At 37.1% G+C, this 62,816-nt stretch overlaps 2 protein-coding genes and 1 pseudogene across 2 annotated transcripts; all 3 read right to left on the reverse strand.

The window, feature by feature from the left end:
• Nucleotides 1-14,059: 14,059 nt before the first annotated feature.
• Nucleotides 14,060-26,697, reverse strand: IFI44 (interferon induced protein 44). Its single transcript, XM_022580909.3, is given in 6 exon segments — nt 14,060-15,628; nt 15,631-15,658; nt 20,607-20,756; nt 20,914-21,109; nt 21,810-21,846; nt 26,232-26,697. Coding segments are annotated over 6 exon segments (1,005 nt in total). The 5' UTR covers nt 26,668-26,697; the 3' UTR covers nt 14,060-15,470.
• A 5,376-nt stretch (nt 26,698-32,073) lies between these two features.
• On the reverse strand, nt 32,074-38,947 carry IFI44L (interferon induced protein 44 like). Its single transcript, XM_089920577.1, is given in 6 exon segments — nt 32,074-33,123; nt 33,278-33,452; nt 33,725-33,825; nt 37,160-37,331; nt 38,778-38,797; nt 38,800-38,947. Coding segments are annotated over 5 exon segments (612 nt in total). The 3' UTR covers nt 32,074-33,123; nt 33,278-33,281.
• A 3,210-nt stretch (nt 38,948-42,157) lies between these two features.
• LOC149750724 (chromodomain Y-like protein pseudogene) lies at nt 42,158-43,813 on the reverse strand (annotated as a pseudogene).
• Nucleotides 43,814-62,816: the final 19,003 nt, after the last annotated feature.

The raw sequence follows: 62,816 nt of genomic DNA on the forward strand, positions 1-62,816 counted from the left end.
GTTGACAATGATGACACAAAATGTCTCCTATGGCTCCTGTCGTACGGTTACTAGATTTTCACATGAAGACACTCACACGTACACAGCAGATAAGTTTATTAACTGTACGGCATGATGTTCATTTACTCTTCGTTAAGTGGATCATCATAAAGGTCTTCACCCTTGTTGTCTCCACGTTGAGAAGGCTGCGGGGGAGGAGGGGTTGGTCTTGCTATCTCAGCAGTGGCAGAGAGGGAAGAGATGGAGGAGGGGGAGGGGGAGGGCAGGAGAGGCAGGCACACTCCGTGTAACTTTATGGAACTACATGGTAATTTCTGTCTGACTTTTGCTTTTTCATTTCTCTAAAACTGTTTCTAGATGGAATCAATCCCCCTACTGTTTTTCACTTTAGCTCCAGTACCCATTTCATAGAAGGGCCCATCCATGTCGTAAAAGAATGAAAAAGCAGTCTTGAAAAATCAGAACCCTTCCGACGGAAGGTCCAATGTCAGTTTGTTTGCTGGCACTGCTTCTTCTACATCTTCTTCCGCATTGTCTGGCACTGGTTCAGAGGCATTCAGTCATCTTCTGTTAATTCCTCTGGTGTGGTGTCTATTAGCTCTTGAATTTCTCCAAGATCCATATTTTTTTTTTTTTTTTTTTTGCGGTACGCGGGCCTCTCACTGTTGTGGCCTCTCCCATTGTGGAGCACAGGCTCCGGACGCGCAGGCTCAGTGGCCATGGCTCACAGGCCTAGCCGCTCCACGGCATGAGGGATCTTCCCGGACCGGGGCATGAACGCCCGTCCCCTGCATCGGCAGGCAGACTCTCAACCACTGCGCCACCAGGGAAGCCCAAGATCCATATTTTGAAAGACTTTACTTCCCACCTTTTTGTCATAGCCACAATCTCAGGATTTCCTTAATCGGTTCTGTCATAAATCCTGTGAAGTCGTGCACAACATCTGGACAGAGTTTTCTCCAGCAGGAATTTATTGTTTGGGGCTTGATGGCTTTCACAACTTTTTCTATAATAACAATGGCATCTTCAGTGGAAGGTGTAATCCTTCCAGACTTTCATGATGTTCTCTCCATCAGGGTTCTCTTCCATAGCACTGACAATCCTTTCCATAGCATACTGTGTGTGATAAGCCTTAAAGGTCTTTCCAACCCCCTAATCTAGAGGCTGACTTTGAGACGTTGTGTTTGGTGGCAAGGAGACCACTTCAGCAACTTTGATGTTGAACTCATGAGGCTCTGGGTGGCCAGGGGCCTTGTCCAATATCAAAAGAACTTTAAAAGGCAACCCTTTACAGGCAAGGTATTTCCTTCAGGGACAAATCATCGATGGAACCAATCCAGAAAAAGAATTTTCACGGTCCAGGCCTTCTTGATGTACAACCAAGACTGACAGCTGGTGTTTATCTTTTCCCTTCAAGGCTCAGATATTAGCAGCTTTATAGATAAGGGCAGTACTTCTCATAAACCCGACAGCATTTGCACAAGCTGTAGAGTTAGCCTATCCCTTCCTGCCTTAAATCCTAGTGCTCACTTTTCTTCCTTACAAATAAATGCCTTCTGTGGCATTTTTTCCCCCAGAATAGGGCACTTTCATCTGCATTAAAAACCCATTCAGGAGAATCCTTTCTCCTCAATGATTTTCTTAATGGCGTCTGGGAATTCGTCTGCTGCCTCTTGGTCAGCAGAAGCTGGTTCTCCTCTTATCTTGATATTTTTTAAGCCACACCTCTTCTTAAAATTATCAAACCATCCTTTGCTGGCATTAAATTCTACAGCTTTAGATCCTTCACCTTCCTTTGGCTTTCGGTTGTCATATAATGATTTCGCTTTTTTTTTTTTAATCATTTTAGAGTCTGTAGATATGCCTGCACCCACATAAAAGCTGCATTTTCAATACAAGATAAAAAGGTATTTTGCAAAAAGTGCAAGGTTTTCCTGCCTGCTGATGTAGCTGCAGCGATGGCTTCACGATTTTCCTTTCCTTTTTTTACAGTGGTCCTTCCGCTGGATTCATTTATCTTAAAATGGCAGGCAACAGCAGCTGCAGACCTCAATCTAGGGTACATACCCAGCAATTCAACTTTTCCTTGTAATATCATGACTTTTCTCTGCTTCTTGGGAGCACTTCCAGCCTCACTAGTGGCACTTTGTATGGATCCCATGGTGTTATTTGAGGTTTACAATATTGCACTAAACATGATGAAAACCATGCAAGAACTGGGAGAGATCACTTTTTACCGCGATACGAAATTTACCAGAGAGGAACTGCACACGCAGAGATGATTAGCATCACTTGGCGTTTTACACAATACTCACAACACCTGAGCTCACCTAAACAGAAACAGGAGGTGGCTATGAAATTAATATGATAGCACAGTATGTACTGCAGTTAGTTTTACACAGTTACAGTTTAAAACCGCATCTTTACATTTGTTTACATTTCTCTTGGCTGCAAATGGCACCAAGTATAGTCTGTAAGTGTTTTATGAATAAGTTTTGATAAATGTTAACTTTTTATAATACATTTGTGCATATTTGATGGTTGTAAATGATAAAATAGACTAGTATCTATATATATTTTATGCATTCATGACATACTTAACTTTTTCTTCATTTTTTTTTTGATATTTCTAGACTACACGGTTTTGTCTGCAAGTTTTTTCAAATTGGTGCAAATCTCCCCCAAATTTTCCAGTATATTTATTGAAAAAGATCTGCGTATCAGTGGACCTGTACAGTTCAAACCTGTGTTGTTCAAGGGTCTACTGTAGTTGTTTTGTTGTTGTTCTCAACTGGTTTCCATGAATCAGGTTCACTAAAGATTGTGTTTCCTTATTAATTTTCATTTTGGATGATCTGTACATTGGTGTAAGTGAGGTGTTAAAGTCTCCCAGTATTATTGTGTTACTGTTGATTTCCTCTTTTATAGCTGTTAGCAGTTGCCTTATGTATTGAGGTGCTCCTATGTTGGGTGCATATATATTAATAATTGTTATATCTTCTTCTTGGATTGATCCCTTGGTCATTATGTAGTGTCCTTCTTTGTCTCTTGTAATAGCCTTTGTTTTAAAGTGTATTTTGTCTGACATGAGAATTGCTACTCCAGCTTTCTTTTGATTTCCATTTGCATGGAATATCTTTTTCCATCCCCTCACTTTCAGTCTGTATGTGTCCCTAGGTCTGAAGTGGGTCTCTTGTAGACAGTATATTTATGGGTCTTGTTTTTGTATCCATTTAGTGAGCCTGTGTCTTTTGGTTGGAGCATTTATTCCATTCATGTTTAAAGTAATTATCGATATGTATGTTCCTATTACTATTTTTTAAATTGTTTTGGGTTTGTTTTTGTAGGTCCTTTTCTTCTCTTGTGTTTCTCACTTAGAGAATTTCCCTTAGCATTTGTTGTAGAGCTGGTTTAGTGGTGCTGAATTCTTTTAGCTTTTGCTTGTCTGTAAAGCTTTTGATTTCTCCATCAAATCTAAATGAGATCCTTGCCAGGTAGAGTAATCTTGGTTGTAGGTTTTTCTCTTTCATCACTTTAAGTATATCATGACACTCCCTTCTGGCTTGTAGAGTTTCTGCTGAGAAATCAGCTGTTAACTTTATGGGAGTTCCCTTGTATGTTATTTGTTGTTTTTCCCTTGCTGCTTTCAATAATTTTTCTTTGTCTTTAATTTTTGCCAGTTTGATTACTATGTGTCTCAGTGTGTTTCTCTTTAGGTTTATCCTGTATGGGACTCTCTGTGCTTCCTGGATTTCAGTGGCTATTTCCTTCCCCATGTTAGGGAAGCTTTTGACTATAATCTTTTCAAATATTTTCTCGGGTCCTTTCTCTCTCTCTTCTCCTTCTTGGACCTCTATAATGCAAATGTTGTTGTGTTTAGTGTTGTCCCAGAGGTCTCTTAGGCTTTCTTCATTTCTTTTCATTCTTTTTTCTTTATTCTGTTCCACAGCAGTGAATTCCACCATTCTCTCTTCCAGGTCACTTATTTCTTCTTCTTTCTCAGTTATTCTGATATTGATTCTTTCTAGTGTATTTTTCATTTCAGTTATTGTATTGTTCTTCTCTGTTTGTTCTTTAATTTTTCTAGGTCTTTTTTAAACATTTCTTGCATCTTCTCGATCTTTGCCTCCATTCTTTTTCCGAGGTCCTGGGTCATCTTCACTATCACTATTCTGAATTCTTTTTCTGGAAGTTTGCCTGTCTCCACTTCATTTCATTGTTTTTCTGGGGTTTTATCTTGTTCCTTCATGTGGTACACAGCCCTCTGCCTTTTCATCTTGTCTGTCTTTCTGTGAATGTGTTTTTTGTTCCACAGGCTGCAGGATTGTAGTTCTTCTTGCTTCTGCTGTCTGCCCTCTGGTGGATGAGGCTATCTAAGAGGCTTGTGCAAGCTTTCTGATGGGAGAGACTAGTGGTGGGTAGAGCTAGCTCTTGCTCTGGTGGGCAGAGCTCAGTAAAACTTTACTCTGCTTGTCTGCTGATGGGTGGGGCTGAGTTCCCTCCCTATTGGTTGTTTGGCCTGAGGTGACCCAGCACTGGAGCCTACCCGAGCTCCTTGGCAGGGTCAATAACAGACTCCAGGAGGGCTCATGCCAAGGAGCACTTCCCAGAACCTCTGTTGCCAGTGTCCTTGCCCTCACGGTGAGACACAGCCAGCCCCTGCCTCTGCAGGAGACCCTCCAACACTAGCCAGTAGGTCTGGTTCAGTCTCCTATGGGGTTACTGCTCCTTCCCCTAGGTCCCGATGCGCACACTACTTTGTGTGTGCCCTCCAAGAGTGGAGTCTCTGTTTTCCCCAGTCCTGTTGAAGTCCTGCAATCAAATCCCACTAGCCTTCAAAGTCTGATTCTCTAGGAATTCCTTCTCCCGTTGCCAGGCCCCCAGATTAGGAAGCCTGACGTGGGGCTGAGAACCTTCATTCCAGTGGGTGGACTTCTGTGGTATAAGTGTTCCCCAGTTTGTGAGTCACCCACCCAGCAGTTATGGGATTTCGTTTTATTGTGATTACGCCCCTCTTACCATCTCATTGTGGCTTCTCCTTTGTCTTTGGATGTGGGGTATCTTTTTTGGTGAGTTCCAGTGTCTTTCTGTGGATTAATGTTCAGCCGTTAGTTGTGATTCCGGTGCTCTCGCAAGAGGGAGTGAGAGCATGTCCTTCTACTCTGCCATCTTGAACCAATCTCCGAGAAATCAGTTCTTGATTGTCAGGTGGTAGAGAGGTGTATGGGGTAGAATATTACACAAGGGAAAGATGAATAATAATAGGCATTTATTTACTGCTTACTGTGTTCCTGGTACTTTTCGAAAAGTGCTTTACATATACTCTCTCATTTAATCCTCAAAACAACTCTCTGAGGTATGTACCATAATTCTCCCCATTTGCCAGATGAGAAAACCATGTATTATAAATAGAAATTAAGTCACTGTCCCAAAGTATAAACAACAGCATGGGAGATAGGACAATGCATGTAAAATAGTCAGGAAGGGGAATTCACTCAGTGGAGCTCTTGCTTTACTGTTTGAGATCAAATATGACCAGTTTAGGAAAACTGTCCTAAGAAGTTTGGACATAATACCATGTAACTGAAGGGAATTCATTGTAAATCTCTGAAGGAAGAATTGCCAGGGAAACAGGGCACGTTGTCATGATTTTTGTAGCAAGGTACTATAGTAACTAATTTGCAAACTCTTTATTCATATAGAATAATGCTAAATCAAATATAAATTAAAATGGGAGGAACATGGCTCTTGAAGCATAATGTGTCTTCTGTTCTACAGGAGTGTAATTTTTTTTTTTTTTTTTTTTTTGGTACGCGGGCCTCTCACTGTTGTGGCCTCTCCCGTTGCGGAGCACAGGCTCCGGACGCACAGACTCAGCGGCCATGGCTCATGGGCCCAGCCGCTGTGCGGCCTGTGGGATCTTGCTGGACCGGGGCACAAACCTGTGTTCCCTGCATCGGCAGGCAGACTCTCAACCACTGCACCACCAGGGAAGCCCTACAAGAGTGTAATTTGACTGCACAAATTAACTCATGTATACATGGGTTCAAACCTCATTAACCAAAAGTAATGTAATTGGGGATAACATTTTTGAAAAGCAAAAGACAATAGTACCCACTTCATGTGTTAATTGATCACCATAAGGCTTGAGTATTATACATTCAAATTTATATTCTACAGGTTGACAAACATACTAAAATAGGATAGATTAATATAGTAGCTTAAATTGCAAAAATACATCAATAATACGTCTTACATAATGCCAGGAATAACAAAATGTAGCACAGAGCACAGCATTTCCAAATACTATCATATATTCAACACCAGGAGAAAATTATCTTCCAATTCAATATTGCATACCTCTAACAAAATTACACGTTTAAAATTTCTTTTGTTGTGATAGTTTTAAGAATTAGAAGTCTTTGTTTTTATTCAAGCTTCCAGATTCAACCTTCAGCAGCCTCTTCATTTAGTAGAGCATTGACCACTAGGGGGCAGACATGACCAAGCCATTTAATATGTTTCTATTTGCTATTTCAGATTTTGAATCGAGATGCAGTATGCTCTTGAAGCCAAAGGTGTATTTTCTTTAAAACTGCATATCGAACAAACAGAAAAAGAAAGAAAGAAAAAACTGACAATTCAATTTTAAGTCTCTTTTGTTTTCTTATGAGTTACCAAGTCCAAATCTTATCTTTGTTTTCAACTACAATAAAATTAAATTTACAATAGAGACACTGATAGTTAATTATTACTTCTTTGTTATAAGATCGGCAATGTCCTTCAGAACCTAGGTTTGTGTTTCTAGTTGCCTACACTAATAATTTAGTTATATATATTACCTAAATTTGTTCTTACAACACATCTGTGAATAAAATGTTACCATCCTCATCTGTAAGATGGGGAAATTAAAGATTTTTAAAAGATCGCAGATTATGTGGCATAATAAGGATTTAGACCCAGTTTTGTCTAATTCCAAAGTTTGTGTGTGATATTACTTCTTTTTTTCTGTGTTAATTATGAAATATACAGTACATGCGGGAAAGTACATAAAATACAAGTATTCAACTTAAAAATAATAATAAAGCAAATATCCATTTCACCACCACCCTGACCCAAACAAAGGACACTTTTAGCTCCTGCAGAAGCACCAGATGAGCTACTCACCCTTCACAACACCCCCTCCACCTTGGAAGGTAATTACCATCTTCATTTTTATGATCATCATTCCCTTTCTTTTGTTTAGAACTTTTGTGAGAGTTATATAAATCTATTCATAGTGTACAGATTCATTCATGTCTTTCTCCTTTTGGTCAATATTATATTTGTAATATTTATCTATACTGTTGTACATAGTTACAGTTCTTTAATTTTTATTTCTACATAAAATGAAATGCTCTATGTAATATACCGTAATTTATTATCTATTCTACTATTGATAGGCATGGGGGTTGTCTTCAGTTTGGGACTGTTATGAATAAGGCTACTACACACATTCTTACACACTTTTTTTTTTTTTTTTTTTTTTTTTTTTTTGCGGTACGCGGGCCTCTCACCGCCGCAGCCTCTCCCGCAGCGGAGCACACTCCGGACGCGCAGGCCCAGCGGCCATGGCCCACAGGACCAGCCGCTCCACGGCATGTGGGATCCTCCCAGACCGGGGCATGAACCCGTGTCCCCTGCATCGGCAGGCGGACTCTCAACCACTGCGCCACCAGGGAAGCCCTACACGCATCTTTTGATTCACATATAAAAATTGTCCCTAAGATATATAACTGAGTCAAGTTGCTAGTTTATCAGGTCTGCATATGTTCAACTTTATTGGAAACAAAAGCCTATTGACAGGTGAATAAGCAAAGAGACGTGGTATAGCCACACAATGGAATACTACTCAGCAGTAAAAAGAAGGAACTACTGACACATGCAACAACATAGATGAACCAGGTGGACTATTTTATTCTTTTATCCACTATTACTTGTAGTACAATATTACTATATTTTTACATGTATTGATAGATATTGAATGTATAACCTTCCCAAAATGAAAAATTAGTTTCCATGGGTAATTAGTTTCCATGGGTAATACACCAAATTAGGGTGGGGGGAATCATTTCATCCTGGAGGTTCATTGTCTTTGTAAGTTTTATTTTCATTTACATCCGTAAATGAGCCTGCGTATCCTTTATTACACTAGATAGTTATGGTAGGATTTTAAATGATGTTTAGTACGCCACACATTAATAATACTACTGTGACGTTTTACCACCCTTTCCAGTAAAAATGACGTTTTCTGTATGCCATATATTTTCCCATAGCTGGAGAAGTGACCAGAGGCCACTGCTCTGTAACTTTTGGTTGCCTCCGGTCTGGATAAAAATACATATAGGTATATGCCAGCCATCAAAAAAAAATACCATAAATAAAAATAAGTTTTTACTGATAGAAGCTTCTAGGTAGCGTCTGCTTCCCATTAGGAGGAGGTGGTTGATCCTGATCCTGTCCAATCTCAACCAATTTTACTGTGAGGGATATGACCTTGTTTTAAAAGTGGGTACACTGATTATGAGGAAGTAGCAGTAAAAGACTGCATTCCCAGTGATGGCTTGCCATATTAGGTTGACCCTAGTGATTCCACAGCTTAAGCCTCTATTCCACCCAGCTACTGCTTTCCCTCTCCCTCAACCCCTCTTCTTCTCTTTCAATTTCAGATAGCTTCATCATCTTTTAGATGGCCTACCTAGCAAGACAAGTTTCCTGAGAGAGGACTCCAGTGTCCCTATCTGAGTTAAAATTCCTCTCAGTATGGTGGTGAGCTTCCAGAAAAGCCATCTGCACTAGATTCAACACACCAAGTCTGATTCCCAAGGCTCCCAAATCTCTCTTGGTATGCTGGGACCAGCTTTAGTTAATCCACTACAAGTATAGTTGCCATTAACTGCTTGCGCTATGAGTGTTATTCAAATATATAAGAGGCACCTAAAATATTGCTACTCTAGGAGATCATCAGCTGAAACTGTTGACTTCTAGCTGCAGTTCAATTTAATAGGAATAGGCTTTTCATAATCATCCTTTTCAAAGTTTCAGAGACAAATTCCATCAGTGATACTTACTCATCAAGTCAGGCATAATTCACTCTTTTGGACACCATTCTGATTTCCTGACTACCCTACTTATTTAATGTTCCTTCCACATTCATATCTGATTTAGTCAAAAGAGAAAAGGAGACTCTGACCTACTGGAAATCCAGTGGTGGCATATCTCCCTTCAGACCCACACCGAGCTTAGAGTCACAACATATCCTGCTCAGTTTGAAGGTAGGCTCCTTCTCCAAGACATGATAAAACCAATATGATGAATATAATCAACAAAATGTGACTCCAATTAGAATTGCAACTAACTCCTATTGAGGTGGATCATCAAGGGTAGTTGATGTCTTTTCAGTAAATAACTAAACCAGAGTTCTTAGGTTAGTCTTGTAGTTTGGCTTCAGTGTCATTCTCTTCCCCAGAGAGGGGAGAAAATCCAGGCTCTTCTCTCTGAATTAGCAATAACTTGGTATTATATCTGGGAGAAACAGTTAAAAGTGTTTTTCTCTCGCTCTGAGACACTCAGGAAAAAAGTGATGCAACACTGTAGATTTTATGTGCTTTCTTTCCATCTGCCACAATTCCCCCTTTGCTTTCATTTGTTACTTACTTATTACCATATTTCATTCCCTGGGTGTGTCTCTATACTGTTTACCTCAAGGGCAGATAGCTGGAATCACTCTGCCAAGGCTTCCCCTTCTGTCCACTCCCAGCAAGAAGGAAAGACAAGTAGTGCTGGGACCATCCTACATGTCACCAACAGGGCAGCACTTACAGTCAGTCCTAGTTAAGGACACATGAGGGGTGTCACTATCAAGTCCATTGTGTTTTTTACCAAGATGGCAGTCAAATTCAGAGAAATTGAACTAGTTTTCTGAGTATCAATGCCTCCCTTTGCTGGGATATGGTAGTGTAGTCTTGAACACAATACAGGTGAATCTGGCAAGATAAAATAAATTTTCTGTTCCAACTAAAATTGGACATTAGCATGACCCCTATGCAAGTATGACAGGCAAATTCATGAAGCATTCCATATTAAAGAAAAGAAAAGAAGAGAAGAGAAGAGAAGAGAAAAGAAAGAAAAGAAAAAAAATTTCTGTTGGAGTTGTGTGATTGCATCATCACTGTTATCTTTACCCCTACATTCACATAGGAACTACCCTCCAATGGTTTTTCTATGTTAGATTGACCCAGTCATGCCAGCCAGTTCTTCATGCCCTTAGCATCTCCAGTCTTTATCAACATATATTTTAATTACCCATTCCAGGTCCTTTTCAAACTGCTGCTATATGTGTGATATGGAATTTGGTAACTCCATATGATGTTATGCCTCTTAGCTCATTTTTGTACACAGGCAACAGTGAAAAGTATACTTTGATTGATAAAATGTAACTTAGGAGACTGAGTTTATTCACGTATTGTTCCAAATCTTTAATAGTATCCTCAGCCATGGTTACACCCAAAGGATAAGCAAAGTCAAAGTCTAATATGTGGTTATTCTAGTCAGGACCCAGTTGAAGCCACCTGGGCTACCAGTAAGGGTCCAGTGTTGTCAACTGCCATTACCTGCCCTTGAGGAATCTTACCCAAAGTCATCTTTTGGAAATTCTTTTCCCATTCACAATCCGGATAGCATATTATCACATCAGTAATTTCCGTAAAGGAGGATGTCATTGTTCCATCCAATATTTATAGCTCAAGTAAAAATATCCCCATTTATTTTATGTACCCAAGGAGATAACATCCAAGGAATAGACCAATGCATCAGTCTTTGTATTCTAACCCCATATGAGCCAGCAGCCAGGCTTTATCTGGTGGTCATTGATATGACCCATTGTAATTCTTCCACAGAATTTCCACATATTTCCATAATTTAATTCTCTTCACAGTGGTATTTTTAATTGTCCAATCCTAAAGTGTTACTTTAGTAGGATAAAAGTCATAGGTTCACCCTTTTTAACAAGAAACTAAGAATTCTTCTGGTGGTTCTGTCCTCTAGGTGGGGCTGTACCCTGTTCATGGATACCATGTACTTTCCCAGAGTCACATCTAGTTACTGTTCCATTTCTATGTTATCCATCATTAGATCTGATCCATCATTATTAGAATAGCTCTCTGACATTACCTATAATATAATGGATATTTGATGTCTTTCAGTGATGGGAGCTATTTCTATCAAAGCCCAATTTCAGGACAACAAAGGTCTCTTGGAGTGACTATATCTAGCTATTGCCATCAGGTTACTTGCAGGTGCAAATATCTCAGTAGTCACCAAGTGAGAGCAGTTATAGACTTCTTCCTGAGAATTTAGTCTGCATATGTCTGCATAGTAGATATTTTCAAAATAATTCATGTGACAACATTACATGGACTTGATTTTGCTACTTGAGCTATAGCTCTTCCTTTGTAAATATATCAAAGTCTCTTTTGTTCCAGATCCCATTCAAACTCAGATTTCTCTTTGGTCACTTGATATATAAAGGATAATAACATCTTAGGTACAACATATGTACCCTCCAAGATTCAGATAGCCTTAACAGCCATTGAGCCTCTTTCTAAGTAGTAAGCCCTGGCATATATTATGTACTGTCTTTGGAAAGTCTCTTCTGATTACAACCCATGTTTTTCACTCAAAATTGAACTGAATAAACTATCACAATTCTCATTTTTTCCCTGGCTTTCTTTTCCTTTAGAGAAGCTATCATGGTAGTATCATCGTTATGAAGCAACTGACTTTTGATAATGATCAAGTATAAATCTTGTCTTATTAGGTTATGACAGTATACTAGAGAATATAAGTATCTTTGAGGGAGGATAGAGAATGTATACTGTTGTTAGTCCCATGAGCAAGCAAACTAATCCTGGCTTTCTTTTGATATGGGAATGGAAAACAAATTGTATAATATGGTATATTATATGTATATACTAGATAGACATATACATACATTATTATTGGTCTCAATTCTTCACTCTCTTCTGCAGTCACACACTTGCCATGACCTCACTGGGAGAGAGGGTGAATTTTTCAGCCCCTTGGTTTTGGTTTGCCCATATAACTCGCTTTGGCCAATGGCAAGTGGGCAGAAGTGATGATGTGTTAGTTGTACGCTTAGGCTTTAAGGGACATTGCATGGCTCCCCTTGCCTTCTTGCAATTCTGCCACACAACAGGAAGAGCTGTCCCTAGGAAGCTACTGTCTTATCAGTTTCAGAATGCACAGATATGGAGTGGAACAGCCCTAGCCAACATACCCCGGCAGCCATAGCCTGAAGTATAACCTTTCAGCTGGTCCCAAGCTGGGATAACCAACCTTTAGCCAGACTCAGACACAGATGATAATAAGTGATTCTTATTGAAGGCACTAAAGTTTGACGTGACTTCTTAGGCAGCGAGAGTTAACCAAAAATAAAGTACTGATAGGTCAAATTTCTTATATCTCTCATTTAAAATATCTAATTAAGTACTTAATTTGAACTTGTGGATTTAAGTTGAAATCTTAATACATTTTCATCATATATTTGGAAATTTAGAATAACTTTAGGTTCACTATGATTCTAAGATCAAGATACTAGATCTGTAAGAATCTTTCAATACTCAGGAAGGTTTAGTCAAACAATAGAATTGATAAAATCAGAAATTAAATATATTAAATTTAAGATGAAGTTTTAAAAATTTGGAAGTCTTGACTTATTAAATTTTTAGATAAAACCAAAACATTTTTCAAATATCTTTTAAAAAGAGGCTGGTATTATCGATTAAAGCTAAACATGTACACACTCCATGACACAGCAATTCTGTCCTAGATATATATCCAACAGAAATGTTTCCATATGTTCTACAAAGGCACATGCTGGAATGTTTGTAGTAACACTATTTGTAATAGTGCCAAACTGGAAACTACCCAGCTGCCCATCAAAGGTAGAATAGATGAGAATGAATAATCTTTTTCATGGTGCAATAATATAAATCAAATACATTATCATATTAAAATCAGACTCAGAAGAATAAATAGTGCATAATACTATTTATGTGAGGGATAAATAAGAACAAGACCAATCTACCCAATTAGAAGTCAGAATAGTGGGTATCCTAGGTATGATCGTAGATAATGTTGCAATTAAAGGTCTGAACAGTGGATATCCTAGATAACTAGACCTGGCATAAATGGGACTTATTTGATGCTGGTGATGTTCTATTTTTAATGTGAGTTCTAATTTCATGGAGTTGTAAAGTTTGTAAAAATAAATCCAGCTATATATTGTACTTTTGAACCATGCACTTTTTATGTGTATATGGTACTTTAACAAAATGCTTTTTATTAAAGTTTAAAAAGTTTTTCTTAATTTAACCATTTTAGACTTACTAATAAGATTTTTTTAGCAAACTTTTTAATCTAAATGAGGAACTAGATACAAAACTTCCTGATCTATGAGATACATATTATGGTGCCTCTTCAGCTCAGTTAATCCAACAGTAGCCATGTCCATGATTAACTTTCTTCTAATAATAATAAATCACTCTTCCTGGGCAGACATGACCTAAGATGGGCTGATCATACTTCCTTGCTCTTCTTGGTAAAGTAATTATTCCTGGGTGAGGGAGGTTAGGTGTATGACTTGAGCTAGATCAATTGCAGTCGTTTTGGTGGAGTATTTCACAATGAAACTAGAAAAGAAAAGTCCTTTCTTTTCAGGTCACAAGACTGAATGAATGTCAGCCTGCTGCTTGGACTCAAAAGATGAAGTATTTATCAAGATTGCTAGCATGAGAGAATGACAGCAATATACAGAAAGAAGGAATCAGAAGGCTGTGGTGTATGTGTGTGTGTATGTGTGTGTGTGAAAGAGAGAGAGAGAGAAAGAATAGCTTTTGAATCCCTAGATTCAACAATTCCTGAGGCCAATTCAATTTAATCCCAGCCTTTTCTATTGTTGGATTACTTGATCCAGTACTATAGTCCTCTTTTTTATTCATGTAGTTCAGGTTGAGTTTTGTCACTTGAAATTAAAATAGTCATAATTGACAGAGTAATCAAACTATAGTCCCTCTCAGTTTTAGTCCTCTGGAACTCATTAATATTAATTGCCAAATCCTTGAAGAAGTGTTCAGATATTCAAATAAAAATGGCTTTAGGTTAAAGAATACAATGTTAACTGGGGCCCAAAGAGAATAAAATCAAGCACGTTAGACGTAACATAAGAAAGCAAAATTAGGATGACTTGGGTGAAGATCAGAAGATGCTGACAAATCATATTAAAATAAGCTTTGCCAGAATCACATGCACATACCACACACACACATATGCACACACTCAAGTTAGACTCGGGTTTTACAAAAAGAAACTTTAATTTTTCACAGGTACAGAACATAATTTTAAAATAAATTATATATTTTTTTTACAATTAATGACTTTAAATGGTCCTGTTCCTCTTTGTAGGTATTATGATCTTGTATGTGTAGCTTCATTCCAGACTTAAATAAAATACCTCCCTCAGGTTCAACTACTTCTCTTTTTCCTATGTTTTCTCATCTCACACTGTTTACTCTCCTATGATGAGATTAAAAATTTTTTAATATGCAAAGCATTCACTTATTTTCTTTACTTACACCTGATCATTTCTTTCCTCTGATCTCTTAGTAAAGAGAAACAAAGTATTCTTGATGAATTATTTGGGGAAAATCAACCAGTAGGAAGAAGAAACATTGGGCTACAGGAGGTCTAAGCCAACCCTGACTTTGGGAATGCATGTACCATGAGGAAGAGAAGGAATAGAAAAACAAAGGTGGCAGAGTCAGGACAGCAAAAGTAGTAGTGTGAGAGTTTCCCAGGAGTTTGTGAGTGAGAGAGGACTAGAGATGATATGATACTCTGATTTCCCACAAGCTAAAATAAGATTTGAGTTTAGATTGATACTTCTGTCTGATCTTTGATTGGAACAGTGCAGTGTGTACTATGCACAGGCTAATAACAGAAAATACACATAACACTAAAATCTGAGGTCGTAAACAGGAAAGGCACACACATCTACCCAGAACTGACCACACTGCATTAAGAGGGACTTTGACAAGGGAGAGGCATTGAAAAGTCAAGTCAATAATGGTGGAAGTATAAGGTCTGAAGGAAGAACCGATAATCGAAGATCACATCCGATCAGAAACAATGCTGAGCCAATCCCATTCTGGGTCCCAAGCAGCAAAGCCCATTTTAACAGAAGAGGGCAAGGATACAGCTTGGGATGTTCAGACAGTGGGAATGACAGAGGTCAATCATTTCAAATATTTCATTTTAAAATAAGACAAGGGGGATGAGAAGTAGTATAGATCCTCTAGGATGTACCCAAACCGGAAGTAGCCATGTAGCTGACACCTTCAAGCTTCTACACCTCAAAAACATCTACTTGTTTCCTCAAGAGGCAAATCCTCTAAGAAGTCATCTGCAGCCCACAGCATCTGTCTCAATGCAGAGAGGTTCAGAACGTCCATGACAGGCTCCAGCTCCCACTCTGAGGTATAATTACTAACCACAAAGATGTCAGAAGAACAAATCCAAGTTCTCTGTGAACTGCCTCTAGCTGCAATACAGAATTTAAAACCCAGAAATCTTAAAACAGTGGAAAATACAATTTTATGTTGATATAAATTATGAAAGTAATATCAAAAAGTAGGAGCTTGGCAATACTTGTCCTGTTGGAGAATGTGGAGACAGAGATCTGGCCCCATAAAGGGATTTCTTCAAGAACTTTGCAAGTCAAGTTCTAATATCACTGCTAATTTTCATTTAGAACACACATAATAGATTCAATATGAATTACAAACTAAAGATAACTAATAGATCCATACAAACTACACTGAAATTGAAGAATTTTTAACACCTTTATATTAGAATCTATCATTTCCTTCAGCTTCCTTTTAAAGGTTATTCTCAGGATAAGTCTATTTTACTAGACTAGTTTAATGTTGATGTTTAATTCATGCTTAGACTAGTTTATTTGTGGAACCACACTGCCTGGGTTCAAAGTAGGGCTCTGCCACTTCCTAACATTGTCAGTAAACTGGCAAATGCTTTACTCTGTGTGTTTTTGTTTACTTATCTATCAAATGTGGTAATGACAGTACCCATCTCATAAGGTTGTTATAAGTATTGAATAAGAAAATCTATCACAGAGAGTGGCATGGACATATATACACTACCAAACGTAAAATAGATAGCTAGTGAGAAGCAGCTGCATAGCACAGGGAGATCACCTCGGTGCTTTGTGACCCCTAGAGGGGTGGGATAGGGAGGGTGGGAAGGAGGGAGACACAAGAGGGAAGAGATATGGGAACATATGTATATGTATAACTGATTCACTTTGTTATAAAGCAGAAACTAACACACCATTGTAAAGCAATTATACTCCAATAAAGATGTTATTAAAAAAAAGAAAATCTATCACATATTTAGTGCTCAACAAATATTAGCTATCATTATATCCTCCCAACTGTTGTTTCCACCTCCAGGTTCTTTTTGACTCCAGTCTATTGTGCACATGGGCAGCAGATTAATTTTTGTGAAGCTTAACTTTGGTCACATCATTACTCTTTCAAAAAACATTGCTGTGATTCCACATAATGCACCTAATTAATAAAACCACTTCATGCAAATGTAACTTTCTCACTTTCTCTCCCCCTCCAAAGATCCAGCCCTCCGCTAAACTAAATGACTCCATGCTTCCCATACACGCTGCCTTTTCCTTCATTGATGTATTGATTTATGCTGCCCCCAGGGCCTCAATATTTTTGCCTTTTTGTCCCTTCACTTACTGAAGTAGCCCTCCTCCTTGAAAGCCATTTCCCAGTACCACCCCAGTAATGAATTCTTCCCCCATCCACTTTAATACAATTTTTTCCTTCTCTAAACTTTCAAAGCATATTATTTTTAATCATTTCTATTTATCATACTTGAGAAAGAAAAACGGAGCTGGAGGAATGAGGCTCCCAGACTTCCGACTGTACTACAAAGCTAAGTAATCAAGACAGTATGGTACTGGCACAAAAACAGAAATATAGATCAAAGGACAGGATAGAAAGCCCAGAGATAAACCCACCCACATATGGTCACCTTATCTTTGATAAAGGAGGCAAGAATATACAATGGAGAAAAGACAGCCTCTTCAGTAAGTGGTGCTGGGAAAACTGGACAGCTACATGTAAAAGAATGAAATTAGAATACTCCATAAGACCATACACAAAAATAAACTCAAAATGGATTATAGACCTAAATGTAAGTCCAGACACTATCAAACCGTCAGAGGAAAACATAGGCAGAACACTCTATGACATAAATCACGCAAGATCCTTTTTGACCCACCTCCTAGAGAAATGGAAATAAAAGCAAAAGTAAACAAATGGGACCTAATGAAACCTAAAAGCTTTTGCACAGCAAAGGAAACCATAAACAAGATGAAAAGACAACCCTCAGAATGGGAGAAAATATTTGCAAATGAAGCAACTGACAAAGGATCAATCTCCAAAAACTACAAGCAGCTCATGGAGCTCAATATGAAAAAAACAAACAACTCAATCCAAAAATGGACAGAAGGCCTAAATAGACATTTCTCCAATGAAGATATACAGATTGCCAACTAACATATGAAAGAATGCTCAACATCATTAATCATTAGAGAAATGCAAATCAAAACTACAATGCGATATCATTTCACATCAGTCAGAATGGGCATCATCAAAAACTCTACAAACAATAAATGCTGGAGAGGGTGTGGAGAAAAGTGAACCCTCATACATTGCTGGTGGGAATGTAAATTGATACAGCCACTATGGAGAACAGTATGGAGGTTCCTTAAAAAACTAAAAATAGAACTACCATATGACCCAGCAATCCCACTACTGGGCACATACACTGAGAAAACCATAATTCAAAAAAAGTCATGTACTACAATGTTCATTGCAGCTCTATTTACAATAGCCAGGACATGGAAGCAACCTAAGTGTCCATTGACAGATGAATGGATAAAGAAGATGTGGCACATATATACAATGGAATCGTACTCAGCCATAAAAAGAAATGAAACTGAGTTATTTGTAGTGAGGTGGATGGACCTAGAGTCTCTCACACACAGTGAAGTAAGTCAGAAAGAGAAAAACAAATACCGTGTGCTAACACATATATATGGAATCTAAAAAAAAAAAAATGGTCATGAAGAACCTAGGGGCAAGACGGGAATAAAGATGCATACCTACTAGAGAATGGACTTGAGGACACGGGGAGAGGGAAGGGTAAGCTGGGACAAAGTGAGAGAGTGGTAGTGTATATATATATATATATATATATATATATATATATATATATATATATATATATATTTATATACACTACCAAATGTAAAATAGATAGCTTGTGGGAAGCAGCCACATAGCACAGGGAGATCAGCTAGGTGGTTTGTGAGCACGTAGAGGAGTGGGATAGGGTGTGTGGGAGGAAGGGAGACGCAAGAGGGAAGAGATATGGGGATATGTATATATGTATAACTGATTCACTTTGTTATAAAGCAGAAACTAACACACCATTGTAAAGCAATTATACTCCAATTAAAACGTTTAAAAAATGTAATTATGTATTCTGTTCTTGTCACCCTTTTAATAAACCTAGCATGTTCCTTCAAAAAAATAAAAGAAATAAAAAAGTAAAAGAGGCTGGATAGATTTATTTGAATAATTTTTTGAACAAACTGTTATAAAAGGTGCATGATACTTAAAAGAGAAATAGAAATGGGTAATATTTGATACATTAAGAGCAGCTATTACTTTTAAATGTGATAAGCATATCATGCCTATGTTTAATAAAAGACACATATGACCTTATGTGTATATATATTTAATTTAAATGTATATATATTTAAATGCATATTCATTTATGGATGAAATATTATGACTTCTCAGATCTTCTTCCAAATAATACAGGAGAGGAGAAAGTGGGTAGGCACAGATGAAACAAGATTGGCTATAAATAAAAAATTGTTAAAGCTATGTAAATGCAAATTCATTAAATTGTTTTGTCCACTTTTGCATAGGTTTAACATTCTCTAAATAAATATTTCTTTTAAAGAATATTTTAAAATAAACTTAACTACCTCTACAAGATAACTTTAAAGAATGAAGGAAGTTTGCATGAATATAAAAATAAAGCATGCTCTGTTTCTGGATAAAAACACTGGATATGTAAAGATGTATATCAACACTCAATATATAATTTTAATGTAATTTCAATTAAAGCACCAACAAATCAAACACAAATACAAACAATCAAATAAAACACTAACAAGTTCATTTAGAAAAGGAAAAGTATATGTATAAAATAGTCCAAAACATGTGAGAAATGAATAATGAATATGACATCCAGTTGGTTATCAAGACATAATTGATTGCTATGGCAATTAAAACAATTAGACAATGTGGTAAGAAAAGCAATATTATAAAGGAATTGAAAAATACATTAAAAGGACAAACTATAGATTGCAAAACTAAATACCCATATTTAGAAGGGAAAGATACAACTTTCAATAAAATATGTTAGCACATTCGCCTATTCATTTGGAACAAGGTGAATTAATAATTAACTTAAGATCTAAATGTTTATAAAAAGGAACCGGAAAGTTTTTTTAAAAGGCAGACTAAAGTAGCTTTTCTCTTTCATCTCTTCCTTCCTCTTGCCTGGAATACCAACAGTGCTTAGCATGAACATCTTGAGAACATAAAGATGAAAACCACATGTCTTAGTCAGCTTGGGCTGCTATAACAAGTTACCGTATTGGGTTACTTAAACAACAAACTTTTATTTCTCATAGTTCTGGAAGCTAGGAAATCCAAGATCAAGGTGCTGGTAAATTTTGTGTGTGGTTAGACCCTGGTGTGTAGACAGCCACCTTCTTGCTGTGTCCTCATATGGCTGCAAGAGAGGTCATCTCTCTTGTGTTCTTTCTCACAAGGGCACTAATTGCATTCATGAGGGCTTCACCGTCATGAGCTAATCACCTCCCAGACTTGCTCTGTCTCCAAACATCATCACACTATGGATTAAGGCTTCAACATGTGAATGGAGGGTGGGGGGCAAACATTACATCCATAGCCTTATGCTGAGGATCTCAGAACAGAAAGTCAGAAGGACACATGAAATTAATAACCTTCCACACTTGCCCAAAGCGGCCTACCTTCAAACTTTCTGTTACATAAGAATAATCACCCTTGTGAGTAAATTGATGTAGTTAGACTTCTGTTTCACATAGCCAAAAGCAATTGAATGTATAACAACATTCAGAGTTGTTATAACAACTATGAGAGAAGAACCCTATGGATGTTTTAATTCTTTATAAAATAAAATATCAAAAAGCAAAAAAATATCTTGAACAAGTATAGTTTAATAAAATAAATGCCAGTGCACTAAAGTCTAATATTGTCGATAGTGGGCAAAAATAAACATTTCAAGTATCAATTATACTTTCTCAATAATTAGCCAAATCTTACCTGGTATCTGTCAGGAATTCAGCCTTCTAAGATATAGGGTATGTCATCCATGCACAGCCCTTCTTCTTTCTCACTCAGCCCCATTGAGTCACACAGGATAAATGGCCGGGTGTTGCCATCCTTCCCATCCTTAATGAAATATGTTCTGTACTGCAGAGGAAAAAAAGGTAACTTCAAAAGTTCATTTTCTAAAAAACTGTAAATTGAAATGAAGTCTACATGTAATGAAATTGATCAGCAAAAGACTTTTCAAATATAATTAACTTGAACAAAGAAGCAAAGGCTGAGTGACCTAGAACAGACTCACCTTTTCAGATACCCCGGTTGTCTTAGACCCCACCAAGGCCTGGTTTGTTACACGGCCTCTGAAAACAGACTTCACTGAGTTGAAAAAGCTAGACTTCCCGGCTCCAATTGGCCCCAAAAGCAGAATTCGTATTTGGTGAACCAGGCCTCCATATGGTTCGGAAGTTCTTATAGCAGACAATAAGCTCTCCTTGAGCCTGTTTAGACAAGACAATTTTAACAGTTGACTAAGGTTAGGTCACAAGACTCTACCATAAATTTTCCTAGAATTCATTCTTTTTTCTCATATGTTATTATTTATTTTTGATTAGTATCTTGTATAAAAAGACATGAAAATATCTTATCTCAAATCCTATTGTTGCAAAAGAAGTAAGAGTAACAGTTTTAACTAAAGACAATCAGACATAAAACCTTTCAGATTTAAGCATATATAAACCTTGGAATAAACAGCAATTATGTTAAACATGAAAATAAATTATCAATAATAAACTTCAAAAACCACAACATAATATGTGACTTTTGAGGTTTATAGAAGTAGAAAATGTCTAACATGTTCTTGAAGTCCATGATAGGTATTCCCCACCTGCCAACCACCCCTGCCCTGAAGTAGTTGAAACCAACCATAGCTGTAAGAATTCTAAGCAAAAGTGTAGACATTCAGCCAAATAATTATTTCCTTTCAAGTATATAAAAACACTAGAAATGTCTTTCATCCACTCAGTGCTATTTTTGTTTTAACATTACTATTATGAAATATTTTATGATTATAAATATAACTTGTTCTTGGTGATCCACAAGTTATCTGCTATAATTTGCACTATGAATTTTATTGACAAAACCTATAGTAGAATAAGTCTAAGATAATGAATAGAATAATAGAACATTAAGAACATTGACTTAGTGACCCCATCCATCCTCCTTTTTTCCAATAAATCTAGAGAAATAATCAAAGAATAATGAAGATTACAAGTTGTTGAATGACTGGCACTGAATGAATGCATGAATTCACTAGGAAAAAATATAAAAATAGCCTTTCTGTAGGAACAGTGCAGTATGATGAAAAGCAAGTGGAGAAAATTATGGGGAATCTTAACATATTTCATTTGAAGAGTCCAGAGCTAGACTCAATGTAGGCGCTGCAAGACTATAGTGTCAGCAGATCTTTTCTCGCCAAATTACTCAGCAGTAGCGGGTGGCCCACTCCAATATGAGAGATGAGGGCTGGAGTCCTCTCTGAATCAGAGAAGCAAGGTCTAGGCTAGGGAAAGACTGGAAACTCTCTAAAATATTTTCTCCTCCATAAATCCAATCGGTCTGAAAGGGATAATGAGCAAGGACACACAAATCAAAAAACCACAGGCACCAGATTTTCTCCAAAACCTACTATCAACAATTGGGCTTCCTGGAACTTCCAATCCAATTGATTTTCTTCTTGGTTCAGAAGAGAATGTAGTACTTGTGCATAGCCAATCAGAGCACAGCGAGTGGTTCAGGGGTGGGCTTAGGTCTTCGTTTGAACCAATGAGACTCAGGCCCAGAATTCTTTTGTTTCTTGGAAAGATATAATCTTTTTTTTAAAATAAATTTATTTATTTATTTATTTGTTTGTTTGTTTTTAATTTTTGGCTGCGTTTGATCACCCTTGCTGTGTGCAGGCTTTCTCTAGTTGCGGTGAGTGGGGGCTACTCTTCGTTGCGGTGCACAGGCTTCTCATTGTGGTGGCTTCTCTTGTTGCAGAGCATGGGCTCTAGGCACACAGGCTTCAGTAGCTGTGGCAGGTGGACTCAATAGTTGTGGCTTGCGGGCTCTTGAGCGCAGGCTCAGTAGTTGTGGTGCACGAGCTTAGCTGCTCCACAGCATGTGGGATCTTCCCGGGCCAGGGCTCAAACACGTGTCCCTTCCACTGGCAGGCAGATTCTTAACAATTGCACCACCAGAGAAGCCCTGGAAAGAGATACTCTTTTATGGTGGATTTAAAACTGAAAAGATTAGGTGTAGTGATGCTGGTAATTCTCTAAACAACAGAAAAATAATACTGTGTGGAACATTTATAAATATAGCTGTATGTATGGTTACAAAGAAAGCCTCTTTAAATTACCAAAAGTAGAAATAGTGAAGAACTGCATTCAATGACTGCAATATAATAAAACTGGAAAAGAACAAGTGTAAACAAAGAGAAGGGCAACGTCTTAGGATTTTACAAATCACTTTTTAGATACTTTAACATCCAAAAGGAAATTAAAAATCACAGTAGTAAATATATAGGAAATAACAACAATATAAATGCTTCATATCAATCTTGGGATAAAAGTACCTTTCATGAATAACAGGAAAGAAATAGAAAAGAATAGAGGGGAACAAACCTTAGAAATATAATAATATATTAATAACAAAGATACAAAGACAAATTCATAAATTGAAAAAAGGGATAAATTAATATAGTAATTAATTAATTTAAAATATGAAATAAATAAATTACTAACTAGTCTAATCAAAGAAAGCCAAATTCACAAAATGTCACACCACGGGTCACATACCAGAATGGCTACATATTGTAAAACCAGTGAAAGAAGGTTTGGGGAAAGATTTAGAGTGACAGAACGTCTCATACACTGCTTGTGGTAGTGGAATGGTATGACAGTGTTGGAAAACTTTATCAGGAAAACTTTACCAGTATCTACTGAAACTGAAAATACACATACCCAATGACCCAGAAATTTCATACTTATACTCTTCAAAAAATTATGTATATACACGAACCAAAAGACACGCAGAAGAATATTTATAGCAGTATTATTTGTGATAGCTCCAAACTGGAAAACCCAAATGGTCACCAAAAGTGATTTGATTTTTTTTTTAAGTGTGATGGAATCATTACAATGGAATATTATATAAAAATTAAAAGGAAAAAATTACTACTACATATCATACTATGGATGAATCACTAGGGAGTTATAGGTTAAAATAGCTGGCCTGGGATACATTCACTTACTTTACCAGGGGAAAAAAAAAAAAAGTGACTGGGACTAATTTTCTTATAAATATGCTAATAACCTTGTCTCCTGGGAAATAAACTAATGATATTTGCTACAAGGAGAGTATTTGTCTCTTGAATGTCTTTGACAGGATGTTCCTGGCTAAGAATTACTTACAGTAAATAAATCCAGATTTTATGGATTTATGAGGCATGTCTTCCTAGAATGTCACATAAGCTGATTGTCTCAGTCTGCCCAGGCTGCTGTACATATTACCATGGACTGGGTGGCTTAAACAACAGAAATTTATTTCTCGCATTCTGGAGGCTAAGTCCAAGATCCAGGTGTGGGCAAAGCAGGTTTCATTCTGAGGCCTTTCCTCTTGGCTTGTAGGAAAGTGGCTACCATCTTGCTGTGTGCTCACAAGTCCTTTTCTTGTGGATTTGTGGGGAGAGGGAAAAAGTTCCCTGGTGTCCCTTCTTATATGGAAACTTACTTTATCCCTATCAGATTAAGGTCCCATTCTTATGACCTCATTTAACCTTAATTACTTCCTAGAGACCCTGTCTCCATGTATACTCACACTGGAGGTTAGGGCTTCAACATGCCTTAATCGTAATTTGGGAGCCCATATCACTGGCATATAAATGTTCCATAATCTAACCACTCTTCAATATGTAAGATGGCCCACAAACTTCATTTAAAAATGCTGCCTTCTGTTCTTAGCCAGAAAACATATGTCTAATATGGGAAGGAAAAAATTAGGAGCCACACAGAATATCTTAGTACTCTTCCTGACTTCTCTGAGATTTTTGAGAGCCTTTATTCTTGAAGTTATTAGTAAAACTTGATACTAGGTAAGACATCTGATTTGCAGAGGTCTGATTTTATAATCCAATCCATTGTATTAGCCCAACCTCTCACACATAATATTGAATGAAAGAGGCCAGACAGAAGAACACACACTTTGGTATAGTTCCAGTTATATAAAATTGAAAAATAATAAGTATTAATTAATGTTACTATGAGCCAGAATAATCATTACCTTTGGTTAGTAATAACTGAGAGGAGTCATAAAGGAGTCTTCTGAAACGATGGTAATAATCTATTTCTTCATCCGAGTACTGGTTACATGACTGTGTCCATTTTATAAAAGTTTGTCAGTTGGTACACTGATCAATTGTGCATTTCTGTTTATATGTTATACTTCAATAAAAAGTTTACTTAACTGATCAGTTAGGGTCAACATCATGATGCATCCATGTAAATTTATCAGACTTCAACAACAACAAAAAGTTTTAAGCTGTTTGGGGCAGCCAGAAGAAAGACCAAATCACTCAAAGAGAAACAATAAAAAAATACTGCAAGTAAATAAATCTGGCCTAAGGTTTTCCACAGTAACACCAAAGCTGTGGAAACATTACAGTATCCCCCAGAATAAAACATGATCCATGAATTATGTACTCTGCTAGTCATTTAAGTATAAAAACCACAATTAGTTTGGAAACGCAAATGCTCAGGGAATACTACTCCCAGGAGCCCTTCTTTTAAGTGGATAGATATAAACAAGTATTTCATAGAAGAAATATAAATAACCAATACACATAGACTCATTAACAATCAGGGATGTGCAAAAAATAAAATGAGAAACCATCTCTTAACCATCAAATTGGTGAAGATTCTAAATATTGATAGTAGCAAAGACTGGCAAGGATACAGGGAGTTATTTCCATAACACTCCTGGGGATAGCACAGACAACTGAAGCTTTTGAAAGGGATCTATCGAAATGCAAATGTACATAATTCTTAAACAGCAATTCCACTACCGGGGAGTTACCACAGAGAAGTATTTTTGTGCACAGTTATATGCATACAGGTATTACAGGAGCATTGTTTATAACAGCAAATATAAGAAATAATTTAAATGTCCTTTAGTAGAAAAATAGGTAAATTAACTTTGGTCTTTTGATATAATGGATATAACAGGAAACTGCAGCAGAAAGGGTTGACTACCAGTCAAAAGAAGTTCAAGCTCTGGTTTCTTTCTGACAGTCTCACAATCTTCAAGTTTTCTTTCTGTGCTCTCTCTCTCTCTCTCTCTCTCTCTCTCTTCCTTTCACACTCCCGCTTCCTCCCCACCTGTTCTCCACACTCCACAGAAAACTCTGTATATTCTACTTTTGACCATGGTTGTGTTGTAGAAAACAATTTGTGGCCAGGTTTCAGTCTGGGCCACCTGGAGATAAGGACAAGTATAAAAGTTATTGTTTCTTACAGGAATGAGTCAGCTAGAACCCTCCAAACATAAAGAGAACTCTATATAGCGTTATCTGGTTAAACCTACCTTCACATGGAAAAACTTCACATTCCTGGAAGGAAATACAACAGTGAGGTAGTCCAAGTTTGTCCATTGTATTTATGCTAATAGCCACCTCTTTTTTCTCTAGGTTTATATTGAATTCAGAATTTCTATCACTTTCACGAAACAACATAGATAGTTGACATGGCCCTATTTTGCATTCTGAAATTGCAGTCTCTTGAAAGGCAAAAAGGATAATGAAATAGTCTTCCAGGTAGCTCTTTTGCACATATGCCCCAACAATATGATCTTCACTATAAATCACTGTTATAGTAGGTCCTTGTTTAGAGCATCTCTGAAGCAAACTTTCACTAGGGAATTCATGGACACTGGCCTTATAGAGAAGGCTAAACTGCTTGTCTCCAAAATAATTTTGCAGCTTTTTTTCTTGCATCCACATCAAACAAGTTGTCATTGCCATACTTCTCAATCTGGTGGAAAACCAAATCCATTTTCCATTAAATATTGCAAAACAGATAATATGTACTGCCACGAAGTTTGCATTTATGCCTTTTATTTACTTTACATTACAAATGAAATGAGTAAACGGAGGGTGAATAGATAGCAAGAAAAGTCATTAGCTAGTTTTTCATTCTAAATAATTACCTTTTAAATTAAAAACAAAACAGACTTGTTTGCAAGAGGCTGGGAAAAGTGGAAAGCAGCAAGTCATTTACCTGTTTGGAGGATCTATACAAGGGCTGAAGCTGAGAGTAGTCGCTCTCTCTGGACAGGTAGGCAGGCACAAAGTGGGAGCAGAAAATTTCTCAGCAACCTTGAGGCTTCTCAGACTCAGGCAAAAGCAAACTGAAACTCAGTGTGGCCCAGCCCAGTTGGCAGTGTGCCCATTTCCCTCCAGTGAGCAAGCATAAAGGAATCCAGCTAATTTTAGATAGCAAAGTCATATAAAAATAATATTGGGGCTTCCCTGGTGGCGCAGTGGTTGGGAGTCCGCCTGCCGATGCAGGGGACGTGGGTTCATGCCCCGGTCCGGGAGGATGCCACATGCCGCGGAGCGGCTGGGCCCGTGAGCCATGGCCGCTGAGCCTGCGCGTGCGGAGCCTGTGCTCCGCAACGGGAGAGGCCACAACAGTGAGAGGACCACAACAGTGAGAGGACCACAACAGTGAAAAGCCAGAAAAGTAGGGAAGTGATCAGCTGCATCAAATGGTGGAACTATTCCCTTCCGCACCTCCTCCATTTATACATCTGGAAAGACTCACTCTTCCTCAGTAGCTGGGAATTTGAGGGATGGTCTTGTCTTACTATGGGGAGAGGGCATTTAGGTGGTGGCGACTATCTCCTGCTAGGGAAATGCTGGAAAGTGCTAAAGAATGTAGCTCCGCTGCAAATAAAGAAGTGAACCTGCAGAGAAGCTGACTCTGCAGAGCTGAGTGAGGCTGTGGTCCATGCTAGCAACAGGGAGGGAAGTCTCCCGCGCTGGTCTCAGTGAGTCTTCAAGGGTGAGCAGTTCCATTTCCCTATTTTCATGGTCAGTGGAGAGGGTCTCTTGCCAAATTGGCCAATCCTGAGGGTCTTAGTGCATCAGCGTCCACTGCTTTGTATGCTGCTGGTGTTAAGGAAGACTTTAAAGCTGACTCCAGCAAAGAAACGTGAGAAGGTTTCTGAAAAGCTCTGATGGGAGGAGCAGCCTCAAGCAGAGAATACTGGGTAAAACAAAAGGTTTGCAGAGATCAGCGAGGGTTAAACACAGTGTCATCACCGTCTGAATTCCTTCTATGGCCAGGTTCCACCGCTCCCTGAAAGGCTCAAAAGAGCAGAAGATCTCTTCTTCCATTTTGAAGACTGCCTTAAGAACTCAGACTGGAGCCAGAGGGTCTAACCTCACCTGGAAAACAGCTGTCAGCTCGGTTAGAAAGCTAGGAATCTTAGGGTAATATTTGACACATTCCTTGTATCATCAATGGAACTGAAATAAGTAAGGCTTAGCTCCTTAATGATAAAGAAACAAGACATGGAGAGGGGAGGAGAGATCATTTGGTAGTCAGCACTTACCCCAAATTCTTTTAAGAGATACTGTAGAATTGGCATTTATCAAGATGTAGTTTCAAACCTGCCCCCTACCTCCCCACTCCCAACACATACAAATAACCCAATAACTTAGGTAGCCCTTGCTCATAAATTATGTCATTTGAATGAACCAGTCCCTTCAAGAAATTGATATTCCCAGCTTTCCTTTCCTTGAGACTTTGGAAGACATAGATGCTCTATATGAGCTCAGAGGTATGATAGGTCCCATCCAAAAACCTGTGTTGGTGTCCCCCTTTGCATACTCCCACCGGTCCTTTTAGCATCAAGGGTCAACCTTATGTGTTGGGAGTATTCTGAATGTCTCAGGTCTTTATAAAGCAGATATGCTCCAACTATTTAGACAGTCTCAGCCAGCTAAATTTCAGAACAGAGGTGTGTCCTTCTGTTGGATAGTCTACAGATGACAGTCAGTCCATTATTAATGAAAGGCCCACAGGCCACATTGACAAGACCATCAGGTCACATTTCTTCTTTACCTTGTGAAGTGTGGGGCTTCTTCAAATGGGGATGAAGACTTTGGGCACATTGCCCTGGCTTCCAGTCAGTGTCGTAACTGCTCACATGGTACTGAGAATCCCCCCTTTGTGTACCACACACTTTCTCTTGGTCCCTTCAATTCTGTTTCTCTTTCTTTCATTCTTCCACCAGAGTTATGGACAATTTCTCTTCCCTCTTTCTTCCCAGGCTGGGTGACAACCTTATAGTTTCTACAGAACTGCATCCCTCTATTACCTTTCTAATACATAGCAATTCTATAAATTCTGTGTTCAGATCCTTTCATGGCCTGGACTCCCAAGGGTCTACTACAAAACTTAAAAAAAATATGAACACTGTTTCAGTTTTTTTTCACCCCCTGGTTTAAATAAACTTAATTCTTAAGAAAACAATGTGAATGACTCTGGGAAATGAGGGACAAACTATACACAGGGAAGTATAAAAAATATATATAAAAGTTACTATTTTAAGAAGTTATCTAGCTGCATGTGCTGCTCATTTGAAATATATGAAGTCCTACCATGCAGATGAGCTACTTCTTTTTTCTCCCTGGACTCTTCAGTCATGGGGATTTGACAATCCCCCCTTATAAACCTGCACTGAGAACAGAACCACTGATTGCCTATCAGGCAGAACAGGGTCTGATACACTCAGAATACCATAACTGTATATATCTTAGTATGCTTACTTAAACTGTAGTGGTCCATTCACATGTGAATTACTTTCACAATATAACACCAAAATGGAAGACAAATGAGCTCAAAGGCTTAAATGTATGGGGTTGTTTTGCATTTTTTTATTGATGTCAGACTGGAGTTATCATGAAATATTCCAAAGAAATCAATTGTTTAAAAAACTTTAAAAACTATAATGATCTACCCACCACTGAGCACAGCTTGTTAGTCTTTTCCCCACCCCATCCCAATTCCTGCAACCCATACTTGCAGTTTTGCTTACACTGACATTTCTTCCCTGGGGCCTGGAATAGCTTGAATCTATCCATGTGAGGGGCGTGCAGCTGGATATTGGCTATTATCCAAACTATTGTCTGGCTGACCCCAGTGCCCTGCATTTTCTTCAACACCAGAAAAAAAATTTTTGCAGTGGTTTGCAACTGGTAGGCAAGATTCCATCTTGCTTATATTGATGGCAAAAATAGGATGTACTTAATCGACTCTTCTCCATAAATCGGCCCAGACACTCGTCACATTAGGATTGGGATTTGGGGACATCCAAATTCCCACAGCTTTTAGCAACACCTAAAGACTTTGATCAGCCTTGCTATCAAGTGGCTACTTTAGCATCAGATGGAATTTTGTCCCTACAAGATGATTACTCATCAGGTGGTCTCTATAGCACCTGAGACTTACTTGAGTCCCCCAATCAATTTTGTGAAATTAGTTACGAACCTGCCTTTTTTATGAAGAAGCAATATGATAATCTTTAAGATTAGTTTTCTAAAGAAGACACAGCCTTACACATCACCCACTGTAATTACCCCTCTTATTAAGGTAGATACTGGGTGAATTTGTACAATGTTACCAATTTCTGCCAGAAAGAAACACTTTGTTTTTTTACTTTTTTTCAAGCTTGATTAAGATATAATTGATATATAATGTTATGTAAGTTTAAGGTGTTCAACAAGATGCTTTAATAAACATATACATTGTGAAATGATTACCACAATAAGGTTAGTTAACACATCCATCACCTCAAATCATTACACTTTTTGTATGTGTGGTGAGAACATTTAAGAACTACTTTCTAAGCAACTTTCAAGTATATGATACTGTATTGTTAACTATAGTCACCTTGCTGTACATTAGATTCTCAGAACTTATTCGCCTTACAGCTGGAAATTTGTACCCTTTAACCAACATCTCCCCATTTCCCCCACCTCTCAGCCCCTGGCAACCACCATTCCACTGTTTCTATGAGTCCAGCTTTGTTAGGTTCCACATATAAGTGATGTCATACAGTATTTGTCTTTCCTATCTGACTTATTTCTTTTAGCATATGCCATTTTGTTTAAAATGGCAGGACTTCCTTCTTTTTATGGCTTAATAATATTCCATTTGATTTATCCATTCATCTGTTGATGGACACGTAGGTTAAGAAACAGTCACTTTTTAATGCCACAACCCAACCCACTCACCCATCCACTCACTGTGCAAAGTTTCTAGCAAAACTGTCTCTACAACATCCCTCTCACTTTAAGATGACATTCTACTTGACACCACACTTATGTTTCATCTACTGTGTCCCTTAGCACTATTTTACCAATAAATATTTTAGTGATTTGGGCTGGACTGTACATCTAGATGAATTGAAAATTATTCCAAAATACTGAATGGCCTCTAAAAGGTAGCAAAGTGGTGAGTCCCACTATCTCTCAGGATGGTAGAGAAAGATTGGCAGAATCCACAATGTCAGGCAAGGTTCTCTCTCAGATAAAGGAGAAGTTTATCCCTTTTTGAAGCTCCCCTCACCAATATTTTCCAACCTAGACTCCAAATATACATTTAGCTCCATTGGAGGTTTAAGTGTTCCCAAAGTAGTGTACAGCCAGAGGATTCAGAATTGTGACATCATTAATCTAAAGCCTTTATAGAACAAAAAGAAAAACTTAGCCTCAATATTTGTACTCTCAAACAATGTTGGTTCACCTGGACAGTCCCTCATTGTTTATCTCTCTTGATCATTCCATTACTTCTCTTCTTTTCAGTGTCTCCATCTCCCTCATAAGGGTATTCCATGCTACCCCTTCAAATAGAGTAAAGAAGTTCTACCTTGAATCTAACTTTACATCTAGCAAAACTTTCCTCTGCCCAGATTTTTGCTGACTCCACCTTGGAGAAGGATGAGTTATGGCCCTATAGTTGGTGAAAACAATGGTGGGTCTTCAATCACCTTCAGTCTTTCCCAACCAACAACGGCCATGGCTTGTTTTTCTCCCTGGATTACATAGAGAAAACATACCTTACTTTTTGGACCTGTTGCATCCTACATACATATCATAACCATCCTGGCTGCCACTCTAATTTTGTTCCCAATATCTACTTTGGGCTCTCTTCCTCAATACTTATGACCTTTCTATTCCTAGATCTTTTTTAAAGACCCCATCCATCTCTTCCATTGACTCATGGCTCCTGGACATTCATCTGAGCACAGCTTCACCTGCAGCTTTGCTTTAGGAAATATTTCTTTTTCCTTAACTATCCCTAAGGAATTCTTGCCCTTGTAATACCCAGGACTTCCCCCAAAAAGATAATAATTCTGATTATAAGTAAATTAGACTGCTTTAATATAAATAACTATTGGGCCAAAGCATATTCATTTGAAAAAGACTTAGAAATTTGAAGAAGCGAGTTAAGAGAAAAAAGAGAGGAAAAAAAAACCCTGAAACCTATTTTCTGGAATTCTTTTTCTGTCTTTATTAATAGTCCTAACTTCTTCAGCTACCCTGAGAACTTTAGAATCATTTGGGAGCACCTGTATAAGACAACTGTGTTATTGACTTGCACGAGTAAACATATTTGATCACTCTACTTTGGGAACATGGCTAGGATGGTTTGGAATTCAATTAATGAAAATCAGGCATGGGTTCATTAGAGGAAAAAGCTTTTTTTTTACAGAAACAAAATGTAAGTCCTTTAGAAATACTTGTTCCTTTTAATTAACTTAAATCATATTGTCATCCAGAGATAAGTGAAACATTCTCCGTCCTTTATTTATCTCCAGCATTTCATTCTCTCCCAGTCTTCTCCTCTATAAGAAAAAAATTTTAAATACATGGTATCACTCTGGGGAGGTTGACAGAGATGCTTAATAGCAGGTATGCTTGCTCCCTGCCAGGCACTATGCTAATTTCTGTGAATACAAAGATAAGTAAAATCCAAACTCTGTTTCTTAAAAAACTCACAATTTATTTAGAAAAGCAGATAACTATGTAACCAGTTTATACTCAATGTGATTAGTACTTGCATAGAGTTTTAAATTAAGTGTTATGGATAAATAATAAGGGAATAGTTAATTTTGCTGAGGAGATTTAGAAAGGTGTCATATAAATTAAATTGTAAATAGTGCAGAAATACAAAGGGTGGTTTGCAATAGAGCATATGTTGGCCCACCACTGCTCAAGGTTGGCCTTTGCACTTGAGGTGTGACTGATCCTAGAAGGAATCATCAGTTAGATGTTGTCAGAGACAGAAGGTAAAACATGAATAGAAGCAGAGTCTCAAAGAGGCTGTCAGCAACCCTGGTTTGGGCCATGTGTCTGAATCAAGGCACTGATGTCGCATGCAGAGCTGGAACATTCCCACAATTGCATCTGAAAACAAAACAGAAAAAGAGTGAAAACAAAGCACATATTGTAACATGGCCGTCAGGACTAGAACAGGCAGATGGGTACCAGCTATCCAACTGAGGTATAGCTTAGAGTTTTTTCAAAAGCTTGTGAGAGGAGCAGAACGGGGCCAGATCACCTGTTTACTCAAGAGACAAATCCTCTAAGAAGTCACCTGCAGCCTGGAACATCTGCTTCAGTGCAGAGAGGATCAAAATATCCTTTAAAGGATCCATCTCCCGCTCTCAAGCATAATTTTCAACCAACACGATATTAGAAAGAGGAATGCCTAGCATCTTGTTGGCATTCTATATCTGTGGAAAAATCAATTTAATAAGCATGTCTTATATCTGAAATTTGACTGATTTAAATATAATTCAAGAAACAGCAAAAGCAATGGCTTAATAAAGTTATTTTCTGAATATAATTATAATTCAGATCATTATTTTAAAGTGGGGTATAAATTTGAATCAACCAGGCAATTGATCCATTTCTTCATTTACCTGTGAGTATGTAGTGTGAGCACACACACACACACAGTACAGCATTATTACAATACTATCTAGTTGCAAAAAGTATTCCTTACCTGGCTTTGAGAAATCATAGATTTATTCATCTTTAAGAAGTTGTCTTGAAGAACTGCATAGCAATTATTCACTTTAGTAAGCAATGCTACATGTGCTACACCTATATCAAATAGATAAATCAGTTATTTTATATCATAAATAGCAGTGTGTCAACAAGGTAATTAAATATGTGTGAAAACAGTACTCTGTAATGTAAATTTGAGATCAGGAGAATGCAATATCCCCAAGAAATCTCAATATGGGACTTGAAGTTCTTCTAACAGGAGAAATGATCCCTTCCAAAGTGAGAGATCATTTCTAAATGCAATTAAATTCACACTAAGTTGCAATCAGCTACTATCCCATTCAAATAGTGTGTTTTAAAGTGTCCGGGGGTAAAAGTGGTTGCTGAATCTCGAAGACTACAAAAGAACCCCAAGAAAGAGAAAGTGAGGAGGGTCGTGTGTGAGCATTTATAAAAGCAAAGTACACTGATTTCACAGTTCTACTAAGGACCTCTTGCCTTTTCCCTCAAACCGCAGGGATCAGATGAGTAAATCCTAACCGAATCAAAGTTCTGCTTTACTAATAACTGCTTCCCCAGGAAGGACAGAGGGGATAACCCTACAAACCCCAAAGACATAAAAAGAATAAGAAAATACTACAAACAACTCTACATGCATAAATTTGACAACTTAGAAGAAATAGACTAAAACTACAAACTACCACAACTCATCTAATATGAAATATATAATTTTAATAACTCTAAAACTATTTTTAAATTGAATTTGTGGTTTTAAAAACTCCTGAAAAAGAAATCTTCAGGCCCAGATGGCTTTACTGGAGAATTCTACCAGACATTTAAAAAGAAATTAATACCAGTTCTACACAATCTCTTCCAGAAAATGAAAGAGGAAGGAACACTTCCCAACTCATTTTATAACACCAATATTACCCTGAGACCAAAACCTGACAAAGACCGCAGAAATTAAAAAATAAATAAATAAAAAACCCAACTACAGACCAATATTCCTCATAAATATAGATGCAAAAATTCTTAATAAAATATTAACATACAGGATTCAGCAATACATAAAAAGAATTATGCACCATGAACACATGGGGTTTTTTTCCTAAAGAGACAAAGTTGGCTTAAGATTCAAATTCAGTCAATATAATCCACGATACAAACAAGCTAAAGAGGAAAAAAACTCCCATGATCATATCAATCTATGGAGAAAAACCATTTGGCAAAATTCAACACCCATTCATGATTTAAAAAAAAAAAAAAAACTCCTAGAGAAGTAGGAATAAAGAAGAACTTCCTCAACTTAATAAAGAACTATTATTAAAAACCCATAGTTGACATCATAGTGGTGAAACACTGGATACTTTCCTCCTAAGATCAGAAACAAGGCAAGGGTATCTGCTCTCACCACTATTATTCAACATAGTATTGGAAGTCCTAGCCAGGACAGTAAGACAAGCGAAGGAAATAAAACATATACAAATTGAAAAGGAAGACATAAAATTGTCCCCATCTGAGATGGTACGAAATCCTAAGAATTCAACAAAAAATCTTCCTAGAGAAAACAAACTATCAATATCCCATCAAGATTTTTTTGTAGAAATAGACAAGGTAATTCTAAAATTCCCATGGAAATGTAAAGGTACTAGAATAGCTAAAACAATTTTGACAAATAAGAATAACATGGGAAGAATTATTTTACCCACTTTAAGACCTATATTTTTATTACTATATAGCTACAGTTATAAAGACTGTGTGGTGTTGGTAGAAGAATGAACACATAGATCAAGGGAACAGAATACATAACCCAGAAATAGATGCTCAAAAGCAAGGACAATGAATTTTTGACAACAGTGCAAAAGCAATACAATGGAGCAATGATAATCTTTTCAACAAGTGGTGCTGGAGCAATTGAATATCCATAGGCAAAATAAAATAAAATAAACCTTGACCTATACCTCACATCTTACACAAAAAGTGATTCAGAATTAATCATATATTCAAATGTAAAAAATAAGACTATAAAACTTTTAGAAGAAAACAAAGAAAAAATTGGGGGACTTAAAGTTTGGTAATGGATTTTAGACACAAAATGAAAAGCATGATCCTTAAAAGAAAAAATTGATAAATTGGAGCTCACCAAAATTTTTAAAATTTAGTTTTGTGAAAGTCTCTGTTAAGATAACGAAAAGACAACTTAGCACTGGGAGAAACTATTTGCAAACCATATATCTGATAATTGACTCATATCTAGAATTTATGGATCTCTTAAAACTCAACAGTAAAAAACCAAAGTGTCCGAATAGAAAATAGGTCAAAGACATGAAGAGATATTTCCCTGAGGAAGACACATACAAACAAATAAGTACATTAAAAGATGTTCAATGTAATTCATCATTAGGGCAATGCAAATTAAGACCATGATGAGCTATCACTATACACCTATTAGAAGAGTTAAATTTTTTTAAAATAGCAACAATGGCAAATACTAGCAAGAATACAGAGAAACTAGATCTCTCATATATTGTTAAAATATAAAATGTGCAGTAATTCTGAAGAGTGGTTTGGTGGTTTCTTAAAAAATTAGACACACACTTAGCATAGGACCCAACAATCACAATTTCAGGGAATTATCCCAGAAGAATGAAAACTTATGTCCACACAAAAACCTGCACACTAATATTCAAAGGAGCTTTATTTGCAATAGCCAAAAACCAGAAGTAATCAAAATGTCCTTTGATAAAGAATGGTTAAAACAACTGTGGAATATCTATACCATGGATTACTACTCAACAATAAAAAGGAATGAACAATTGATATACACAACAACTTCGATGGAATTCAAAGGATATTAGGCTGAGCGAAAAAAGCCAGTCTCAAATCAAACATACTTTTGGATTCCATTTGTATAACATTCTCAAAATGACAAAACTATGGAGATGGAGGAGAGATTAGTTGCTGCCAAAAACTATGGATGGTGAGGATTGGGGGATACCACGACAAAGACCTTGTGGTGATAGAGTAGTTCTGTATCTTGATTGTAGTGGCGGTTACACGAATCTACACATGTGACAAAATGACAAAGCTATACCACACATTATAAGAGTGTTATATCTCCCGGTTTTAATCTTTCTGGTCTAGTCACATGATGTGGGGAGGTGACTCCCCTATCTGGCCACAGGAAAATCACACATGACAAAAAAAAACTATGGCCTTTCTAATCTTTAAGGAATGAAGACTAGGATTTAGGGTCCTGCTTTCAGTAAAGCCTTTGGATGATCTCCATGTGCTGTTGCCACCAACTAACCCAGGGCTCGGGAAATTGGATGAAGGGGGCATGGGACCTTGCTGTACTCCTTTTGTAATTTCCTGTGAATATAGCATTATTTCCAAGTAAAAATATTTTAATAAGTACAATGAGACTCACCGCAGTTTAATATTTCTTTCTGAACTTGTCTGAACTTCGCCACCATTTTAGAGGAGGGATTGTCAATAGAGTTGATATCAAAGACATAAGCCACACAATGAATCCTGTCTTTCAGTGATGGAGAGGTGATGAAAGTAGGATGCTTGGGTGTAAATGGTTTATGGGGACTAAACTGTTACAGAAACATAAGGTAACATTTAGAGAGTCTCTGCTAAATTCTTTCAGATACAATTCATGTTTCAAACATGCCCACCACTAACCTCCAGCCCAAAACCTTCCCTTCCCCCCAATACTCCTTCCCCAGATTAGTTAGTAGCACCCCTTTCATGCTTCCTCTCCACTGTTAGCATGGCGCCATTATGTCTTTTTTATAAAACAACACACTCCATTGCTTTGGCAAAAATGGTGATTATAACTTAATTGTCCATAATGGAAATATTTCAGAAAAGTATAAATAATGTTTTTTAAAACCTAATTTCAAAACTCTTGCATACTGAAATGGACTAACTGAGAGAAAAGGCAAGAGAAAATATATTGAAAATGCCATTTAAACTAAAACACTATAATTTCTTTTAGTTTTACAGAAGAAAAAGAAATTAAAGTGAAAAAAATACCAAATTTTAAATTAACATGTCCTTACCACAAGACAATAATCTTTCCAGGGTTAAGAAAATAATTACAAAACATAATACAAGGCTGGGTTCATTATTTTTTTAACTATATGTTTCAATGTTGGACTGAATTGATTGACTCTGTGCTGTGAAAAATGAAGGTGCTCATATGTCCATGATTTCTCCCATTTCTTTACCCTGCTCCTCCGCCCTGTATCTTTATGTCTTTTTAGATTGTGAGCTTCTTGAGGATAGGATTATGTTCAAAACTGGCGTAGTATCTGACACATATTAGGTTTTTAATCAACAGTTTTTAAATAAATAAGTGCATAGTTAAGGTTTCCAATCAAGCACAATTGAGAGGCAAAGGAAGTCACTGCTTAGAAACTGAGGCTGATTTTATTGTGCCTAAAAGAAAGGTGATAATAATGGTTAACTTTTTGAGAACTTAGAGTACATCTTCTCATTTAATCTTCTTAGCCACCTGTGAGATTAGCATTATCTACATTTCACACACACATGAAAAAACTAAGACTTACAGAGACAAGTATGTAACTTGCCTATGGGTACACACCTAATTGGTGGCAGAGCCAGCCTTTGAATCTAAGTATTTAAGTAGTGAAGCCTGATTACTTTCAGTATAACATCACACTTCAACAAAAAGTGGTTGTTTCAATATTCTACCTAACCGATTATTAAAGTTCAAGAGATTATACTACTACTTTCCTACTGTTTTACATCATTGTAAAGAATGATATAAACACAGTTCCTCCTGAACTTTTCCTGGAACCTATATGAGTAGACTCTTGCCTTTTGGCTATATTTCTTATAATAAGAGAAAGAAAGAGCTGTTATCTACTTTCCTTACACGAATACTTATTAAAGTACAGTGGTATTGGTTGGTGTTAAAACCACTTTATGACAGCTGAAACTGCCTGGGGTAAAAAGTCAATGAAAAGCATTGATGAAAATGATTTGAAATGTTTTAGACATTGAAGGATTCTTACCTGATATCTGTCTGGCACCAGCCTTTTAAGACGTGGGGTATGTCAGCCACACATAAACCTACTCCCTCTTTCTCATCCAGCCCCATGGAGTCACACAACATAAATGGCAGAGATTTACCATCTTTTCCATCTTTAGTAGAATATATCCTATACTGTAAAACAAAACACATCAAGTATAAAAGTTCATTCTTCAACTAGCCTTCAAGACACGACAATAGGAAAAATAGAAACTGGTTAATATTTTTAAACTGTGGTCCTCAAACATTTTGGTCTCAGGATCAACTTAGACTCTTAAAAATTATTGAGGGTCCCAAAGTTATTTTATTCGTGTGAGTTATATCTATTGACATGTAACATACTAGAAATTAAAACAAAAAATTTTAAATATTTCTTAAGTCATTTAAAAATACAATTATGAACCGTTACATGTTAACCTAATTATCAATTTTACAAAAAAAATTATTTTCCAAAACATTATAGAAAAGAGTGGGATTGATTTACTTTTTGCAATTCTCTTTAATGTCTAAATTAATAGAAAACATCTGGATTCTCATATTTGCCTCTGCATTCAATCTGTTGGGATATACTGTTTTGGTTGAAGTATATGAAAAAAATCTGGCCTCACACTTACATGTAGTAGGCAAGGAGGGAGTATTTAATTTAACAGCTTTCAGAGAATTATGGACATTCCTCATTAATAATACATCAAAGCTAACAAGTGATAATTTCTCAAAGATTAGCTGCAATGTGAAATCCGTGACGTTTTCATACTATTACATTAAGTTCATTGATCTATCTTACACTTTGAATATATCTTTTATCCATCCATGATTTTGTAACCTGACGCATTGGTCATTTGAAAGTATTGGTTCGCTGGCTTATCTGGATGGTCCAAATATTGGCACATTTCATTGTACAATATTAAAACATCATATTTCTTAATACCATCATCAATCTCATTAGACAAGTCTTTAAGTTCTTAAGTTTTCAATCTCAAAGTGGTGGATACAAGTTTCCCAACATTCCAATTTTTTCTTAAAAGCTCAAATGCTATCTTTGGTAACAAACACTGTGAGTTGTTGTCCTTGAAGTGACAGGCTCATTTCGTGCATTTTCCCCAAAAATGTCTACCAAATACCCAAGTATGAATCAGCAAGTCTTTCAGTTGTCTTTTCAATCAAAAATGTTACATGAGAAAAGTTCCGCTTACAACTCAATTGCACTGGTGCCCTTGCTAGACAACCACCATATTTTGACATGTATTAGGAGCACTTTATATGCACTTCCCATTTCATCACACAAAATTTTTAAATGATGTGCATTTAAGAGTTGAGTTTAAATAGAATCAATAATCTTTACTGATTCATCAAGGAAATTCTTAAGTGAAACTGGCATTTTGTTTGTTTTTACTGCAAACTCAGTGGTAGGGAAGATTACAGCGACTGTAGTAGTGTTTGGTGCCATTGCTTGATTCATGCTAAGGTGCCAACAGATAAAATTATATTTGTTTGATCAGTTCAAATGTTAATACACTAGAAAGAGCAAAAAGCATCTTAGTGTTTTAAAAACAGTTTTAAGTTCACAGATCCCCTAAAAGAGTTTCAGGGACTCTCAGGGGTCCACAAACCTCATTTTAAGAAGCACTATTTTAACAAAGCTTCTTTTCTAGACACACTCAATCTGATCCCAAGACTATTTTTCAGGAAAACTCTGAAAAAATTTTATTTATTGGTCAAATACACTTCCAAAATAGACACAACTATGGAAGATTTGGGAAGAATCACAAAGAAAAGGACTTCTCAGAGACACCAGACAATAATCACCATTCTCCCACTCTAAACGAGGAAGTGGAGAATCCCCCGTAGCCTACTGTAATTTGTGTTTTTGTTTGTTTGTTTTCAAATGTGTTAAGAAATGTTAGTTTCATTTAACCAGTTTTCACAGCTGAATATTTATTCTATAAAAACTTTACTGTTTGTACATTTTATATATAGTTCAAACTACTGAACGAAAAAAGTAGGTCCCAAAGATGCAAAATTACTGCACCAACCAATCCAAGGTAAAGGCAGATTTACACACTGTACAGTTCTCCGAAGCCAGGAGGTGGCCACTTTTAAGTATAAATGTCAAAACTGTATAAAATAAGGTTTTGATTTTATTTCATTCTTCATACATTCCATACTATTGCAAGCTCAGAAGCCTACTGAATGGTAGACATCTGGAATCAGGAATCAGTCCCCACTCCTGGCAGGAATGAGGGCGTTTATTTACACATGGCACTCTTCAGACAGCAATCTGTACTTGGTATATTGTGTTGACATGAAAGGAGAGACCAAGAACATTAAACGTCAATATAAGGTAGTTCTTTCTCTTAAAAAGGAGTTTCTGCATTTAATAGTGTGCCAAAAGAATTTTAACTTATTAAATAAAATATATTCTAAGTGAACCTAAAATTTACACTTTATAAACATAAAAATACTTTTATTTTTGGTGTAATACATCAATCATATCTGCAAATAGAAAACCAAAACTGTATATAAAGTAGTAGTTTTCACCCAGCAACAAGAAGCACTTATGTAGTTATTTTTCAAAAGGGTCAGAAAAAACTAATTATAAACCCACTAACTTATAACTTAGATATCATACTTACCGCTATTCAGTGATTCACTAATACAGCAAAACAAGCTTTCCCCTAGAGAGAGTGGTTTCTTCCTGTCAACTAGGTAAGAATCGGACATATTTTTTAAAAAAGGGAGAATCAATTGACTTCTCAGCGTGACTCCTACGTGCGTTTTAGTCTGGGGGTATGTTCATCAGTGGGTGTTTAATCAGAAATACTTATCCTGAAAGATAAGACTTCCTACTGATTCAGAATTTTCCATCTCTGAGGTTTTGTACCTCCTTGGAGACAAGGGCATGCCTCAGATTTTTCTATTTGGCTCAGGGGAGGCAAGGCTGGCTAACACCTCTTTAGATTCCGTTTTCTAGAGGGGAAAAAACAAGGAAAACAAACTTTATTCCAGACTTTTCTGACACCCAAACCAGGAAAACACACTTCTTTTTTATACAGTCCTAGCCAAAGATAACAAAAATTAGAGCCTCAAAGAGCAGCCCAGAGCTCTCCATTATACTTTTATACTTGTGTGTATATTAAGTATAAAATAATGACGTTTGGACAAAGGAGCTTTGTAGTTACTTATTTTAAAGTTACAGTACTTAGAAACTCCTTGGTAATTAATTGCTTGTCTATTTCAAGTCCTGCTTCCAAGCGTGAGCGCCAAGTGAACGTGTTCCAGGCTGTGAGGGTGGGTCCGGGACCCGGGGAGCCCCAGCCGCCCTGCGCCACGCGATTCCAGGGTCGTCTGGGGGCAGCCCGGCCGTCAGAGCTTGCCGATTTTCCTCTGCAGGTACTTGAGCATGGAGTCCACGCCCTGGGCCGAGCCCCAGATCTGCTTCAGCACCTCGCACTCCCGCTCGTTGGCCTGCTCCAGCTCCAGCTTCCTGCTGCAGCGCACGAGGGCCTTGGATTCCACGAGCACAACCGGGTTACAGGAGGCGAGCTCCTTAAGGCGGACCATGACTTCCCGGGTGAAGGACGTCCCCGGCTAGAACACCAGGGGGCCCAGGCCTTTTGCCGCACGCCGCCTGCGCCATCAGCTTCCGCCTGCTGAGCAGCGTTTCATTCGCACATGCTCCTCCCACTACCTTGGGAAACATAACGGTGGTACAGCCAACTGGCCTCTGTCCGAAGATAGTATTGGGTGTTTGGAACCGAGCCTTTTCATTGGCCCAAACCACGTCACAGTGAGGCAGTATGGACTCTCCTCGTCCAATGGCTGGGCTGTTTACGGCTGCAATGATAGGCTTCTTAAACTGAATGAAAGCTTTCGGGAAGTTTGTGAAGGCCTCGGCCATCTTCGTGCTCTCCCTCTTCCGGTCGTCGGTCAGGCGCCGCTGGATGAAGTAGATGAAGTCGAGGCCGCAGCAGAAGACACTGCCCAGGCCGCCGAGCAGCACAGGCTTGCTGTCTCGGCGGCGGTCGTGCTCTGGGCGCTCTGCACTTCCGTCCTCACCTCTGGGTTGAGTGAGTTGTTCTCGGACGAATTCGTGGACAGCAGGATGTGGGTGAAGCCTTCCTGCTTCCGGACGACAATGTCCCTGTACCTGTAGGTGCTTTCCGTCTGCCTCACTGCCGCTGGTCGAAGGGCTGGTCTCGTCCGTCGTCGATGAATTTCCTCCTCCAGCCATTACTCCCGTGACCGACGTCTGCAGTTTGGTGGTCTTGTTGGCCGTCAGCGCGTCCGTGAACGGGGAGGAACCTTTCCCCTTAATGGCTAGCCCCGTGGCTGTGGCCGCGGTCAGGGGGCCAGACACCTGAGGCACCAGCGGGTGTATCCCCGGTCAACGGTCAGCGGGCCGGTCCCCCCATCCGCAGCCGCTCGGCGCCGGGGCCCGGCAGAGCCCCAACCGGCTTTGTGGCCGCCACCTCCAGCGCCACCGTGTCCTCCTGCCCTTGCTTGGCGGAGTCCAGTTTCTCGGGGCGCTCGTTCTGAAAGCCGTCTGCCGCGGTCCTGCTTTTGATAGGGCTCTTGGGTATGAGGATCTTTATACCTGCCGTGGCCAGGTCCATGTTCTTCCGGTTCGAGAGGGACGGGGCTGGGTTCTTCTTGCACTTTTGGCTGGCAGCAAACAGCGGGCTGCTCTTGGGCTCGTGCTGTTTGCCGACCACGAGTGATTTAGGAGAGGCCTTGGAAAAGATGCTGTTGGTGGGTCTGGAAAACTGTTTCCTGGCATTGTTTGGGGAGGTCAGATTGGTTCTGGTGAAGGTGCCCTCCTTCTGCTTCTCGGTGTGGAGCCTGTTAAAATCGTGGATATATATATATTCCTCTCGGTTCACCAGGTGCTGCTCCGGCCCCGAGGTGTCATCCTCACTGTCGTAGCCCTTCCACGGAACCAAATATTCTGTCTTCCCTTTTTTTGTTTTTCCTTTTGTCAACGATCCTTTCAACCTGATGTGAGTTAGTGGAGACCAACATACATGAGTTTACTCCTTTTCCAAACTTATCTGAACGATTGGTATTCGACAGTCTGTACCACTCAAGATAAGACTCTTCAGATCAGGAGTTAAAGCCATGCCACATCTCGGCAGAACAATGACTAATATCTTAAATTAGAGGTTATTTTCTTTCCCTGCTCAACAGCCCAACCAATCACTTATTCAGTTCTCCCAAGAATCTCAACCTATTGTAATTTGTGATGGAGTCAAAGCTCCCATTGCTCCATGAAATGCCTAGGAGCAGTCCCACTGGAGATTTTGATCTAAGTGAATGGGGATTACTGGTACCTCAACATGAAAGGAATTACTTGAATCATTAGAGTTAGATACTTAAAGTACATTATAAAATTTCAAGATCAATAGGTACATTCATAGTGCCATTAACCATTAACTTGTTTCCTTTACTTCAGTTCTTCAGAAAGAAGGGTCTCTGAGCAATAAAATATTCCATTTCCTTCACAAAATACTCTGTCCTGTTTTCCTTCAGTGTATATAGTATTTGCATTCTATTTGGAATTCAGGACTTACATCTTCTCTTAAAGCAATGCCTTTGGAGTTTTCAACATAAAAAGAAGGCAGAGAAATTCTGTCCTGATGAGTACCGCTATTATAGCGTCTATCACACTGAATACTACTTGTTTGTTTATTACCTGCTTTGGTCCCTGAGATCCCTCAGTAAAGGGACCAAGTATTATTTGCACTTAGGTCTCTATTGCAACACAGTATTTAGCAAACATAAACATTTCAATCAATGCTTAATGTACTGATTTGCTGTTGTGGTATCTTGCCTTGGCTCCCAAGGCTAGGCTGATGTATCATAATAAAGCCACTCAAGTGGATAGAATATAGCCAACATCAAGAAATAAGATGTGATTCTTGAAAGTCCTAGAAAATGCTTTGTTATTGAATGTGACACAAAACTAAAATGAGCTGTTGCTGTCTTATGCTAAATTATGCATTGACAACATACAACATATTCCCAATCAGAAGATAACAATATTAGACTGTAGCAAACATAGAAAAACACAGCTTGATTATGAAATTTTCTATTAATTCCCTTTATTCTTTTTGTTTGTATGATAACATAGACCAGCACAGAATGGAAGTTTCTAGATAAATATTGCACTGTAATTGGTAGGTCTTTCAGGTAACATTTTAAAACATGGTGTTAGTATTATACTTATTTCCTTAAATCTAGGAGAAATAGAGGACTGAAATAGCAGTTGGTCATCGCTAATTTCCGATGTTGAATTTAAAAATGCAGCCGTCATTTCCATTGTTTTATTCTTTTGAAATGAAAAACAGAAGGAAGTATTTGGCTCTCTAAAACGTTCAGACATTTCAGGATAATGCCCAAGCATAAAGATACCAAAAATATTCTTGGGATGATAAATCATTGTTATAGTGGATCCCTGACGAATGCACCTATTATGCATATTTCTAATTCTGTTTCCGTGGACACTTAGACTTATAAAGAAGTCTCAAAGAAACATTTCCAAGCAGCTTTTGCAGACTCTTTTCCTCATTCCATGTCAGTGTGGTTGTCACTGCCATTGTTCTGTATCTAGTGAGAAAAAAAATTAATAGTTTGAGAGAGTAGTATAGCATTGTGGTTTCTGCTATACTAGTTCCAGTGAGTTATTTTTTCCTCTCGCCCACTTAAAGCATGTTATTTGGATTTGGATTATAAAGATATATATATATATATAAAATACACAACACATACACATATATACATATATATGCATATATATATATATAAAACTATAGGTAGATATAAAAAATAGATAATTTAAATATTTAAAATATCATTAATTTTTTAAGGTCAGTAGAAAAACAAACTGGATTAAAAAATAGAGAAAAATTCATGAATTAGAACAGGGATCAGCACACTTTTTCTTAATAACAGATAGTAAAAATTTTAGGCTAAGTGGGTCATAAGGTCTCTACCACAATGACTCAACTTTGCCAATGTAAGGCAAAAGCAGCCACAAACAATATTTAAACAAATGCACATGACATTGTTCCAGTAGAAGTTTTTCTACAAAAATAGATGGCTGGCACATAGGCCATAGTTTGCCAACCCATGAATTTGAAGATATAAATGAGAAATTAGTTCAGAAAACAGTGTACAAAGAAAGAAATTGAAACATGAGAGGATTAAATAGGATTAAATCCTATTTAATTGAATAGGATTAAAATGGTCTATTTTGCCTAAGTGGCAAAATAAACCATTAGCCATCAGGCCAATTCTTTCAATAAGAAAAATTAGAAACACAGGATAAACTGTAAAACAGATATATTTGAAAGTATTGGAGAGAAAAAAAAAGCAGTGAAGAATTATGTTATTAGCTAAGATTTGGAAAAGAAGTGAAGACAGAGAAGTAAGCTTGGCATTTGATGCATCTGTCAACTTTAGAAGGTGCTAAGAAGTTCAGCAAAGCTTTTGATAGATTCATAGAACTAGGGTAATACAGCACAACAAAGAGGGTGCCTTCACAACCCTCCCCGAGGCCATGCGTGACAATTATGAAGAGCTACAGAGAAGAAGCACCAGTGGACTGGGAGATAGACTTAATTTCATCTCTAGTCTTCTCAGTCTATAATCAGATTAAGACAAATGAGGATTGCCAGTGTCTCTAGCTACAGGACAGATGCAAAATAAACTTTGGATGAAGAGAACATTTTCTTAACTTTAAATTACCTCTACATTTTCTTGATATTCAATGTCTCACATTCATCATAAACACAGGGGAGCAGACAAAACAACATGATAGAAAACCAAGAGAAAAAACAGAAAAGAAAATAGAAACAAATCCATACTGATAATGGAATTACCTACAGCAATTTTTAAGTAACTAAACTTGGTGTGTTCAAATAAGTTAAAGATAAGATTGAATGGTTGACAGTAAAATGGAAAAAAGAAATTTTAAGGAAATTCTGGACTTAAAAAAATATATCTGAAATTTTAAAATTGGAAGATACATTTAACTAAAGGTTAATAAACACACTTAAAAGGAATAATTAGTTGGAAGAAACTATATCAAACTGAAACAATGAGACAAAAAGAAGAGAAAGAAAAACACAGGACAAAAGAGACTAGAGGTACAGTAAAATTAGCTAACATCTGTGCAACTAGAGTCTAAGAATGAGAGAAGGAAGGAATAGAACATATATTAAAATAGTCCCACAAAACTCAGGCTTCCCTGGTGGCGCAGTGGTTGAGAATCCGCCTGCCAATGCAGGGGACACGGGTTTGAGCCCTGGTCTGGGAAGATCCCACATGCCGCGGAGCAACTGGGCCCGTGAGCCACAACTACTGAGCCTGCGCGTCTGGAGCCTGTGCTCTGCAACAAGAGAGGCCGCAATAGTGAGAGGCCCGCGCACCACGATGAAGAGTAGCCCCCGCTTGCCACAGCTAGAGAAAGCCCTCGCACAGAAACGAAGACCCAACACAGCAAAAATTAATTAATTAATTAATAAACTCCTACCCCCAACATCTAAAAAAAAAAAAAAATAGTCCCACAAAACTCGAAAAGCAAGTCTCAAAACATTTCAAAGCACTATAATTTTGAATAAGAATATAGGCTAGAAATCAGAAAAAAAAAAAAAATAGATCCCCTAATACATTAGACAATAAAGAAATCTACTACTAAGAAATCCCTGGATCAAATAAGAAAACTTAATGAGATCTGGAAAATTGAATAAATGATAATAAAATATTATTGTCGAAACTTGTGAAATGAAGCTAAAACGTACTATAAAAAATGTGTATAATTAAATACATGTATTAGAAAAGAAGAAAGGCTGAAAATGAATTATATAAACTTCAACTTCACAACATCAAGATAAAAAGCCAATTAAACACAAAGAAAAAAGAAGAAATTAAATAATAAAAGTAAAAGCAAAAATTAATAAAGCAAAAATAAGTATACAAAGAGAAGATCAACAGAACCGAAGTTAGTTTTTAAAAAGAATAATAAGATGTATAAAACATTGCTGATACTGATAAAGAAAAAAAGATGGTGGGGTGACAATGTACCAAGGTCAAGAACATAGACAAGCACATCAGTACATATGCTACAAACAATAAAAATATTGTTTAAGCTGAACAAGCTTTTAAAAATAAATTTGAAAATAGGCAAATTTGAAATGGGCCAATTCTGAGAAAAACAAAACTTACCAAAACTGATATGAAAATAGAAAAAAATGAATAATCTCATAGCCATTTTAAAAAGCAGAATTCATCATTAAAGACTTCCCACAAATAAAACTCAAGGATAAATGAGTCCAATAGCTAAACCAAACTTTGAGGGATCAACTTTACAATCTTAAACAAACACTTCAAGAGAATAATTTAGACACCAACCCATTACAATGGCATTATAGGCAAGGAAAATTGCAAGCTAGTCTCACTCCTAAATACTGATGCAAAAATCCTCAGCAAAATATTAGCAAACCTAAAGAAAAAAGAAGTGAAGCAGATTTTTTTTTTTAACCTCATTCGCAAAAGCAGCAAATAAAATAATGTTCCTAGGAGTAAATTTTTTAAATGATGCGAGCAACTTCTGAAGAGGTAATTATATGAAGAATGTTATAAAGGACATGAAAAATGACCCAAATAAAAAGCCTCTACCCGGGCTTCCCTGGTGGCGCAGTGGTTGGGAGTCTGCCTACCGATGCAGGGGATGCGGGTTCGTGCCCCGGTCCGGGAGGATTCCACATGCTGCGGAGCGGCTGGGCCAGTGGGCCATGGCCACTGGGCCTGCGCGTCCGGAGCCTGTGCTCCGCGGCAGCAGGGGCCGCGGCGGTGAGAGGCCCGCATACCGCAAGAAAAAAAAAAAAAAAAAAACCTACCCAACTTTCTTGGATGAGAAAAGCCTTCTTAAAAATGATATCAATTCTTCCAAAATTTATCTTTCAATTCAGTGCACGCTCGATCAGAAGCCCAAGAACATTCTTTCCATTGAATGTAAGAAGGTGATCTGAAAGTTCACATTATATTTCAAGGAGCAAAGAAGAGCCAGGAGAGTTTTGAAGAAAAACAAGTTAAGACTTATATAAAATTATGATAATTAGGAGAATGTGAGAGTGGCACTAAGATAGTCAAGAGCCCTGAGACTGACCAACTTTCATAGCCGGGGTCCCCTGGAAAACAAAGCTTAAGGCCGAGTTTACATGCAGAGGCTTTATTGTGGGGTGCAAATCCAGAGAAATAAACATGAGGTAAAGCAGAAGGTGAAATCGAGAAGGACTTGACCAAATACAAAGTTGACACAACTGATTACTCAGCTTGGAGACCAAGTAATAGCTCTATAGGGAAAAAAATTTAATTAAATCATATCATCCTCATAATCTCGTAACATCCTTAAAAGTAAATTCCAGTTGGTGTGAGGCACTAAATGTGCAAAGTTTTAGAAGGAAATGCTGGAGAGTATCATTATGACCTCTCTATTGGGAAGGATTTCTAAAATAAGATACTAAAAGTACAAACTATAAAGGAAAGAAAGATAAATTTGACTACATTAAAACTTAAATTTTTCTTACAATAAAAGATACAACAAATGCAACTTTAAAACACATTTATCCTACAAATATTATCCAAGGTATAAACAATAAGAAAACCACAAACGACCTAATAGAAAAGTAGTCAAAGTATGTGAACAGGAAATTCACAGATGAAGTAACTCAAATGGGCTATAAACATATGAAAAAATGTTCAATAGTTCTAGTGACAAGGAACTGTAAATTAAACAATAATGAGATATCATTTCACGTTAAACAAAAGTCCAGTGATACTAACAGTTGACCAGGACATAGAAATTCAAGAATACTTACATTGTCCTGATGGGCATGCAACATTTTGGAAAGTAAGTATATGCATAGCAGCATCGTTTATGGTGTTGTTAGAAGATTGGATGTACAAATTTTGGCATATTCATACAAGGAAATACTAAAGGGCATTGAAGTGACTGAACTAGACCTATTTGAATCAACGTGGATAAAGCTCAAAGAACTAATTGGAAAAAAGCAAGTTGAGAATGAGACTCTTAGTATGATACCATAAATAAACTGTTAATACAAAATGCAATACTAGAGATCATTTTAGTTACATACATATATACAGTAAAAGCATAAAAACAAGTATGACAATAATTTATACCAAAGTCTGGGTAGTGTTTCCCTCTGGGAAGGAAGAGAAGGGAAGAGAATGTAGGAGAGACTCTTAGATAATTTCAACAGGGTCTGTAATGCTTTGATCTGTAATTAGAATGGTTTGGTTTTCAAGGAAAAAAAAAAACCATTCTAATTAAATAAAGCAAATCATTCGAAAAATCAGATAGAACTGTATAAGATTACAGTAGAGTTCATTTATTCTCTATAGTTCCCTGTTTTTGAAATATTAATTAAAAAACAAAACCAGTGAAAGAGAAAAGCATGATCATTAGCAGTGATTTCACTCTGAAACTTTTTTCAAAGAAAGAAAAACGGGCAACTTTCTTCGCACACAGCTAGGAAACATTGGATGGCAGCAAGTCACTTACTGGTTTTTCAGAGTTGGACGAGGCTTAAACTGCTCTCTGATTTATGGAACAGCCACAGTTGGGACACTGAAGCTTCTGCTGAGATCAGTGGTTTCCTGTTCTTAAGAAAGGAAAGTGAAACTCACAGCAGCAAACAATCAGGAGACAGCAAGCCACCTGCTGTTAAGTTTCTTTTTCTCTAGTAAAAAAGAGACAGAAAACAAGAAAAAAATAAAAAGATTCCTGTTGAGCACAAGAAAAAGATCTTTGGTCCCCTCTGCAGCCCACATCTAGGCATGCATGAAATGGCAATTATTAATAAAAAATTGCGATAAAACTAATAGTTAATAATTTCTTGTGCATATAACTATGTATTTGGCACTGTGCACCTACCTGCATTGTCCTAGTTTCTGCTCAAAACAATCTCATACAGTAAACACTATTAGCATCCCTATTTCTCAGAGTATGAAAATAAAACTTAAGGACATTAAGAGACTTTGCCCAAAGTAATGGAGCTGAAAGAGTGGTGCAGCCATCTGGTATTCAAAACCCAGACTGTCTGCACCGGAACAAACAGTTTATGATTTGGCTTTTCCTGAATGCATACGGTAAGGCAGTGTGCAGCCTCTTTTCCTGTTTATACATTCATTCATTCAATACAGACTTAGATCCTGGGAAGGAAAATGCTGAGTAAGATAAAACCACTGCCCTCAGGGACCATGCTGTGTACTCTGGGAGACAGTCGGGTACACAGACAGTTATGTTAGTGTGCCGAGGGCTACAAGTGGAGTAAGAACGAGATTGTCTGGGGACCAGGATGATGGCGGCCTCACCCAGTCTTAGTGCACTAGGAAAAAGCTTGCTAAAAGATCAAAGTTTAGACTGAGACATGAATTACAAGGAAGAAGTGAAGCAAGAGAGAGCACAGTGTTGAGACCTCCAATTATTTTAGTCTGACTGGAATGGAGTGACAACATCAGATTGGCAGGCAATGAGGCTAGGGAGGTGATCAGGGTTTTAAAAGACGCAGACATAGAGAATGGAGTTGAGGACACGGGGAGGGGACAGGGTAAGCTGGGACGAAGTGAGAGAGCGGCATGTAGTTATATACACTACCAAATGTAAAATAGATGGGAAGCAGCCACATAGCACAGGGAGATCAGCTCAGTGCCTTGTGTCCACCTAGAGGGGTGGGATAGGGAGGGTGGGAGGGAGACGCAGGAGGGAGGAGATACAGGGATATATATATATGTATAGCTGATTCACTTTGTTATACAGCAGAAACTAACAAACCATTGTAAAGCAATTATACTCCAATAAAGATGTTTAAAAAAATAAATAAACTGTACAAAATAAAAAATATATATACACACCTGGGGGGAAAAAAAGTCTTATTTAAATTGAATTTTTATCAGGAAGACAACCTTCACACTCTAAAAGCAGGGGGTGGCATGGTCAAAATTGAATGTCTTAGAAAGAAAAGTGTATTTGTTGTTTCTTGCTTTGTAACAAATACCATAAACCTAGAGGCTTTGAAACAACTCACATTTATTATGGCACAGTTTTTCCATGGATCAGGAGACCAGCATGGCTCAACTGGATTCTCTCCTCAGGGTCTCTCACTCAAGGTGTTGGCCAGGAGTGGTCTCATCTTTCTCTGGGAAAGCTCTTTCCGGTTACGGCAGAATTCAGTTCTGAGAAAGTGTAAGACTGAGGTCCCCTGTTCTTTACTCGCTGCCGGCCTGAGGCCACTCTCAGCTCCAAGAGGATGCTCCCAGTTCCTTGCCAATGGTCTCACTCATCTGAGGCTTACAAGACATGGTGGCAACAGAATCCTCCAAGGCCAGCAGCAGAATCTCCCTCGTGTCAAATCGCCTTCAGAGAGAGCCCCTTTCTTTTAAGGGTTTACCTGATTGCATCAAGCCCACCCACTGAATATAATCTCTCTTTTAAAGCCAATAAATTAATCATGGAAGTGGTATCCCATCATTTTCAGATCTCTCTCGCACTCAAGGGTAGAGAGTTACACAAGGGTGTAGGTCATGTGGGGGCCATCATAGATTTCTGACTATCACAAAGGGCAAGACTGAGATCAAAGAGACCACTTTTTAGTCTTTTGCATTTATTTATTTATTCAATCATTCATCCATTCATCTATCAGTCCCTTTTTTTTGAAGTATAACTGATTTACAGTACTGTGTTAGTTTCAGGTATACAGCATAGTGATTCAGTATTTTTGCAGATTATGTTCCATTATAGATTATTATAAGATAAGGGGTATGATTCCCTGAGCTATACAGTAAATCCTTCTTGTGTATCTATTTTATGTATAGTAGTTTGTATCTGTTATTCCCATAACCCTACTTTGTCCACCCTCTCTTCCCTCTCCCCTTTGGTAACCCCAAGTTTATTTTCTATGTCTGTGAGTCTTTTTCAGTTTTGCATGTAGTTTTATTTTTTATATTCCACATATAAGTGATATCATGTAATATTTGTCTTTGTCTGACTTACTTCATTAAGTATATTACTCTCTAGGTCTATCCATATTGCTGCCCATTTACTCTTCTTATTCCTGTGTTGTATACCTGAAACTATCATAACATTGTAAGCCAATTATACTTCAATTTTTAAAAAATTTTAGTCAAACAGGAAAAAAAAAAAGATTCCCAGGTCTGCCTAGAGTAAGACTCTAAATCCTAGACTCAGGCCTTAAAGACTGAAATGGCCAAAGTGTTTTGTCACTTGAGTTATTCCTGTAGCTGAATAGGGGGGCCACCTCCAAAAGCAGTGAGCATCCCCCACACTGTGTGTAGTTAGGAAGACCAGAGAGCCACGGCTGCCTCACCCGGGGGACAGAAAGGTATAGCCCTGCCTTCCTTCTCCTTCTTCGCGCTTCCTGTTGTTCTGCAGCCTCTTCCAGATACAGACTCAGAGTCTCTAGCTTCCCAGTACTGTCTTGCTTTGAACATTTTGTTTTCTTTCTACTTATTTTGCTTCCTCATCCCATAATGCCTTCCTTTTCTATTTTCTTCCTCCTTAGCATTTTTCCTTCCTTGGCTTTCTTCCTTCTCCTCTGTGGTTAGTCTCCACTTCTGCTTGTTATTCCTCAGCTGCTTAATATACATTTGAAGTATGAATTAAATTAAACAGATGAATGACAATTTAGAAACCCCCAAGGTTAAAGAAGAGCCTGGTCATGACCATTGTGACCCATTTTCTAAAGAGAAAGTAGAGCATATTTAAAGATAAATGTCTCTTTGAGAAAATAAAAATAATGAAAATAAATATTTTCCTATGATTAAATAATTTCCTTTCCTTATGATTAAACATACAACCATTTATTGATTTCTTATTATTCTGCACTGTAGATGAACAGTGAACTGATTTTAACATGATACTCAGACTTAGGCTCAGGAAGAACAGCCTACAATGCTTATGTAATTTCACATTTGGGGCTACAATAAACTGTGGTATGAAAAATGTCAAATTTACCAATTTTACTACATTTAACATTTTTATTATTAAATGAAAAAGAATGTTGCATAATAAAATTTTCACAGTAATCATGAGCATAAAATAGAAATATATTTAAAAGATACAAATTTCACTCATCCAACTCAAGTATGTTAAATCATCGTTTTCTTTAAATCGATTTATTCATTTCTGAATCCCTCTCCCAGAGTGTTGGGAATTTATGCTCTGGCATTTGGGGAGCTCTCCACTTTCAGAATTGGACCAAGGACATTGAATCCAGTGGCAGGACAGTACATGTCCTGAAGCAGTTAGGGCATGTGTTCTAAGCAAACTATCCCAGTGACAGGAGCTTGACTGGGCCCCTTCTCCCTTGACTCCTGGACAAGACTACTTCCAGTTTCCCTGTTGATATCCATGTAACACATTCCTGTTCTTTAAGTCAATGAGCATTGACTATTGTTGCTTATAGCAATAGAACCCTAACAAACCTGCATTTACTTCTCTATTAACACTCTCACATCCTGGATGATTTGATTTGGTCCCATACTCTATTTTTCATTTCTTTTTTTTTTTTTTTTTGTATATGGTACAATTAGTGTTTTTATTGAAATACAGTTAATTTACAATGTGTCAGTTTCAAGTGCACAGCAAAGTGATTCAGTGATATATATATATATATATATATATATATATATATATATATATATAATATATTCTTTTTCAGATTTTTTCCATTAAAGATTATTACAAGATATTGAATATAGTTCCCTGTGCTATACAGTCAGTCCTTATTATTTATCTATTTAATATATAGTACTGTGTATCTGTTAATCCCAAACTTCTAATTTATCCCCCCCCGTCCCCTTTCCCCTTTGGTAACTATAAGATTGTTTTCTATGTCTGTGAGTCTGTTTCTGTTTTGTAAATAAGCTAATTTGTATCATTTTTTTTAGATTCCACAAATAAGTGATATGATATTTGCCTTTCTCTGCCTGACGTACTTCACTTAGTATGATAATCCCTAGATCCATCCATGTTGCTGCAAAAAGCATTATTTCATTCTTTTTTAAGGCAGAATAATATCCCATTGTTTGTGTATATATATATCACCTCTTCATTATCCATTCCTCTGTCTATGGACACTTAGGTTGCTTCCATGTCTTGGCTATTGTAAATAGTGCTGCTATGAACATTGGGGCACATGTATCTTTTCAAATTAGAGTGTTCCTCTTTTCCAGATATAAGACCAGAAATGGGATTGCTGGACCATGTGGTAACTCTATTTTTAATTTTTTAAGGAATCTCCACACTGTTTTCCTTAGTGTTTGCGCCAATTTACATTCCCACCAACAGTGTAGGAGGTTTCCCTTTTCTCCACACCCTCTCCAGCATTCATTATTTGTAGACTTTTTGATGATGGCCATTCTGACCAGTGTGAAGTGATACCTCATGGTAGTTTTAATTTGTATTTCTCTAATAATTATCAATGTTAAGCATCTTTGCATGTGCCTCTTGGAGATCTCTATGTCTTCTTTGGAGAAATGTCTATTTAGGTCTTCTGCCTATTTTTTGATTTGATGAACCCTTAAGACTCCACACAAAAACTATTAGAACTGATAAACAAGTTCAGCAAGGTAGCAGGATACAAGATTAACATACAGAAATCTGTTGCAGTTCTTTACACTAACAAAGCAATATCAGACAGAGAAAGTTTTTAAAAATCCCTTTTAAAATTGCATCAAAAAAATAAAATACTTAGGAATAAATCTGACCAAAAAGGTGAATGACTTATATGCTGCAAACTATAAAACATTGGTAAAGGAAACTGAAGGTGATTCAGAGAAATGGAAGGATACCCATGTTCTTGGACTGAAAGAATTAATATTGTTAAAATGGACATGCTACCCAAAGCAATCTATAGTTTTAATTCAATCCCTATCAATTTACTCATGACATTTTTTATAGAACTAGAACAAATAATCAAAAAATTCATATGGAGCCATAAAAAACCCAGAATTGCCAAAACAACAAAGCTAGAGGTATAACCCTCTCAGATTTCAGAAAATACTACAAAGCTACAGTAATCAAAACAGCATGGTAGGGCTTCCCTGGTGGCGCAGTGGTTGAGAGTCCGCCTGCCGATGCAGGGGACACGGGTTCGTGCCCTGGTCCGGAAAGATCCCACATTCCGCGGGGTGGCTGGGCCCGTGAGCCATGGCCACTGAGCCTGTGCTCCGCAATGGGAGAGGCCACAACAGTGAGAGGTCCGCGTAACGCAAAAAAAAAAAAAAACCAGCATGGTATTGGCACAAAAAACAGACATATGGATTAATGGAACAGAATAGAGAGCCCAGAAATAAACCCACACACCTACAGTCAATGAATCTTAAACAAAGGAGGCAAGAATATACAATGGTCAAAAGACAGTCTCTTCAGCAAGTGGTGTTGGTAAAGCTGGACAGCCGCATGTAAATCAATGAAGTTAGAACACTCCCTCACACCATACACAAAAATAAACTCAAAATGGCTTAAAGACTTAAATATAAGACATGACATCATAAAATTCCTAGAAGAGAACATAGGCAAAACATTCTCTGACATAAATCATAACAATGTTTTCTTAGGTCAGTCTCCCAAGGCAAAAGAAATAAAAGCAAAAATAAACAAATAGGACCTAATCAAATTTATAAGTTTTTACACAGCAAAGAAAAAACCATGAACAAGTTGAAAAGACAACCTACAGACTGGGAGAAAATATTCACAAATGAGCAAATGACAAGGGCTTAAATTCCAAAATATACAAACAGCACATACAACTCAATACCAAAAAAACAAACAGTCCCTTACTTTAAATACCACCTATGTTGATATGCCAAGGACTCTTAAATGCATGTCTTCAGTCCTGACCTCTTCCCAGAACATCAGGCTGGCCACTTGATATCTCTACTGGATGTCTAAAAAGCATTTAAGTTTTTAACAGGCCTACAACAAAACCTGCCTTCAAACATGACCTCACTTCTCCCCTAGTAGTTCCTGTTTTAGTTAAGGATACCAATACCCATCTAGCTTTATTCAGACAAAGCCTAGGAATTCTTCTTAATTTCTCTTTTTTTTTCACTCTATATCCAAATTATGAGCAAAGCTGTCACTACAAAATATTTTTCTCTCTAATATCCCTAGTGTAGACTATTATCTTATTTAACTTAGATAGTGATATAAGCTCTGTTTTGGTGTTTCAGTTACCTGTTGTTGCATAACAAAGTACCTCTAACGTTTACTGAGTTAAAACAATGACAATTATTTATCAGGATTCTATGCATTCACCATTAAGTGCTTCTGCTTCACTTGATTTTGGCTGGGGTGTAGAACAGGCAGAAGTCCAAAATGACCTCACTCCCAAGGCTGGAAGTTGGAAGTTGTTTCTGGCTGCTGGTTAGTAGCTTTCCTGGGGCTGTTGGCTAGAAGTCTTGATTTTCTCTGACATGGTTCCTTGGCTTTCTCACAGTATAATGAGCCATAAGTTGATTCTTTGCAAAGACAAAACTGATAAACTCCTAGCAAGATAGATCAAGAGAATGAGAGAGAGAGAGAATGAGAGGTAGAGAACACAAATGATCAACATTAGATATGAAAGAGTAGGCATCACTATCACTACTTACCTAATCCTAAAGACATTAAAAATATAATAAAGATATTATTAGCAGCTTACGTCAACATATTTGACAATATATATAAAATGGAAATTTTTCTAGAAAAACCCAACTTAAAACTGATAGAAGAAAAAATAGAAAATTAAAAATTTCCACTCTCTAATAAAGAAATTAAATCTTTTATTTAAAATCTTTCCACAAAGAATCATGAACAGACAAAAAGTTATAAAAATATCCATCAAACACATGAAAAGATGTTCAAAAACACTCATAATTAGAGAAATGAAAATGTAGAAAGCACTGCTATACCATTTCTCACTTGTATTTAAATTTTTAAAATTTAAATTATGGCACATTCTGTTGGTGAAACTAGAGGGAAACAAGCACTCATATATTACTGGTGGGAATGCAAGCTGGTACAGCCTTTCAGGAGGGGAATTGAACAATAGGTAAGAAAAGTACATATGTCCTTACCTTTCGGCCAACAATCCCACCTCTAGGAATCTACCATGAAGATATGCTTCCAACAATGCAAAAATACATATACACAGGGTTATTCATTACGGCATTCTTTGTAATTGCAAAATGTTAGAAACAACATAAATGCCTATATATAGGAGATCAGGTGAAGAAATGGTACAATACACAATGGAGAATTATGCTGTATAAAAAATCTCTATGAACTGATATGAACTAATTTCCAGAATTTACTATTAAGTGAAAAAAGTAAGTGCAAATAAGAGTATCTATAGTCATCTACCTTTCACGTAAGAAAGAATTTAAGAAGATATACATGTATCCACTCATTTGTGCAAAAGAAATACAGTCAGCCTTCCATATTCATGGGTTCCACATCCACAGATTCAACCAAATGTAGATTGAAAATATGCAGAAAAAAATTCCAGAAAGTTCCAAAAAACAAAACTTGAACTTGCCACACACCAGCAACATAGTGTTTACATTGTATTTACTACCAATTACATAGCATTTATATTGTATTAGTTATTATAAGTAATCTAGATATGATTTAAAGTATTCCAGAGAATGTGCATAGGCTATATACAAATACTACTCCATTTTATATATAGGACATGAGCATCTGTGGATTTGAGTATCTACTGGGGGTCCAGAAACCAATCCTCCCAGGGATACCAAGGGATGACTGTACAGGAATGCTAAACCAGAAACTAAAGAGATTGATTACTAATGGGGTGGGGAAGGTGTAGAGTAAAAGGGGGACTGAAAAAGGAGTAGTAGGTATGAGGAAGGAACGTCACTTCTCTAAGTATGTCCTTTGGTTTGCCTCTTACTCGTAGAACTATAGTAATGTTTCACATACCAAAACAAATAAATAAACAATTTAAATCAATCAAGATGTGGGAGGAACCCAAAATACAAGATGAACTGTAGCAAAGGAACCTAACCTAACCATGTGCCCAGAAATGATGGAACCACATTGAAGGAGAGGGAGGGAGAAGAAAAGAACTAACCTAGGTAACTGAGAAAAACAGTACTTTGACTAAATACTCTAATGCTAAAGACAAAAAGAACTGTAAAACACCTTATTCCAGTTACTAAATGTGTTAGCAATAGGGGTTTGGGTTAGCAGTTTTGAAATAAATTAATGTTTGTTCCAACTAGAATTGAAGGAAAATTAAATATATTGTAAATAATAATAACTATGCTTCTTTTTGCCAAAGAAATTACAAATAAGAAAAGGAAGAAGGCTAGCAGGAATCCTGTAGTGCTGTATTAGAATTGCAGGAATTGGTATAAGCACACATACAGATAGATAGATACAGAAATATAGATGTATGTGTATGTGTGGATTAGTATGCAACATATATTCCTAGATCCGTCAACTAAGAAATGACTATCTTGCGGTGCCAGAACATGAGACGGTGCTCCAAAAAAATGTCAAAAAGACACAGGATGACTGAAGGGGAAATAATTTGAGAAGCAAAATAAATAATAATCATATTAGTTTATAACACATAGAATAAAATAAATAGCCATGAACTCATCCTGATATAAATAATTTAATATGTAAATAAATGAATGACAAAGTACAGCTCTGAATTCCAATTAATAAGTGTAGGAAAAATGAGGGAAATAGAAAATCAATATTAGGTAAATTCCATAAGATGCATCAATGTATGCTAAAATTAATGAGTTGTAAGTCTGAGGAGAAATAGGACATTTACAGAGTCTCAAAGTATCTCCCCCAAGATATATATTAATTTTGAAGGAAAAAATAGTAACTTAAATAGACAAATTCTGCAGACACCACCTTAACTAGGTAACTGAGGTTAACATTAACAGGATAAATATATTGCTATTATGTACTCCTAGTTATCATGCACTGAGAAGAACATATAACTTTTATGGTATTCTTGGTAAAATGCATAACTTTCATCTACTCATAAGAAAATATCAGACAAAGTCGTATTGAAGGCCATTTTACAAAAAAAAGCTGAACAGAAATCTTCAAAAGTGTCAAGGTCATAAAAGACAAGGAAAGAATTAAGAACTGTCACAGACTGAAGGAGACTAAGAAGACAACTAAATACAATGTGTGATCTTAGATGGATCCTGGGACAAAGGCATTAGTAGAAAAACTGACAAAATTTGAATGATGTCTGTAATTTAGTTAATAGTATAATAACAATGTTAATTTCCTAGTTTTGATAATTGTATTATGATTATGGGAAATGTTAATATTAAGAGAAACTGAGTTGAGAGTATGTAGGAACTCTATAGGAACTCTCTGTACTATGTCTGCAACTTTTCTGTAAGTCTAAACTACTGCAAAATAAAAATTAAAAGAAAAATCTCACAAAGAAAACCCCAAACCCAGGTAGTTCTGTTAGTGAAATCTTTTAAATATAAGAAGAATGAATAATACAAACATTATACAAAACTTTCAAGAACACTTCCCAAATCTTGAGATCAGTTAACGTAGATACAAAACTTGAGATCAGAGTAACCTATGTACAAAACTTGACAGGGACATTATAAGACAAGAAAGGAAAACTACAAACCACTATCAACATATATACAAAAATCTTAAACAGTATTTAGGAAATTGAATCTATCAGTGAATAAAAAAGATAGTACATCCCAACGACTTTGGTTCATTGCAGTAATGCAGAGTGTTTTTACATTAGAAAAGCAACTAATTTAACGTATTAATAAACAAAAAGTTTTGAAGCAATATAAGATCTACACAAAGAGAAAATAATAAAATTTGACACCCACTCATGATTTTAAAATAATAATAAAATCCTTAACAAACTAGGAATAGAAGGAACCTTCCTAATCTAATAGAGTATCTAATGATAAATAACTACAGCATGCATCACCCTTAATGGTGTAATACTGAATTTTTTTTCCAAGAGAAAAAGTATCTGCTATTACCAGTTCTATTTAACCTCGTATTGAAGGTATTAAATGTAAACATGCAATAAGTCAAGATACAGAAATAAAAGGCATAAGAATTAGAAGGAAAAAGTAAATTCAGTGATTTGCCTAAGTGTTAAATGTGTATGTGGAAAAATACAGAAGACTGTGCAGGCACACTGTTAGCAATAATATGTGAATTTAGCAAGTTCAGTGAATAAAAGGCAAATTGTGAAAAATCAGTTAGATTCCTATATAACAATAACAAAATTAATACTAAATATAAAAGATACCATTTACAATAACATCAATGCATGTTAAAAAAAGTAATAAATCTATCAAATGTTGTACAAGAATAGAACTAACTAAATGGAAAAACATACCATGTTCAGAGTGGAAGACTTTATTTTAAAGATATTATGTCAACCTGGATAAAATCAGGAGAAAGAAACCACACTGTAATTTAATCTGGGAAAGTTTAATACAAAGAACTATTTATAGTAACAGAGGGTTGTAACAATGAGAGATTGTCTAGAACTAAAAACTTCATAAATAGCAGATATAAGGAACAGTCATACCCTTAGGATGAGTTAGGACACACAGCCAGAAGTCCCAGTAGGGCAAAGAACCCCAGATCTTAAGTATGGCAGTGGCTTTCTAAATGGCAAAGAAATGGCTGTTGCGTGCATTGGTGGAAATTGCTGGAAATTCACTCTCTGGGGTGCTGGGGAAAGTTGCTCAGACAGCGGTGTCTCACTGGAGTCATGCTGCTACAAAACTACCCGAGGTGGGGTATTGGGGAACGCCGCAGGCTGCTGGGTGCTTCTGGCTGCCATGCACTGCAGGAGCCTGGTACTGGAATAGCCAGCTGTGCGTGCTGCAGGAGCTGGACCCTGGAGAAGCCATGCATGCTTCAGCATTTGCAGAACCGGGAAGCAAAACCCTTCTCTTGCAATGTCTCTCCAGTGCCCTCTACTAACAATGCTCAACTTCATACCAACTGACAAAGGGAAAACATTTAAAAGGACAATTTTCATCAGAGACTGGGCAATAAAGAGTGAATTTGAAGCCAAGAGGCAATAAATTGATAACTGGAACAGAAGAAGAACACCACCCAAACTGGAGGACTCACTATTATAAAACTATTATAAAACCATCATTAAGATAGTGTGTGATTGATGAAAGATAGAGAAACTGACCAGTTGAACAGAGTAGAGTCTATAGAGAGAGACTCACACACACACAGTCGCCTGATTAATGATAAACACACACTGCAGTACAGTGAAGAAAGTATAGTTCATTCAATAAATGGTTCTGAGTCAATTAGAAGACCAAACAGAAAAAAATTAATTTTGACCCTACTCAAAAATTAATTCTAAATGGATTACAAATCTGAATGTAAAAGGTAAAACAATCACATTTTTAGAAGAAAACTATATGGAACATTTCCAGACTTTGGAGTAGGCAAAGCATTCTTAAATAGGGTGCAAAAGGCAGTAACTGTAAAATCTGATAAAGCGAAAAATATTAAAATTAAGGATTTCTTATCAAAAGACACACCACTAGAAATGAAAATACATCTCACAAATTTGGAGAGGAGATTTCCAATTCGTATATGCAACAGAGAATTCATATCCAGAATATTTCAAGAACAGGTACAAATCAGGAGAGACAAACCCATAGAAAAATGAGTGCTTCATAAATGGTGAATAGACATATGCAAAGTATTCAACTTCATCAATCATCAAGAAAGTAAAAATTAAAACCACAATGAGATATCACTATTCACCTACCAGACTGACCAAAATGATAAAAATCAACCAAGTGTTGGCTAGAATGTGGCACAATGGCAATTCTGGTTGTGGAAGTATAAACTGGTAAGACCATTTTAAAAACTAGTGGGCAGGGCTTCCCTGTTGGCGCAGTGGTTGAGAGT

This window comes from Delphinapterus leucas, chromosome 1 (genome assembly GCF_059928025.1).
Source record: "Delphinapterus leucas isolate spDelLeu-1000000601 "Yukka" chromosome 1, BTC_Dleu_Yukka2, whole genome shotgun sequence".
Classification (NCBI taxonomy): Eukaryota; Metazoa; Chordata; class Mammalia; order Artiodactyla; family Monodontidae; genus Delphinapterus; species Delphinapterus leucas.